Here is a 72,089-nt window from a genome sequence, read left to right as displayed (position 1 = left end):
CTCTTTATAGATTGTGAATATTGCTTTGCCATTGTCCTTAATTCTGTAAACAATTGCTTAATAAACCAAGAGACTTTCAGAGTCGATAACATGCAATTACCTTCAAATATCTTGAAGAATTTAATGTCCTTGTATTCTTTGTTTCCTTCACGTGCGCATTTTGTTATCACAATGCGTTTAGATTGATTCCACTTGAATATGACACATAAAACAGCGATTATGCTGGCTTTATATAGATTGACCAACTATATGTCAACCATCATGGGAAAGAAAATCAGTAAATGGCCAGGTAGTTACCATAAAGGAGTCATTGGTCAAACTGGTTTCAAACTGAAACACTCCATAAGAGATCATCATATTATTACCATCCATGTCATAATGGAAGAGAGGCTATCAGCAAGATACTGTCAATTCTTGTGTCTCAAAAAACAATTTTCTATAGTTCCACGAACTGGACTTGGAGAACATATGACAAAAACGTGGTATATCTAAAGAATACTAAACTGCAGTAGCATGTCTTTATGAATGTGTGCCACACAGGTTCTCTGGTCAGCTTGGAAGCAATCGTGGGGCAAATCAACTGTTCACTCACATGCTCTATTTATTTGCCTACCCAAGTCCACTTCATCAAGAGAAAATGAGAAAAGTTTGGGACAAACCTCGGGAAAATATGTGTATATTGCTACTCCTCTATGTGGATGACGTTATGCTTTCTCAAGTGATGCTAACATTCTTCAACATGTACATCACATTGTTGAGGATTTTGTAAAGAGAATGGCCTATACCTGAATAGAGGGAAAACAAAAGTCATGGTAGTCAAAACCAGGCAAGCAGAGGACTATCCATTCCTTACAAAGACAAAGATATGAAATGTATGAGCTCTTGCATGGTATGCGCGCAGTAATGTATCAGACACATACGGCTCTAGTTGTTGTGACTCCTTTGAGTTGTGATTATGTACTCCTAGTAGTATCTGTGCAGAAGAAATCTGTCAGAGTCCTCTGTCTAGGTGGGTCACTGAGTGTCAACGTTTCCCGCAAGAAGCCCTCTTTGTTGTCTTATTGCCGGTGGGAAGAGTGCTAAGCAATTTTTATCATTGTACTTTGTCGTTCAACGGAAGGTCTAAATCCTTCTCTAAAGAGGCAGTGATATCTTCCTGTAATCTTATAATAGACTGGATAATGATATACATAATGCTCCTCAGATTCAACTCCTTGATGGAAAAGCAGGCACATGCTGTCTCTAAAGCTATATGTATATGTCATCCGATCTCTATCCTCACTGGATGAGATAATGACTTGAACTGTACTATCATTGTGCACTTTAACTCTTACATCTCTTTTGGTTCCTGCTTCTTATATTTTATGGTACTATTTTCTGTTTTGGGTGATTGGAAAGTCTCTTTGACATCCTCCCTAAAGAAGCTTTCTCAGAAATTTAAGGACAATATTTCACCAGGTAAACTTATTGTGCAAATTTTCGTGAAAGACAACAATACAAGTTACAACCACATAATCTCATCAACAAAGAACAATCGTTGCGTTCTCTAGCCTCATCATTCCTACTCATGACTACTTATCACACTTATCATAAACAAATAAGTCCACTATCTCACGTCAATGCAAGTGCTTCCCTTACTTCAGAGATCTGGACCACAGTCCCATCATACTTGTCATCAAAATAAGTCCATTATCTCCAGCCAGTACAAGTGCTTTCCTCTCTTCAGAGATCTCCCCATTGTGGACCCACCTATGCTAGAGATATTTTGAAGACAGAAATTACAATCGTACATGTATAGAGAACAAGATTCTTTACTCACTTTCATTTTTATTTATTTTTTATGTAGTTAAATGTCTATTTTGGTTTGTTGTCTCAAATACGAGACAACAATTTAACATGCAATCTCTTGTTTGGTCTTGTAGACCGTTTTGGCCTCTTAGGAGATGCTAATATACCGTTCTTTCTTTTCATAATGAAATCTCAGGAAGATGTGACACATTCCATCATAAAATGGTTGACAAAATTAATACTTCTCGTTAAGTTATTGCAGGTTTATGCTCATATAATTCTAGTCTATACTTTGGAGTTTCCAAAGATTCAATTATACTGTGTTCACCACACTCTTAAAGTTGATTTTACAATCAGATGGTGTAATATCTTTAAATTATGCAAGTCAATCAGGTATACTAAATTGATCGATCTACTTTGCCTGATAGATTGGATAATTTAATGAATCATTCAAAAGTGCAAGAAGAGTTGAATATAAGAAAGCACAGAGGAAATTCTCTTTATAATGAATGGCAGGACACCCAAGAAAACATGGTCTAGCTTGACCCCGTCAAAACAAAAGTTAAAGCATGTGATGGTACTATCCTAAAACGTGCCCTCTTACGACATCAGACGTGTGTTGGTGTGCATATGATCCGTGATCTGATTTTCAACTCGTTTGCAAAGTCTTCATCCTCTCTCACTTACGGCATAAACCATAATATCACATAGACAACCTTTATCAGTTCTTATTTCTCTTCTTTGATAGTAATATTTTCCGTTTCAGCTGGTCAAAACATCTCTTCAGCATCCTTTCAATATTCCAAATCAGAGCAATATCAAGAGGATATCGTACAAAGTAAAACTGATGTGTTGTGTTTGTGTAGTACATGGACATCTTTTAATAGATTCACGTTTTTGTGAATGTCCATGTTAAATAATCCTTCTACACATGCCATACATAAAGTGGTTGCTAAGTGTAGTTGCTTTTAGATATAGTAGACTAGGTTTGACTTACATATTTTTAGTTGCATACTTTGGTTATTCCAAATTATTTATTTATTCTTCCTGTTTGGGGGGCAAGGAACTACCCCACTGTGGCCAGGTTTCTTGCATCAATTTTGCACCTCATCTCAAAAACACTAGGGAAAGAAAAGCCTAATCAGAAGGATCTCGATAACCTTAGCTTTGCCCTTTACATTCATTGTCTGGTTGTTTTTGAACCAGTAGTTTGTAAAAACTGTCCTACATTTTTCAAATTTTTTGTATAGCCTTCTCTATTGGAACCACCACTACTAGCATAGTTGCAGATTATGTGAATGCCAGCTTTTTTGTCTTTCTGTACAGCTTTTAGTCAATTGGCTTCTGGTTGTGTTTGAACCAGCTGTTTTAGTTTGTAAAAACTCTCCTACATTTTTGAAATTTTTTGTATAGCCTTCTACTGGAGCCACCATCACTAGCATACTTGCCGATTATGTGAATGTGAGCCTTTTTGTCTTTCGGTTACGGCTTTTACATACTTAGCTAATTGACTTCTGGTTGTGTTTGAATCAGCTGTCCTAGTTTGTAAAAACTGTCCTGCATTTTCAAAATTTTTGTATAGCCTTCTATTGGAGCCACCACGACTAGCATACTTGCCGATTATGTGAATGTCAGCCTTTTTGTCCTTCTGTATGACTTTGACTACATTCTCCAGTGGCATCTAATAAACTAGTGCGAGTAGTGAGATTTGGACCCAGGTGGCCAGATTAGTAAAAACATGGCTTACCACTAGGATCCAGGATCCTCATTTGAAAAAACAAAAAGAGAAAGCAAAACAAGATACAAAATGTCCTATGAGACCAAACAAGACATCCTTCTTAATGTTGTCTGTTCTTGGAAAGCAACAAACCAAAATAGCGTTTAAGAGCTCAAAATTTCCTGCGAGTCCAAACAAGACATTACATTTTAAAATGTTGTCTCGTATTGGAGACATTACATTTTAAATGTTGTCCCATATTTGAGACATTACTAGATTAGTAAAACTCCCCAAGGTACAAATATTCCAGCACTTAACATTGCAAGCTTAGATGGACTAAAAATTCTGCCTTCAAAAGATCTCTGGCATGTGCAGATGCAAGATGGAGAGTTCTCCAAATCAAGGGAATTACCTCAGTGTCAGATGATAATGGTTTTGCTTTGATAACAAGGGTTACAGGGCCATGGCCCATACAAAAGTGTCCTCCATACAGCCTAATCTATAGTAACTCCTTCCAAATTTTGTGGTCAAAACCTTAGATTGAAATGTAGCATGGAAAGAGGGATGATGATGCTAAACAAGGTTGTGATGGTTCTTTGCTGACAATGTTGTGCTTGTATTTATGTACTTCAACAACTTCTTTGTACATCTCTTGATTTCTAACAAGAACCTTGCTAGTCTTCTTATTCGATACCTTGCGGGGTGAACCGAAGGTGTGTTCAAAAAAGTGATGGCACCTCTCCTTATTTCCTAAAAAGCAGAACAATGGAAACATAGTGTTTCCTTGGTTTGATAACCCAATGACACAGTTTCCATATCCATTCCGACAAAGCTTTGTGTGCATATCTGCATCTGTCAATCTTCAACTTAGTTGACGGGTCCCTGAGCTGTCCTATCACACTATGGAGTACATGTATCCATAGAAGAGGGCCTAAATACATTCTTTGGAAAATGTAAACGATGACCTTATAGTGGGCCATCTCTTTATGAACCACCATTGTGGGGCTGATCCACACTCTTTCATTTCTAATTTAATGATAGCAAGTGAGATCACTTTATTCTTTTCCATTAGGTCCTGTCTAAGAGTGGACAACCCAAACTATATTGGAAGGCGATAGTGCATTTATCTTTATGCCATGTAATCGACACCATTCTTGCATTTCAACAATATCAACAATGAGAACCTCTTCGTTCTACTAGCTGTTTTGATGGAAAAACTGCCAATCTTGATGCATTCCATTTAAAATCTGTTGGATATGAGTCATTGATTGGAGCAGTGTCTCAAAGCACAACTTAGCTGATTTCATCTCAGTCCAGATTATATAATGGGACATTGATGTTATTCTTCTTACCATGTGTACAATCATTGAGACTAAAGCCGCTCCAAATCTCTCTAGTTATTTTCCCTTTGAAGGTTTGGTCCGCAACTTTCCACCCTCCACCTTGTAGAGATGAGTCGGTGTCAGTAGTGTATCAAACAAGCAAAAATTCATCCGTAGTTCTCGGAATTAAATATACGTGCACATTATCTTTTAAAGATACCGGGCTTGCATATTGAAGTGAAAGTCAAACATATTCAGCCTCCTGGGGAAAAAAGATATATTAACGTCTTTTAAGAAGCCAAAACGGCCTATAAGACCAAGCAAGAGATTACATCTTAAGTGTTGTCTCGTCTTTTTAGAGTAATGGGGCTAAAGAAAGTTGTGATTGTTCTTTATGGATGAGTTTGTGTGGTTGTACTATTGTCCTTCAACAACTTTTCCCTATGTCTCTTGAGTTCTAGCAAGAAACGTCCTAGGCACCGTTGGTCCTCATATTCCATTACCTTGCGTAGTGGGCCAAAGCCTTGTTTAAAGAGGCAATAGTATCTCCATCTAATTTCATAAAAGACACTACAATGATAAATATAGCGTTCTTTGGATTCCACTCCTTGATGACACAATTGACAAATTCTTTCTTCTAGAGGTATTTGTGTATATCTGCGTACCTCAATCTCTAACTGATGTGATGAAGTTCACAGCTGCCCTATCACACTGCGTAGTGCATAGGATAGATGTATGTCCAGATAAGGTGGCCTGATGATGAATCCATCCTCCGATGTGTGTAAAAAGTGTCTTTCAGTGGGCCATTTTCGTACCAAGTGATATTGTGGGATTGATCCATGCTATCTTGTTTTCCAAATTAATAATATCAGTTCAGATCACTCTGTTCTTTTCCACTTTGGTCAGAGTCCAAGCTATATTGGAACAGGGGTAGTGCATTGATCCTTATGCCATGTGACTCAAACCATTGCTACATTTCAGCAGACCAACAACAATGAACGTCTCCATTTTAAGCCAGTTGTCTTGATGACATAAGTGCCAACCTTGGGTACCTTCGTTTAGGCAACTCCCAAAGACGTTGGATATAGGTCACTGATTGGAACAATGCCTCGGTGATTATAGGGGCTGCGCCCATCTCTGCCTGCATTATATCATGGGGCACCAATGCTTTGCTCCTTATCATGGGGACAATCGTTGACACTAAAGGTCTCTCTAAATCGTTCCAATGATTTGCCTTGTTAAGACTTGGTTCCCACATTTCTACTCCATAGAGAAGAGTTGCTGTGACAAGTGTATCAAATAACCACAACTTGGTTCGTGGCTCTTGGAACTGCAAATGTGCACATTGTCTCTCGAGAGCACCAAGGGCTGCATATCCACAAGAAAGTCGGGCACAAGCAGCCTTCCGTAAGGAGAACCTAGGCCTTGTAAATGTTACTCCTAGGTATGTGTAGGAGCGTGGGTATTCCACCTTTTTCTCTCCCAAGAGGAATCCCGGTTCTGATCTTGTTACCCATGCTTGAGTGGTGTTAAACACCATCACTTTAGTTTTATCCATGTTGATTGACAAACCTTTGTCCGTACAAAATAGTTTTAAGGCATTTAGATGTCTTTGTAGTCCTTCCGGAGAGTCAGAAATCAGCACAATATAATCGGCAAGAACAGTCTCAATGTCTCTTGGGTTCTAGCAAGAACAGTCCCAATCAATGCTGGTCTTCATAGTCCATTCATTACCTTGAGTACTGTGCCAAAGCCTTGTTTGAAGAGGCAGTGATATCTCCCTCTTATTTCATGAAAAGCAGCGCGCCAAAAAAATGAAATGGTATATTAACATCATGATACAATACAGGACAGTATAATATATGGAAAGGCAATGGACACGAAATAAGGGTCATTCAAATTGTAATCAGGAACACGTTTTGACGCAAATAAATGGTGTTTCACACTTCTAGAAATGGTGAAATGGGAAATGGTGCATCTGAAACACATATTTCATGTATTTATGTTCCTTGAAAAAAGTGTCTCAGCCTCTCTGTAGGCACAGATTCTTTTGTACTAATCTATGTAACGATTGGAATGTGGATAATCTCATTTCTTTATCATATTTCTTTGTTAGATCAAGTTTTCAATGTGGCTTTTCTTATATAATGCAGAAAACATCTTGGCCCTCCACTTGATTCATTTTGTGAAATCATAAAGATATTTTCATTTTAAGGATCTTAAGCGTTGAGGCCTAATGTTTCAGGAAGATTTGCATTCCGAATTCCCCAAATAATTGAGGAGACGTTTTTTGGAGACACCATTGGAGATGAAGCCACAATAAGCACGTTAAGAGGGGTGATGTACAAATTATGCTGTTTTCATCTTTCTGATCGACTTGCAATATTTGGTCTTGCTATATTAGATGCAATTTTGGATCAAATAAACCCGTTCTATCATTATGTGGGCAAAACCATGATAGATTACTACATGTATCCTCTTAAGCCAAACACAATTTCCAATGCAGCATTGCCTGTAGGCCTCCTTCTCTCATGCAGGATTCTATTTATGTCTGTAGTTTCTGTATGTATGTATGTATGTATGTATGTATGTATGTATGTATGTATGTATGTATGTATGTATGTATGTATGTATGTATGTATATGTGTATGTGTGTATGTATATGTGTATGTGTGTATGTATGTATGAATGTACATACATACTTACCTATGTATGTATGTATATTATTCTATGTCTCATGTATATCTGGTTTAGTACTCCATAATATTAACTATTCTGAACATCATCCATAAAGTAAACATTCAAAAGCTCAAGTTCTTTCACCTATTTCAGTTAGATATGAATTATTTTTCATACTAAAAATTTCAATCATCTTAATCTACTTATTTTACAGGTTGCCTTGGTGTTAATTATTTTATTTACACTATGAATATAACAGATTTACATCACACAACACTTGGTAAGAGTACATGCATGTCTATTATTATATGAATGCTTAAGAAGAATAGCAAAAAATGCTTATCTTTGTTTGGACATAGATTAAGCAAAACAATGTCAGTGTGTTTCATTAATTTTCTTTCTTTTTGCAGTTTCTTTTACTGCAGTACTCACAGATGCTGTAAAAAATGCTCTAGGCTATCCCGTCCTGATTTCTTTTGGCGCTGTTTCCCGAATGGGAATGCTGTAAGTTACTATTTTAGGCATATGCATTTCCTCATATTTTTCATGGTTTAAACATGCTTCTATAAGAACTTATCATGAATATTTTAGAAAATTATAAGCTTTTGTGACAGGAAATTAAATATGTAGCAATGCCAGTTTGGAGATTATGTGCACGGGTGAGCAGGCAGTTTTAAAATACGGTCACAGAAATTTCTCTAGTGGACATTCATCATGCATTCTTCATCTTGGCTTTAAGCTTACATTCTCATGTGTTCCAATCGATTTAGCCTTACATTCTTTTGACCATTTTTTGTTTTCGTTGTTATTGCAGAGTCATCTGCAGGTCTTGGGTTTTTTTCCTTGTATTTTGCCGAAAAGCTTCAACTGTTTAATGGTTGTGGATATGTTGCAAATCTTCCTATAGTTTGCAATCCTTTGTTAGGTGCCTTGTTAGCAGTTCTATCACCAGTTGATGATTATGGACATCATCGGCAACATGTATTTGCATGGGTATCACTAGGTATAGAACATTCTCTTCCGGACTTCCCTAAACATGCCCGATTTTTCAGTACTTCCCCAAATTCCCTTATAATTGATTGATAATAGCACATATATTAATAAAAAGGAGGATGAATTGACAATGGGATTTCTCAAATAGCTTGCTGTTTAACTAATTGTGGGCCAAGCCTGTATGTCCACAGTTCCAAAAACATTTGTGCACGTAACAGTGTAACTCATGTTATAAAGGTTTTGGGAATAAATATTGGCTTTGGCCTGAGTTTAAGTCGCAGAAAAGGGAGGACCAATAGATAAGAGGCACCTCCTCGATGAGGTATCTATCACTCATGTATTGCCTAGAAAGACCTATAGAATGGCAAGTAAGGGCTCTCACTTTTGAGAGTAGAGCTTAGGGAATACTCTAATCTCATCAAAGCCTGCAAGTCTGGGAGACATACAACAGGTTCCGTCACCCATGATGCCTGTTTAACTCATGGGATGCTCCTTATGCAGCTCAATTAATGGAAGAGTGAGCCATGGTCTTATCTCGTGTCTTGCATTTTTGGCATTTCTGTTTGTTTTCATTAATTTTAATTTTTTGTCAACTGCCTTCAACATGAATTAATGCTTGATTTGGTTTAAGGCAAGAAGAGATTGCTTTAAAGCTAGTTAGATCAAGGATTCGAGCTTTGTGTTTTCTGTTGCTAACAGAGTGAGGGTGGATTAAGCTTCCTCTCCATAGGATTATGGTGTATTCAGGTTGCTCTTCATAGGTTCGCAGATTCCCTGTTAATCTAGGTTTTATTTTCATACTGTTGGGAATCAGGATTTAGGCTTTAGATTTTATTTCTATAATCTTTATGTTCCGTCACTAGATTTTGAAACACCTCTCATACCCATCTACTAATGCACTGAATCCCCCAGCACATCTTTTGGATTTGATCAATAGCATTTGAGGAAATAACAAAGACTTGATGGGCATTTGAGGACATCATGAAAAAAAGTAAATGAAATCCCCCCAAGGGGGGAATTCAGAATATAGAATCCACTCCATCAGTTTCAATAAGGTTAAAGACTCATATCTTTACCCGATTGTATAGGTCTATTGTGCTTCGAAACACTTGATTGTGATGTTTTTGTCCCACAGATTTTTGTGTCTTCCAGTTTTAATCATTCTTCAATAAAAATTTATTTGCAAACTGCAGGTCTTTTATTGGCAACTCTATCATATTATCACATATTTCCCTCGATATTTGGGGATGATAGTAAGTTTTTTCAGTACCCAGGTTTGCTCTTATACATGTTCCAAATGTGTTGTATTATAGGTATGAAACCATACAACTATCACAAGTTGTCATGTTTCTCTTGGTTTCCCTATCATTGGCAACCAGGGAATGTGAGTTGAACATGTATATTTACTTCTCTGCATGTGTACATTGAAGTTCTTACGCATGAGCATTATAAATTCTCTTACGACAAGAGCATGTTGTTACATGTGCGTAAAGGGTGTGATTTATCTCTTTATATTTGTACAACATTTCTAACAAATGAGTACTAAAAATTCTCCTTTACCATCTTATATCAAGAGTGTTGATTTTTTGGCCCATTCCTTTATCCCATATTGGAAATGGGGGATTTGGGGAGGTGGTTTGGGAGTTATAAATAAGCTCCTCTACCTCTTAGTTTTGGATCCCAATCTTGTATTCTTTTCTCCCACTTTCAATAAAACAGGCTGCTTTGGAGGATGTAGGCTTAATTGGTCGGACCTCGTTAAATTCTGGTTTGTTTTTTTCCTTTTTACTCTATTTAATAGCTTTACTTTTTGTTATATTTAGTTATTTTGCAAGAAAGAGCATGTCCTTCGTGAGTATTTGTATAGCTCTTTGTGATGCCATAATCGTGTGATAGCGAGAAAAGACAATCTTCTTGTTTATTGTGTCGATTAAATGCATGACATAGCACTGTTCAAATTGATCGTGGACTAGTTATGAATTAAATGGCTCAGGTGGAACTTTTGTCTGTTTTTTAAATTGCTTTTAGGCTGCTAGGAAGGTATTGTAATTAATCCTAGTAATTATTTTTTGAGTCAATAACTCTTGTTGATTGGCCGAATAATTCACGAGATACCAATAGTCGATTCCAAAATTATTCATTGTGCACATTCATTCCTAAATTTTCGTTGGACAACTTCAATATGTGCTGTTGTGAAATCTTATAGCTTAATGTGCGAGGTCATCTTCTAGTTTTTTTTTTCCAAAAAGAAGTTACTTTCCCATTAGTTAGGAGAGATTATTACAGAAAGACTATACAAGGTGGCTTATACATATATCGGGGAATCACCCTCCGATTGAGAGGTCATCTAGTTTTAAATTGATAACCATCTTTCAACTAAATAGGATCAAGAAAGTATGTAGATGTGTTCATTATCTAATAATATCTCTAGTCAAATAAGGCGAAATAATCTTGCAAATTAGGAAAAGTGTTAAATGGAATTTAAATGATAATACAAAACCAATCATTGTCATTTTGTCTCAATGCCACCTTAGTTCCTTCTTTACACACTTGCATCATTTAAAGACTCTACCTACTCGTACAATTCTTTCATATTTTTAAACCTTAATTACTTGCACTCGCAGAATTAGAAGTTCGTTTCCAATGGCAATACTATTTTATCAATAAGCAAACTCTATTGAATTTATACCATTGCACAATTGTGGTTAATAGTGTTTAGTGTCTACATGCCCCAATTCCTATGCTTTGACTTCACCATAAGAGCAAATGTATTTTTAATCTTCTCCCATCCAAAGATAAGTTGTGACATACAATGTAAAATATGTGTGATAAATTGCATTGTTGACTATCTATGGTGGTGTTATTGTCTATGACATACTAACACTCCAAAATGAGAGTTATTTCAAGTCATTTTCCTGGTTACTATGACACATGTACGGTGTTGTAGAATTTAGAGCCTAATTTGGAATAGCAAGAAAGTACTTTAGTAAGTCACGCATCTTATGATGAGATAATCTTTGATCTTCCAAAATTTGGGCAAAAAGTATTAAGTATGGCAAGATGTGCAAGTTATCTCGATCAAAGATAATGCTTCTTCTTGTGTTAATTTTTTTTCATTGATTATTGGTTATGAAATAAGGTGATGGCTTAAAATTCTACACCGGCTATATCATGCACACCTAGAGATGGTGTAATGTACAAATGACACAACTTGAAGTTGAGTTTAATGATGCCCACTTGGCTCTCCTCATTATTATCTAAGCTCCTTTTACATATTCAAAATAATAAAAGAACCTGTGGATGGTTTAGAAGAAGGCTTTATATATCATGAACCATGTTATGGCCACAAATGGAACATTAGCCATGTGTGTATATCTTGGAATTTGCATGGAAGATAGGTACATATATAAAGATTTTGTGTGATTGTGTTACACAAGTTACCTTTGTTAAGCATGAATTTGTCACTCTTTCATTGACACTCTACGATTAGAGTGTGTGAATTCACAACGTCCATAAGATTTTTACACTTACACTATGTTGGTTCATATTTCCTAAGCATGTGCATGACAAATGCTTAATCCTAAATGCCAACATTATCATCATCAAAATGGTAACTCTTTGGAGAATCTTCTTCATAATTTATTATTTTACTTTGTTGTCATGAGTTGTGTGTGTGTGAGAGAGAGAGTGTGTGTGTGAGTGTGTGTGTGCGGAGGTCAATTCATCAACATTATGTTTATAAGTGAATGATCGGTTTACATCTCATTAACATAACCATTTTGTAATGTATTGTTAGTCCCCTACATATTCATCAAAGTGTGATATTTCTTACATCATAGGGAACTGTTTTATGTTCATCATATTTTAAACAAGTTAGAAGGTCGAATTTGGAGGTTCTTTGTGGATATATTGTAATCTTTGAGCCTTGTCATTCCCTCTTTGAAATTCATAATCATAAGACGATCAACCAAACTACACTAAATTTCAATTTGTATAGCGCTCCTTAAATTCGTGTTTTTCTAATGGATACCTTGTTGTTTGATCTTTTGTGAGTTTGGATGTGGCTCTATGTTATTATTGCAACATATGACTCCACAGACATGGAGAGAGCATATACTCATCAGTGGAGAGTGACTATTTTATCTTGTACATTACAATCTAAACCCAAAGAGACAAAAATCTACACAAAAAAACTTGACCTTCAATGGGGTAAGTGTCATCATGGTAGATGTATGTGTTCTCTATTACAATGTTGTTCCAATGCCATCTTTCAATTCTATGACAACAATTGTTTGAAAAGGAACCTACAAAACTTGCCAAAGAATTTGACATGCTCTTGCAATGACGTGATGACCTTGTAGGAGCATTGACTCTCGATGGCCCTCCACAATAGTGGTGCCTCATCCTCTTTTAAATTTTTAATGTCAAATACTCACTCAAAATGTAACCTCTCCTAAAAGTCTAATTTTGTTTTAAGTTTCTCTCTCATTTTAGCCCACAATAAGTTGGAATATTTAACTGAACTTTAGGTTCTTTAACCAACAAATGTTAAATTATAAACCTTCCAAATAATACTACAACAACAATATTTTGAAATGCCCCCATCGGCCCACCTCCAAAATAAGTCCAAACATTTTGTTTGCACTTGAAAAGGCTAAAAGGTTCTTCGCAAGCTAATTGATTATGGTATGAACAACTACTAATCTATTATACTAATTGTAACAATTGTCATATAATAAAGCATATCCATTGGATGTAGGGACAAAGAACATAACTTAATTGACCATTTTTTATGTGACATGATATTGGTTATTTAATAGGGTATGAACAACTACTAATCTATTATACTAATTGTAACAATTGTCATATAATAAAGCATATCCATTGGATGTAGGGACAAAGAACATAACTTAATTGACCATTTTTTATGTGACATGATATTGGTTATTTAATAGGAGAACACGTGATTTGAGAATATGTGTATCGGTCCATTATTCCATAACAAGAGCACTCAATAGTTTTCCATATTGGGAATCAACACATCCAATAGTCCACTGATGGTGTTTCATAGCTTTCTATCTCATCGAACATCCTTGCTCAATTTATTCACACGTAATAAATTGTAGGGAAAAGTACTAGGATACCCGTGGAAGTTCCAAATTTACCAAATTACCCCTACGTCCAAAAAAGTACACTTTATACAGTAATTACACACGCAAATCTTTCGTAAATAGGGCTAGTTCAGGTCCATTTCTTCCATCTTTGGTAAATAGAGCTTGTAGATTTGAGTGTATAATTACTTTATAAAGTGTACTTTTTTGGACATTGGGGTAGTTTGGTAAATTTGGAACTTCTAGGGGCATTCTGGTAAATAGACAAACTTCCAGGGGTATCCTGGTACTTTTCTCTAAATTGTATTGTGGTTTATATTAAAGAGTGCCATGAGGTTAATGGTTTCATAGTCAAAATATCTAATGAATTCACTGTGACACAAGAATCATTGACCATGGTGTGTTCTTGTGATTGTTTATTATAGGTGCATGTGAGAGATAAGAAGGATTTATTGGAGTCTGGACCACGATCAAGCCACAAAGATTATATGGACAACAAGCACATTAGAGTGCAGTTCATCAAAGGCAAACAAGTATCACAATTCTTTAGTTCATGAAATTGCCAAGCGACTAAGTCGCGAGTCACGAACTCATACACCTTATGCTTGAAGCTTCATACACTCCACACCTAGCTTTCAACACCATACCATATTCATTTACCAAATACCGGAATTTGATGACCTCAAGGATCAAGATACTTACAAGTGACATATCAGCAACTTAATCATTTTCAAAATTTTCATATGGTTGCACATACATGCACTCAAGAGATAATAATAATGTATTTTATATACACCCATACACAATCAACATACATCCAACTTTAATATATGTACATATGTGTGTATATGCGCGTGTATTGGCACGCATACATACACAAGAATATACGCATGTACCTACCCCACCCATGGATACACAAATTATGTTGCCTATGGGTAGATAAAGTAATGTGTAGGTGTGTACACGTAGGGCCTTAATGTAGGCTATACATTTCATGAGTATCTAATTTATGCCATTCAAAGTCTTCCCGTTGCAAGTTTTTCTCTAAAGGGTTTTATTGTGATTCAATAAAAATATACGAATAAAAGAATGTGTAGGCCATTTGACAACCCACCACAAATGATGTTTATTCCTCCTCAATCATTAAGTGAGTAGAGGGCAAAAGGTGCAAATGAGGGTCAAATTAATTCGTGTGCACTTCACATGGGTTTAGTTGGGGGGGGGGGGGCTCACGAGAGAAGGCGATTATGAAGAAACGCCGAAAGAGACTGGGAAGTGTAAATTTTTGAAAGCATAAATAGATAGACTGGCATGGGGCAATGACACTCTGCCCAACCGCATTTTTTTAAACCATGACCTCGTGATTTCAAGTCACGCCGTTTGCATGTCGTTGCTACTTATGTACTACACATACATACATACATACATACATAAATGCATACATACATACATACATACATACATACATACATACATACATACATACATACATACATGCATGCATGCATGCATGCATCCGATGAAGATGAGAATATGTATATGTAATTCAACACACATACACGTTTCTCTTCTCTTTGTTATGTATTTTGTTATTCTTACATACATACATGATATCATGCAAGGAAATTTACGGGAGTAATGTGCGCCAAAAGTTACCCCAAACTACAAATGTGTAATCGCCGTTGGATTAAAAGTTACCCATAACATTACCTTCTTACTTTAAAGGAATCACTCGGTGAAGTTTGAACTGTGCCTTTTATGCTTTAAAAATAGAACGTTTTCGGTTATTAATTTCTCTCGAGTTGGATTGGGTTGGCCATCGTTAAGTTATTTATCCCCTAATTATGCTGTATCTGATCGGAAAGCGGGCATGGCCAGGATTCTTAATTTAGAGGCGTTTCCTTCGATCAGGTTGCATGCGACGCTGATAGAAAGGAAATGATCGGATTATTAGCTAACGATTATTGGGTGGCTGAAGCTCGTGTATATATACTCTTAATAGTAACTTGGTCACGTTAGTTGGGTAACGTTTACGTTTAACCTTAATTTTCAGGTTAGATGTAAAGGAGCCACTAACCTTTGATTGAAAGCAAAAGCATACCTTTTGTATTGTGTATAAATAAATATAATGAGCATATTTGGGTAATGTTCTCCATGTGTGTCTGTGTAGGTCTGTGTATCTAGCTAAAATCACTGCCACTCTATATGTACAGCATTCATTACATATATACACAGACACTCACATTCACAATATATATATATTATATGCAAATTGTCAGCTTTTTCCTTTCCCACTATCTCTCTTACAACAACAGCGATGACCTGATTTCCTCTCCTGATTAAAAGCGCAAAGAGAAACAAATCTACTGACATTTTGTTTTTCTCTGTATCTCATGTAAAACAGGTATACAAAGCTCATCTCTGCAATGAAGTATTGTTTATAGACATAAAAGAGAGACAGAGAGACTTCTTCGCACATGTTAAGATAAGTGCCTTTGCATCACTATACATAAGACTTTATGCCGTGAAAAGACAGAAAAGGACACTGAATTTTTTGAGCCTTCGATGTTTATCAATTGCATTTGTTTTTCCTTTTTCCCTTTTAGGCCATATTGTTGTGCGAGCGGTACTCGTGTTATGACAGATTCTTGGAGGAAAGATACATCCCCACTCCATTTCCCTCTGTATCATCATCAAAATCCACATAGAAATGCTCTTTAGGTTTTTTGTGTTGGGCTTTGTTTCTTCATCTGAAATCTTTCTTCTGTCTCTCCTTTTCTGTGTTCCTCTCTCTTCTTTTGCAATATGTTGCTGAGGCTTTGTATGTTTCCTTCCTTTTTATGTAGCATTCTTCAAAAGCAACAAACTCGAGGGTTTCTGAAAGATGCCAAAAACAAAAACACTGCACATTCAATCACCCTTTTCGTCTTTACAACCATATATATAGGTGATACACTGATACAGAGAAATGGTTCGTAAATATCCAGGTCCATTACAAGAAGGGTGGGTACATACATTAGAGACGTTGAAAAGAGTCTAAATGCTATCAAGTGAACGAGATGTTTATTTATATTTATATTGATCTGTCCATCCATAAGTAGCCTTGGAACGAAAGCATAGCATAAGGTAAAGAAGATCAAATAAGGCTTTTCTGGAGTAATTTTCATTAGACAATTTTTGAGCAATTATAATAGAAACTTTGTTATTCGATAACATGGCACAGTAAGCCCCATTAACGAACTCATGCATTAAAAAACACTCCAATAAGAGTGTGTCACACACAGGAGTGTCGACTCAGTTTTTGGAATCCATCATAAAATCATCAATTAACAAGATGGCAGTGCAATAATATCGTGCCCATCAATTCAACGCTAATTCCTTTGATTTCGTACAAAAAACATTATCACTGCATCTTGTTTACAAAAGAGATATGGTTATAAAAAATTATCATATTGGGATCCCATTTTCATCAACGGAGCAGCTTTTAACTTTGATGCAACAAACAACTCCGATAGTGGAGACATATACATTGGAGAGAGAGAAAGAGAGAGACTTTGTCCCTCACACAGAGTTGTAGTAAGGAGCACATTCAAATGAAGGAATACTCTTCTTCACTCTCAAAGCACTATTTCAATTCATCCACGCAAATAGAGAGAGAGAGAGAGAGAGGAATGCCATCAATTTGATTTCCCCTCCGAACAAAACTAAGAATAGTGTATATATCATCTCAACAGAGATATACTTCCACATATGCGCTCTTTGCCAAATTGCACACGGGGCATTTATCCATTCTTACATTGCAATCATTGCAGAGACACAAGTGCAAACATGGCAACAAGAGCAGTGTGGCTTCTTTTGAACCACATTTCCTACAAAATCTCGTACCACCAGAAGAGGATGAATCTGTACAAGAAGCACCTCTCTTCTTCTTCATCATCATCATTGTGGCTCGGGATTGTTGTGCTTCAGCATTGTTATCGATATGCACCGAAACCGCATCATCAGCTTCACTATCACCACATCCTTCTAATAGTTTGCTTTGTTCGACCCGATTCTGGTTGTGAATCAATGCATGCTGCAAGTTCGCACGCAATACAGTCACCATGGATTCATAGCTCTTTGCTTTGCTTTGCCAGCTGTGTGTCTCCATACTCAAATGCTTGACTCTTTCTTCCAGATCCAATGCTCTCTTGCTTACTCTCTCTAATTCCACATCGCGTTCTCTTATCCTGCGTGTTACCTCTTCTTCTAGAGTTGTGAAGAGAGCTTTCGAATGGCGTTGTGTTCGTTCTTCTATGGCTTGTCTCAATTGGTCCAACTGGTAGAAAAATACTACATTCAGAAAATTATATAGCCATGGAAGTGCTTATATTGAAACAATTAATGACCATAGTATGCTTACATTGAGATAAAGAAAACATGGAGTGCTAACATTCCAACATTACATTACCGTGCAATGCAATGGAGATCAGCCATCCCCGACAAATAAACTATAGATGTGGATTATTATTTCCATAAACGATAGAGAATAGAGAATAGACTTGACAAATTTCATCAGTTAAAACTGAAAAGTAATTCACGGATCTCAACTTCCAGGTCTGGACTTTATCTCTAAATCAATTGATGGATCAAATTTCTATGCAAATCAATGAATGGATAGATTACTCAATCACACACTCCATCACAATTTCTGAAAGGTGCTATTTCGAGAGCTAAAGAAACAAGATGAAACAAACCATACCTGAGTTTGTAAGAGTTGTTTGATATCATCTTGCTGTTGCAATAATTGACCAGAGAATTCGTCACCAATTGTGACATTTCGAGCATCCAGTCTAGAGCTAGTGACAGTGGAACGATCATCATCGAATGCTAATCGGAGGCCTGTGGAAACTATCCCAGATAGAGGATCCAGAGAGGGGCAACCATGAATCTGATTCAGATCCACCAGCTGTTGTTGAACGGATGGTGAAGCAGCCATCTGAGGGATCTGATGAGAACTTCTCCTCCGTTTTCTTTGACCTGTTTGTTGTTGCAAACTAGGATTTCCATTTGGTGTCTGAGGTTGAGTCTGCAGTTGATGATTATGCAAAACTGTTAAGTTTTGTAGCATAGCTGGGGTCGATGTAGTGAGGGCAACTGTATAATCAAGAAACAGACGCAGACCATAATGGATGCAAAATAAAATATTAGCCACTACTGACTGAGAATAGCGGATCTAAATATTAAACAGATTATTTCGCAAGAGAAGGTAAGATTTAATGAAGCATTGGAGATTAAAAGAGATGGAAAAAACTATTTATGAAATATGACGAAGGTTAGGAATTAAACAGAGATGATGGAAGACTGGATTCATGTTCGGTCGATTTCGAAAAAGGATAACAGGAACAATTAATAAGATCTACGGAAAGCTTGGATATTAAAGAGAGAAAATGGAAGATTGGACTTGTGGAGCATCAACACTAAAAGACTAGCAGCAACAGTTACTGCGATTGATATTATTAAAAATATTATTAAAACCAAAGAAATTAGCAGCACTAATTACCAAGATTAAGGCAGTTTTAGAGTAGCATTAAAGATAAACAGAGATTATTAAAGAGTGTATTAAAACTGGAGAGAAGATTGGCAGCAGCTACGAAAGAGATTAAGCAAGGTTTAAAGAAGTAATACTGCGATACATTTATTAAAGATAAGATCAAAAACCTGATTCTGGAATTCTTTCTTGGCCATTCATCAATGGAATTACTCCCGGAAAAGAGTACTGCTGGCATTTCGTTAGATCAGCATATGGGAAAGGAATAAGAAAGCTCCGAGGATCAACACTTGAAAAATCGAGATTTGAGGGCTGAACAGACCTGCGGGTTGAATAAGAAAGAGAAACGTCAAGAGAGAACAGTTATCAAAATGATATCGATTAAAGACGAAAGAAAATTCATAGCTGCGTCAATGCAGAGATTCAGGGAAAGCGACACTTATGGTCCGGTGAATATTATGATAGGAAACATAATGAAAGAAATGATGAAAAGGATTGAGATTAAGAAATAATAATAATAATAATTGTTGCTACACCAATAAACAGATTGAGTAAAACTGTGCATCATCCACGAACGAAAATATAATGACGTAGGAGACCTGTGAAGATTGTCAAGAAGAAAATTTGTACTCGCATCAATGAAGAAAGCAGTGAAAACATGAGCAATATCCATGATCAAAAGCACTGATGTATACAATGATGGCATGGAATCGAAAATAAAACTCCAAAGAAGAAGAATCAAAGGAGGAGGAGGAGGAAGAAGAAGACGAAGAAGAAGACGAAGAAGAAGACGAAGAAGAAGACGAAGAAGAAGAAGCGAAATCAGGATTAAAGTTCGAATTATCTGCACGACGGTCAAGATTGCGATAACGATGATCAAAGAGAATCCAAAAATCCAAAAGAAAGTACATTTAACAAGAAGAATATTAAGGTTAAGCGAAACAAAAATCAAGAAAGAAATACCGTGTTTGCCTGTTTCTCCGATCAGGAAAAAATAATGGAACGCGGAAGAAGGATCAAGGTTTTGATAATGGTCATGGTCAAGATTAAGATCAAGAAGAGAATGAATACTTACAGATAAGATTAGGAAAGACTAAGACGCGAAAAAAAGAAATCAAGCAAAATAAGAAACGATAAGGAATGACAATTTTGGTTTTACTTTGCTACCTGTTGCGAAGATCAGGAAGAGGTGTGGATGGATTCTGTGCTTGAACTGCCATCGCCGAATAAGCCTCGAAGACAGCGAGAAATAAATATAAGAAAATCCCTATTATTTAAGGACAGGAAATCAGCAGTCTACAAAGACCGCGACAAATCCAATGAAGACGAAACTGACGATTGCGAAGAAGACGATGGATATGGAAAAGGGAAACAATTTGCGCTTCTCCTTTTTCTTCCTGTTTCTTTTTCTTCTTCTTCCTGCTGAATCGTCTAATTCCTCCACCTGGTCCTGAACTTCTTCTTCTTCTTCTTCTTCTTCTTCTGGTCCTGCTTCCTCCCGTTCTTCTACTTCTTCTTCTTCTTGAAGAAACCAATGAAGATGAACAAAACCTTGTTCTTATGGTGCTGCTAATGTTCCATAAACCAATGAAGATGAACAGAACCTTGTTCTTATGGTGCTGCTTCAGAATGCAAGTTTCTTCTAATTATTCTAATTTCCTCCTCCTCCTCCTCCTTCTTCTTCTTCTTCTTCTTCTTCTTCTTCCCGTGCTTTGAAGCCCGCTTCTTTCCTGATCTTAACCTTCCTTTCTGTGTCTGTCTGTCTGCTGCCGCTTCAATCCAATTCAGTTAATGCACAGAGAGAGGCGGAGGAGAGAAATCGATAAGATCTTGTTTGTTGAGGAGGAGGGACTGTTTTGGTTCGTGGGGAGAGAAATTCCCATGAACTATTATTATTATTATTATTACTACTACTTCTTCTAATAATACATACTGAAGGAGCAGGGAAAATAATAAACTGAAAACAGGATTTAAAGAGTGATGTGGCGTCCGTTTGCCACGTCGGACGAACGGCCCGCCCGTCCATTGAATGGCCGCGAATGATGCCCCTGCCCTCCCTCTCTTCTTCTTCTTCTTCTTCTTCTTCTTCTTCTTCTTCTTCTATAATTTCCTCTCTCTACAAGACATCTCTTTTTGTTTTCTTTTGGTAAATCGACAAGACTCTTTTGTTTCTCTCTCTCTCTTCTGCAGTTATATATACATATCGTGGGTGGTTTTATTTTCTCCTTTCGCCCGTGTGATCTGATCTCTCTCTCTCTTCATTCAATTTACCACCCCCACCCTTCGTTTAACCCCTCCCCCCCCCCTTTTTTTTAACGAAAAAATATAGTCAATAAAAGAAAAGAGTGGTAAAAAACAATAGAAAACTAAGATCATTTCAGAAATAACCCCCCCCCCCCTCCGCCACGCCTAAATAAATAAATATGGAAGACAAAAAGCGTGAGGATAATAAAAATATATAGAGAAAGCATATACATCTGTACATAGCCCTCACCCTTCTAACGTGCAATATGGGGGGGAGGGTAAAGGCTGATAATTTCTAGAACCACCCAGGGATTGGGGGGGGGGGGGGGGGGGGGGGGTAAAGGGTGATCATTTCTAGAAGCACTAGGGATGGGGGTAAGGTAACTATAGGGGGGGCGGAAGGCGACAGTTATGTCTCGTGTTTGTGGTAAAATAACAAGTTTGTCGAACGGTAACGCGCCTTCGTTTATATTTGCAATCGTTGAAATCTTATGTAATATATATATATATGGACCATAGATATATCAGAGATGTTCTTTTGACGGTTTGAAACCACCCCACCACCGTGTCCACATAAATGTTAATAAGTTGTCGAAATCAACCCCTAGAAGGTTGTTAAACCCTCCATTCATTCAAAACTAAGAGGCTTTTGGTTTTCATCGACTTGCCTCTTGGCCCAATGGTCACCTATATAACTATAGGCTATGTTATTGATTAAAAATATATCTATGTATTGCTTGATTAAAAATATATCTACGTATTGCCTTGAAGCCAAAGTGGTTTGGTGGAAAAGCCTAGACTTTCATGGGGATAAAATTGAATCTCATGTGGTGTGACAAATTTATGAAGTTTTGTCTTGTTTAAGGGTCTTTTCACACTACAACAGAGGCAAATGAAAACATAATATCAAACCAATCAATACCTTCACAATTTTTGGGACTTTTCACAACGAGCAACAAAAATAGGAAACAAGTTGGCCGCAAATGCCTTTGGCCCCACCGTTCTTCCGCCAAACAAGGGAAGGTCAGGAATGGGCATATATTCCTTTGTACACCCGTTCACATTGGCCTCAAGTAAAATGAGAAGAAATTGAAATTTATCTGCCTCCGCCGGCTTTACAATACAATACTCATTGTCAAGAGAATGGGACATTTTAATTGCTACTTACTAACATATATACATACATATCTCAATATTTGAAGGTGTTTTTTTCACTAGTTTGAATATTTTTTACAGTGATATTATAATATTGAAGGTGCAATTGACAATGGAGCTTTGGTTTTTTTACCACACCCTTCAAACATCAGCCTTTTGCACATCAAATTTCCAAATTCAAACATTATCACTAGAGTGTTCCTCGAAATGTAATTTTATGAATGTAGATTTTCGAACTTTGGGCATGAAATTTACACAAAATTTGGGTTTGTTGTCGAGGATTGGTACACTTACTCATGCACAAGTGATAATCCTCATCTGAGTGCTCCAGGAAAAGGATACAATATGTTTTCACCAAAATTTCAAGTTGGTTTTTGTATTAGTTATTGATAATAAAATTATCAAAATGTGAATTTTCTACGAATACACTCCTAGAAATTTCAGTAAGTTTCCTTTGGATTATCCAAAGAAATTTCCTTACCACAATCTCACTAAATCAAGTTCTCCAAAGGATCTCTCAACCACACTCTTAGAAATTTCAGTAAGTTTCCTTTGGATTATCCAAAGAATTTTCCTTACCACAATCTCACTAAAGCAAGTTCTCCAAAGGATCTCTCAACCAGGTGCTTCTTTTTATATCCAGTAACTGTTATGCAACAAAACATACTAGGTCACATCATTGACGCTACATCTATAGATACACACCAAGGGAGAAATGAAACAAGGAAATTTCTGGACACTTATGATGTTCAAAAACATAAGGTGCCCTTACATTTTATTCCATCACAACATGAAGCACAATGGTGCTCGAGTGTTGTTTTCTTTCACATAAAAGGGAAATACTATACATCAACTAGAGAAAACAAGGACTTATAATTTAAGATTATCAAATACATACACAAGTCTTTTAACAAATGTAACACACATATCAACATTATTAAGTACAATAATGATTTGATCCAATGCTACGAAATGTAGAAATATGTACTCTTGAGCAATCCTTAGTTCATAAGGATGATCTTAATGACCAGCCTAAGCACCATAAAAAGCAATCAAGCTAAAAAAGGTCCATTATTAATGTGATAACATTAAGCATATGGGGATGGTGATATTGTCATAAAGCTTTCACTTGGTTTCTAACCCTTGCCTTGAATAGTACATCTCCTTCTACAGTATTGTCATCCTATCTACGTTTATTATACCAATATCTACTTATTCATTGATTGCATATAACAATATCATGTTCTTGCCAGTTGCACATAGATGCAAGATGTAAGTAGTCTTCATTCTCAATTTTGTCATTTTCAACTTTGTGGGTAGCCCGTGTTTGTCTATGTGCCTCTTTATGAAATGTTCAACTTGACATCTTCCTGTACTCGTACTTTTTGTGTGGACATTTGGGCATATAACCTTTTGGCCTTGTTTATAGATAATAATAGTGGCGCAATAGAACACAATTCAACATATGCTTCTAGAAAGTCCATTACAACATAGAGTTGGCAATTTTAAGAAGCCTAATGACAAGTGTGATTGTTTTAAATTATTGCCATAATACTGATGGCATTATTGAACCCTTTGGCTTTCATCCCCTCTTTAAGTAATTCATAGTTCTTGTCTCATTTGAATTGTGAATGGTCAAATCCAATACTTGTTAGGAACCTAATAGGCTTGAGGATGCCCTTGTACTTGTCAATGCAATGCCATATAAGTTTATTAATTTAACATGTTTGTCCAAAAAGTGCCAATAATCTTGAGCAAAACCATTGGGTTTGAAGCGCTTTTTCTTTAGCCCATATGCACAACTTTGCCAATGTGTGTATGCATAGTACAAAGGCAAATAAGAAACAATAAGAATATATTATTATATTTTTGTATGCATTATGCACATAAACAAAAAATTACATGATAGGCATTGGGTTCAGTTTGTCTGCCAATATTTTAGCTATTGGAGAATACACATATTTCAATTTCTCAACCAATAATGGATTTTTCGTACCCTGTGGAAGCTTCTTGGTGAAAAACTTTGGTGCGATTCTTTCATATCTTTTCCGCATGATATATTTTTTGAGAGTTTTCAAGGTGCTTTGAATGGGTTACAACCCCCATCAACACATTTTTTTACTTTTTTAAAAGCATCTCATGTGGAAGAAATGCCTTGTTTCCCGGTCATGTCTTTCCAGGGTGAATGGTAAAGTTGTATTCTCGAGTGTCGTTGAAGTCACTTCACCATCCTTCCATAAACCAACATCTCTCCATACATGTTCCCACTAACCTAACTTCATCATCAAAGTTATTGGAAGAAAATATTATAAAGAGTCCGGTCCTTTAGGTTTGTCCTGAAGAAGATGTCAAAGTTATTTGCCCCATCCGTATGTTATATTCGGCATGTTACCTAACATTTTTTTAATATACATGTATATGTCACAATATCAAAACAATACACGAGAGAATTGATTTTCCCTATTCTATACCCAACAATGTATGGGGTCCCTTGGCAACCTATGGTGACATGTAATTATCATCAGTTATTAACAATCCATTAAATATCCACTTGTTAGGCACCATTTGGTGTATATGAATATATTCATCCACATCTACAATATTAGTTGTAAAAATGTTGCTTTGTCAGCCACTTCATTTTACTATAATAATAGAATCGTTGAATTGAAAAGGTGCAAGTGATCAATGACGTTATTATCGATCCTATGTTTGTGTGAATTGGGCAACCTAAAGGAGCTGACGTTGAAGATGCATTCCATTACTTGTCTCTTAAAGTTGAAAGTAATGGCTGTTAGATTCAATGAATTGGGCTATATGCCATTGTGAGTCACAATTGTAGCTTCCTTCTCGATTTCAACCTTTGATACAATTTTAGAAAAAGAAAATAAAACTTTTATTAAAAAGGAATGAAAAGGGGATGTAAATAATTTCTTTTTCTATATTCTTCTTATCAAAAGGCTTTGTTGTTTGTGTTGTAGCATCAAAAATCAATAAAATTAAGCAAACCAAAGTTTGATCCTCACCATAGGTTGCATAATTTGTCTCTCCATCTTCATTACACATTAAAATTTCAGCTCTCTTCTCCATGTTGGAACTAGTTCAAAAAAAGATGCTAACCACGTTCATATACTAATATATGTAATGTCTTGTGGGTTCTAGAGATGAGTGATAGAGAATTAGCTTGTTGTTTTTGAGCTCAAATTGTATGTGAATTGCTCTAAAACATAATACAGTGAAGGGGGAAATGTATCAAACTATTTGGTACACACAAACTAAATCTTCTGCCGCAAAACTTAGAAATGTTAGCACTCTCTCTTGATGTCATGTCTATACCCCACTTCTTAAACAATAACGCCTACATCACGCCATCAATATGTTGTAGAGCCAACTCATCTTATGCATAACTTTTACTAAAAGGTACCAAATCTTTTGGAGGGCAACATTTGCAAAACGTAACCTACATAAAGTTAGATCAATACCAAATGTGGATAAACTTTTGGTCAAGCAATAGAAGATATGGATATATACAACCGCCTACCTACATAAAATTACCTCACATTGAAATAATCACGTCTTTACAGTTGTTTCTAAATAATGTCCTCCCTATTTTGTTATGTTATTATTAAGAGAAATCTCTCTCTCTCTCTCTCTCTCTCTCTCTCTCTCTCTCTCTCTACACACACACACGCACACGCACACGCGCGACCATATCCAAAATTGCTTTCCCACATCTTCATCCTAACCTACCCCTACAAACATTGTTCTCAGAGTCACTATGTGTGCTCTCAATCGCAATATTCATTAGTAAAAGTCATGCCCGTTGAGAGTTGCTTACCAACTCCAACAAGATAATGTTTTGCTTTAGTCCCATAAGTCATATTTGAGAAATCTATTTTTATTTCTAACATACACACATAAAGTTGTGACTACAACTATGCATATGTATATGTTTGTCTCGTCTTTCGACATCTTCCCTCTCTCTTCTCATATCATTTCTATTAGTTTCTCGTGGAAATTCACAATAGTCACTTCAAAAAAAAAGTGGATGATCCTCTCTCTCTTTTTTTCCAAAAAAACACTACTTCACATTAGTTAGCAAACAAAATTACATCATAGAACTCTCAAAATTCCTCTCAACAGCCCTCACTCTGGCCTTCCCACCAAAGCGGACATAGTCCCCACCTCATTTTCAACAAACGTATCCAAACAACTCCAATAACCTAGTTATTTGTACCATAACTATACAAATTTACAGCACCTAGACGTTGTTGGAAACTATTGGGGGAAACAACCATCGGGGTGCTTGGTAGTGCCATTGAGGCCCTAATGATGATCCTTTTGTTAGTAAAAACACATAACTATTGTCAAGGCCTTGTGCCATGTTATGTGTGGTTATCCATTCCATATTAAGGAACTAAAAAATAATGTGGATTAAGAACATGGTGAGCGTGGGACAACCAATATTGCTATATTCTAAAGTTCACGTGAATGACTAAGCCATACCACTAATTTTTACAATACATTTGTACAAGTAATTGCAATATTGTGTATGATTATTGAATATATAATAAGAATACATGACGTCGTTGGAAATAACGTTACCTCAATTTCAGTTTTGGTTGTTTCTAAAATGCATTTTTATCTATCAAGCATTGTGAAAGAACGTGTCAATATTTACTCTTATGGTATCATGAAACATATCCCTTAACATTATCTTGGGCATTTGAATGTGGTTTAAAGAGTGGCAATATTTCCTTCGGTTAAAATGTTAGTGTTTTCATGGGGGTTGGTATGATCAAATGTCAAACTAGCATCATCATAGGGAAGAAATTGAAACCTAGCATGAACTCGTATGTTGACATTACAATCATCAATTGTCCACCCAAAAAATAATATTGTGCAAAAAGATGGAAGCAAGATGGTGTTGTGTATGCCACATATTGGAATTTGGAATAACATGATTCCCTTCTTCACCTAAATGTCTGCCATATCGAACTCCTAAGCACTTTTGACCCTTCTCAAATTTTCTCACAAATAACACATGAAAAACTAGGTGGAACGACTTAATAATGTAGTTGTTCATATCTCATTTATAATAATATAAGATTTTATTAAAGTGACATTTCAAACAAGTTTCATGGTTACAAACTCAACATCAACCATTGTTGTTGTGAACACCAAATCAATGGTTATTGATTCGCATGAAATAGGATCAAATGAGGTAGCGTATGAGGAAATAGTAAGCCTTATTCTATGCATGACGCTCATTCAATTATATGTTTATAACTTTCTCCCCTCAATAATTTCATTACATTGGTGGCAAGTTTGTTTTTATTCATAAATTTCAAGAGGAGAGATTACAAAGTATGAATATTCAATGTCCTCTCCAAACGATTGCACTCCTAAAACTGTATTCCAAGTGTCATCATTCAGTTCCAAACATATTTGTTTCCTACAATAACTCTACATTATGCACATTATCACTTGAATTCAAACGAATAATCAAATACATGATTTTCAAGCCACAAATAAATGGGTTTCAAATATGTCACATATATATTCCTATCATGATAATAAAATGTGACATTTTCTGTATAGCCAATTGTTGATGTGGTTGGTTGTAAGCATATATACATGTATATCCATATACATACAAATGTTATAAGAAAGCATGTATACAATTTAAGGTACTTGTGAAGCTTTAACATTATGAGATTTCGAATACATTAAGTACTATGATGTTTTATCTCATGTATTAGCCCTTTCGTACAACTTGACCTAAGAGTTTACCATGACCTTTTTTGCTATGAACCAAAAAAATCAAATCTTGTGATAAAATTTATAAAAAAAAACAACGTTATTGTTCCCCTTTCATAATCAAAGTAGTCGCCCCTCTTCCATTTATATATTTCTTATGCCTTAGTAGGATTCCGAGCTTCCATGTCAGTGTCCCACAAGTTGTTTCAACCTCCCATGTAGCAAATAGCTCCCATACTTCTTTGTCTCTTATCAAATTTTAGAGTTTTAAAAAAACAACTCGATCACTTCACCTATCCTTATCACTCCCAATATCATTTGTATGCCCCATCACAAGCATTCTCAAAATTTCATGCGTAAAGAAAAAGATATCAAAAATTTCGTTCAACTTTTTGTAGTTTCTTACCTTCATAGCTATGACCACATGTGGTCCATACTATCGACAAGGTATTATTTGTATGCGCATGGCCTTGATCACATGTAAAGAGTTGTTAGAGATTATAGATTGTCAGGGGGTGCATATTATACGACAAATCTCTGATTCTACATATATGCATGATGTAACTTTGAGCCTCATTGTCAGCTTATTGTAACTAATACTCATTCAAATGTGTTTGGCAATGATTAAAGTATCGCTACTCTTACATTTCAAACTCTCAAGGTTTAAATGCTATTAGAAATAATAACTTTCAAAAGTTTTTTTTTTCAAGATTAATTCATCGTTGTATGAACCATCTCTCATGATACAATACCCAAGGATGAAATTGTCAACTCAAGAACTATACATGCACTATCTTCATTTTAATGATATACAAATGTGCACATAGTGGCAAAAAAATCATACCAGAAAATTTGACATTTATCTTGAATCATCATTAAGAATTAAGTCTCAATTTTAAAGCAAATGATGGTTTTTAATTAATTGAGTTATCATCATTACTCAATGCATTCCATCTAGGCTTAAACATTGCCTTTTGTAACTACTTTTTGTTGTTAGTGCATAATTGTGACATATCATACATTTTTCAAACCCATACACTTGGCTTCAAATATCGCCATTTGCACTAGTTTACTCGATGAAAATATGGCAATCATAGTTCAATAAGGTTGTATTTGTAACTTCTTCAAACCTATTCAAAATGAGTAAATCTCCTTAGATAGTATAAATGTGAAAAATATATTTTGATGATGATTAAAACTCCAACTTACATAAAGAATTGCAATTCTAAACACAACCTCAAGAATAAAACTAAAATTTTGTGTGCGTATCTTTGTGATTAAGTTGTAACATTATTGAACCAAAGTGAACAAGTCACGTGGTCTGCTTGGATTTAAGGTCCAATCTTTTTGATATCATTGTCTATAAATCAGAGTAATTTAGAGTTTACATTCCATGTGGATGAAAATTGGATGGTTTCACAACCTTGGCCCCACATTCACTCCATGAGACAAACGAAATATTTAAACTAAATATGGTAATGTGGTTGTATAATATACATACTCATGACTTTCATTTAAACTGCATTCTAGAAAAACATTAGGCTATAAAGACAATAACTTCATACACAATTCACATTGTAAATATAAAATAGGAAGATAATGTTGCTTAGTTATTGATGGTAGTTGTATGATCAATAAATGATTCTAAAAATTCAAAATGATATTGGAGGTTCAAAGGGGTTAGAGTACATGTACAACATAAGGAATGCATTTATTAGTTGTTGACGATGTACATATATCACCACAACGAAGCGTGTGTCACGAACTTGGGTGGATCAGGTAATCCCTTAGGTCGGAATTGGTGCACAAATCTTATTGGTTATCTTGTGAATAATAAAAACCTTAACAAGATCATAATTTGGAGATAAAAAGGATACATCACAAAGTTTGAGCAAATGCCAAGGTGTATTAAGGGAAACTTAACCATTTACTTAATCCTACTCTATTTTGGTGAAAGTGTTTTGAGGATGTGCCTAAATGGAAATGGGAAGAGTTGGGAAAATTACTCGCCTCTTGCATCTAAAAGTTAAGCAATGCAAGTTTCTTGTAAAGACATTCACTCCTCGAAAGCCTAGAGGTGAAACCATTAAGGGATGAGAGCGAATTCACTTTGATTCAATTCTCAACACCACAAGGTCAAAAAATCATGAAAAAAATGTGTTTGTCCAACAACGATTGTTATATATGTTTACACTATGCAAGAAAAAACTTCCAAGTGATTTACTTAAAGAGATAATTCTGTGTGCGTAAGAGATCAATTAGGAGGGGGCTATTCCTTATTAGCCAATATGTGTGAAATGCTAACAAAAGCCAACTTTGCAATAACGAATTTTGAAAACTAATCATTTCTCTTGAATGTACTATGAAAGGAACCTTAACAGCAAAGCACATACACTCTACAAAAAAACTCTCTAATGAAATAGTTTTTTCTAGAAGGGATAATAAGGTAGTGACTTTCTTGTCATTTCCCAAAACTTCAGCTTGGAAAGAACTTTTGAATAATTGGTCTTTTTGGATAAGTTTGATTGAGATACACTCCTTACGAAGAAAACACCATGTAGCAACATGATCAAAGACAAAGTTCTTGAGGAAGGTTATATTACTCTTATGTTCTCTTCCAAAAGACACAATAAGAGCTCAAACTCATGATCGAAGGCTTATGCATTGTGACAAAAATCATTAAAACATGAACTTGTAAGTTTAAGAATCTTGAAAGTGAAGACTTTCCAAACATTGTGAATGGGAGCAAACTTAAGTGATGCAAAGAACCATTTATAGTTGACATCTTACAATCTTACTAACATTTAGACATCCCACCATCCAAAAGAAATTGGAGAAAGAAATAAAGAAAACTACGTCGTTGGAAGGAGAGTTAGGGATTGCACAACCGAACCTCTAGGGTCATGGAATGAAGCACCCCATAAACAAACTAATGTGCAAAACACATGGCAATAGATAATATTGTATCCCTTGTTAGTGATCTCATAGGTATAGGGGCGACCATTATGACTTTGGTGCAAGATGCGGGGAATCATTGACTACAAGGATGCCATGTAATAAGCTTGATGTAGATGAACTCTTCTTCTTCTTCTTCTTCAAGTGGTCTTTTAGACAATCATCCTGATTACCTCTAGCTCCATGATTTTTCCCTTAAAACCATTTTATAAATGAAAAGGCAAGTAAGGACAAGTGTAACAAATAAGCATTTTGATTTGGTCATATCAAATTTGTCCACCCAATGGTACCTAATAACAAGAGGTTTGTTGAAAACTAAAAAAAGAAGAAATGAGACAACGTGAACACATAAAGAAAAGCAATTCTCCATTTGTTCTTTATGTTCGGGCCCATGTAAAGCCAAATGTCTTGGTGTGTCATTTTCTTCTTCATTTTGAATCATTTTCTTTTCTTTGCTCCACATTGTGTAATAGATTTGATTCCTTCTTATGCCTCACATATATGTATATGTATGTATGTATTGCCCCCCTACCACACGTCCAATCAACTCATTTTTTATCCATCGCTTGTTTTAATGTCTAGTTGTTTGGAATGACCGATTCTAGTTGTTTGGGGCGACCAAGTTTTTTGTATCGTGTGTCATTAACCCAAGGTGATGATAATTGGGGAGGATTTTTGGTGTCAAGTGATTATGTATGTAGGCTCAGTGAAAAAATAAACAATAACAAGATGAGCAAATGTGTCCATCAAAATCAAAAGTCTCATAAGTCAGTGGACAAAGCAACATTGTTTTCTTGTTTGTTTACCTCATAGCCCACTAATATTCTTCATAAGAGGTACCTCTAGTAGAAAATATTTCTCAATGGATCTCATTGGTTGTTTTGTATGTAGTGTGACGAGTGAGAGGATGTTATTTAAAATAATTAACTAGAATGTAATGCACAATAACACCCAAAATTATTTGAAAGTAATGTAAGTTCCTCAAATGTAGTGTGAAACCCTAGAACCTCACAATTTATAACAACCTTTATCCAACCCGAGTTATGATTCATGGATGAGAGGAGGATGGTATGCATTAAGAGCTATGATATATATTTGGTCCAAAACATTGAATACACAAGGTTTTTCAAATTTGTGGATCATTTCCTCAAATTTAAAAACAAACATCCAACTCTCCTTTTACGACATCGAGATGATTGTTGGTCAAGACTCAAGACCAAATGAACCTTTTGTGCCTTGTACATGTGATTATCTTAAAGTTAAAAGACTTTAGCATTGCCCTACATAGTTGGACGTTTCATAATGATGTTGCTTGTAAAAGACGAATGAAAGCATGTAAGATGATTGTGTATTAACACTCTTAACATCCCTTTAAGTGTTGAGAACTTCCAAAGCATGATAATGTACTAAAGTCAGTTGAAATGTATTAATTAATCCTCATTACTATTACAATGTTGTGGTATGCAAAAGAAGATTTTGATGTGAAGATGAGTGTTGAAATTGTGACACTTACATGACACAGAGTTTGTTGAAGGGATATCTAAAGTTGGTTAGTAGCCTTTCAACGATTATGCATTTGTAAGGGATGAGTGGCATAATGAGTTCTTTTAGGTTGTATAAAGTAAAGTTGAACAGTGAAGGCACTAGATAAAGCTCATAGCTAGGATACTCCAAAAGTCATTGGGAAATTTCTCTCTCGTGACGAAGTGCTTCCCGGATTATATGTAATCAATTGTTCAATATCTTTGACTTTAGAGGTTCACTTATTTCCAAATATCGTGATATTCATTGAGACTTCTCTCTCCTAAAGAGTATCATTGAACTTCTCAAATGTTGGTTACCGTCCATTATTATATAGAATTATTGAGCATCATATGGATGGCCTATATAATTGAATATTTGAGTTCTTTGAGAACCTTCAAAAATTGCAAATTCCTTTGCTAAAAATGTTTTCCACACGTATGAATATCTCCACACCTACAATTTAGAGCTTTGATGAAGTTGTATAACATAGTAGAGTACATCTATCACGAGGGAGTTAGATGAATGCATCTTTAAGAGAATATTTAAATGTTTTTTTGGAGTTAATTGTATTTTTTCAAGCGAGCACATAATGCAAATATGTATTTATAGATTCTTCAGAGGTTCTCAAATGTATTGATTGAGAGAGAAACATGTTGTAGGTGTTTATATATCGGTTGATTGATGTATTTACATGATGTAAAGGTCCAATTGTAGACTCTATTGAGTGTTTTTCATTGAGAAAGAAGCACAATAATGTGGGCTAGTTGAGGTCACATGTGTTTTCCAACTTATTGAGTACTTTTAGCTCATCTTCCAAGGATGTTTTGCAAAGACCTAGGAACATTTTTGTTAGAGTGCAAGAATCAATATTGCGTTCCGTGGCCAAGCTATGATTACATAATTTGATGGAGATGGGCAAATCGACATCATAGTTCTACACTAGAATAATAGGGGCACCATTAGGAAGTACTTAGAAGTGAGGCACGTGAGATAAGCATGATTCAAGAAAATGCGTCCTTGTCCAAGACATTTCTACTTTATAAGTTTGGGTCATGTTTCATTGTCAACAAAGGAAAGATACGATCATTCAATTGGTAGTGGGTGCAAATGAAAGCACAAAGGTACTTAATTATGATAAGATGGTGTGTAGGCACCACCCTAAGCCCAGATGGAAATGTTTCATAACTTGTTAGTGAAATTACCAAGGGTAGGTATTTTGTGGTAGAAAAAGGCGAATTTACCAACAATGCTTCTAAGTTACAAAATTTACATCATACTTTTTGTAGTTTTTTATAACTTGTAAGGAGACTTTAGAAATTCTCTCTAAAGACAATCAACGAAACTCATTATAAAGTACCCAAGAAGGAAAGGCTAGACACTAAGGAAGGCTAGATTATATGGTGCAAATAGAAACATCTATATTTATAGGTGTCTTTATATCTAGAGAGGGAGAAATATTAACGCTTTTAAGAGGCCAAAATGGCCTATAAGATAAAAGAAGAGATTGCATTAAGTATTCTCTCCCCCCACTCTTTTTTAAATTAAATGAAAAATGAAACTTGGACCAAAGAAAGTGTTCCATTTTATGCGAGGTAGACTGTGTGTGACACTCTCCCTAGAATTCTCTCAATGGTTTTTGCCCCTTCTCAAAGAAGAAAAAAAGGAAAAGAGAAAAACAAAGATTCTTCATTATGATTTGAGACTGGCAACCTGTCATCATCACCTTCCACGATTACACACCACCATAGACTACTTGATCTCTCTTTGCTTGGGTATCCAAAGTTCACTACATCCTCTTAGGCTTTATACTTTTGAAAGAAAGTCACGAATCACAAAATATTCTTCAAATGTAATGCATATGGCTCTCTAATTAGGAAGATAGAGACTTGACTAGACACTCCTCAAGCACACTAGTGCCATCGAGGAGAGGCATGTCACGGGGTTTTGGAATGGATCAATGGAACAAATCAGTATTAGGGCTGTTCATTTCATTTCTTGAACAAGGTATAAGATGTATATTGTTTTGCTTTCATAAGCTACACATTGGCCTACTTCTTCTCCTTCTTCTACACATTGACTAATACATTTATATCTTCTTCTTCAAAGTGAATACTTGGGTTTACCTTGGCGAGTGCAACAGTTAAATGTGTGACCTTTGCCAAACAAGTTGGTAGGTGTACGAATCCCATTAATTTCCCATTAAGTCTTTGGAGTTGAATGCACAATCTTATGATCTCGACAATACAAGTTTCAACCTTTGAGGCACAATGCATAACCTAATGCTCTCCAACTTGTAACTTAAATATAATTTAACTTTCTCTTAAACCATTTTAGACATCATCTCGTGATTTTGAAGATCTGGTTGAAATGGAATAAAACAATGTTTGGATACTTGCAAGGATATGCTCGTGTTTGCGTAACGTGTTCACACTTTTTTACATAAGGTTTAGATACTTGAAGGGATGTTTGCGCTTTTGTATACTCATTGCAATCATGATTCTCGCAAATTTCTTTTTATCTCTTTAATAATGCTTAGTATACTAATACCTAGTGGGAAACCTAAAGACGAGGTGAAAAAACATGTTCTCTTGTGAAATGCATCTATTACAAGATATGTTGAGCATGGATCAACGAAGATTGGTACTGTAAAGGTGGAGCAACAATTGAAGCATGAGCACATTATGTAATGAAGGCAAGTTGAAGGTCGCCATTTATCACATATGATTTGAGGAGATATGATACAACGGCTTCCCATGTTATTGGGATATATTAAGTAGGATAAGAATGAGGATGCTATACAACTCTATCCTTGAAGGCTTGTGTAAGGTGTCTAATTATTATGATGTCATTTTTTGGTATGATGAAAGTAGGCAGTAGGATCCATGGCTAGTCATTGGGATAGTCCTTTTATCTCTTCTTTTTCATCTCTTTTGTAGTTTGTACTTGATAGGTTTTTTAAAACTAATGGAAGGATATTTTGTTTTGGAAAAAAAATTTAAAAAATCCACGAAAACATTAATGCACAAAGTTGTGTTGAAAAGCACTCAAAAAAAATTTAAAGTCTATGAAGGGGAAATATTGTGGAGTGAGATTCAATCATGCAATAGCTTGGGAATATGCTTAAAGAAGAAGACTTCAATTAGAGTTAGATGATTGAAGATCATGTGGTTATGTACATAATATCCAAAATTCAAATACACAGTTCACGATCCCCAAAAACCTTACCCAAATAATTTAAAAAAATATGAACCACAAATGGTTCGATTAGTCACCAAATGTCGTTCATGATGTTGGGTGCAATTATAAATTGTTTAGAAATGACCAACTTGCATGTGTGCACCTTTACTATGATCTAAGAAGACCATTTATTCATCATGTCACAAATCTTATTTGATAATTGCTACTAGAGTCTAGTAGTCACAAAAAACTCCAATGGCTTGTCAAGTGATGTTGGCATGTTTACCAATGTTGTCTGTAAGGCCATTGTTTGAATATTTTTATCCATGTGGTTCTCTACGGTGTGATGAGAGAAGACCTTCACACACGTTGGGTCCTATGTACCACTAAAACATTGGATCCACATAGATCTCTACGTTTTTACTCCACAATTAAGTTGTACTTATATTGAGTCTTGATCCATGCATACACTACTAAACAAACTAAAATGGAGGACATTAGATGTGGTTTATTGCAAATTTAACCATTACAATCATAACTTATTGTTACGAAGTTCAAGTTATGAATAAGGTCTCACAAGACCACATGGTTTCGAGTTCTATCCAGAAACAACGTGCATTGCGTGACGAGGATACAATATTTGGTAGAATCCACACATGTATTACCATTACCTCATTATATTGTATGTCAATCTAGTAGAAAGGATTTTGTTTTCAATGAGAGAAAAAGTGCCTATTCCTGTAAGTCAATTTGTTTTAAAATATTTGGTTTGTTCGTAAAGAGAACATATAATTTCTAATAGTTTTTTAAAGAACTATAACATGCATGTTCCATTTTGTAAGGGAAGATCGTTTTCCATCCAATCCGAAGAAAGTTCAATCTAGGAACATTATGATGCTAAACAAATTCAATACAAAATGAAATTGTTAAACACTCAAACCTACATTGTCATTTTTCATATACATTAATTTCTTCGTGTACATCAATAGCCGAACGTGGGTCCTACAATCGATATCCAAAATGTAGGATCCCCCAATGAAACTAGCGATTTCTTTAAGCACGTCTCGCAACTAAATATACCCTTTTCGCAAGTCCAAAAAAAAATATCATCCTTACAAGAAAGAAAGAAATGTAATGAATGTTCTTTCATTAAGAACCAATACATATGCTAAAAGCAATTGCTTTTTGGTAAAATTTGGCTTCACATTTCGTACATTAGGATGATTTTCTTTGAGCCTTGATGTAGGATCAACATACTTATGGTGGAAGCTACCACCTAATTGATATAATATTAGTGTCGCCACTTGAATGAAATGAGTCGACAGATATGATTGGGACTCATTGCCAAATGTATTACCCCTATCCTAATATATCAAATGAGCAACTCATATTTATCAATTGCGACCTAATATATGCAAGTTGAACCGCAATATGAATAAAATGGATTGATAGAAATGGCCGAGATTCATTTCCAAGTGAATGTGATGAAAAAGTTACGTTCTTAGCATCAAATACATTGGCCATTATTTCTTCGAATATCTTAGTAAGCAAATTTGAGCAACCTAGTAGAACATAGGGAAAATATGAGATCTACAATGCCATGTCATTGCACAAAATTTCAAATGAGAAGCACAAAGTTTCATTGTTATTGACCTCTTTTACTACTAAAAGACGAAACTAACATTGGTGATGGCAGAATCATCTTGTAGGCTCTCATGATAAAAGACTTGACACGGAGATTCAAAACCATATGCAATTCCAATAATCTCAAAATTTGCTTCAAAATGTAAAAGTCCTAACTTAGAGGTAAATGTTTACAAATTCCTACTGGCTTGTCAAAACACATGGCATTGTGTGGATTATTACGTGCTTATCCACAACTTGTAGATCTCAATTATGGCACCTTACACGTTGATTTCTCCAATAATTAATATACTTGCGTGGCGATGAGTTTATGAAAGAGTCATAAGTCTTGATGTTTATGAAGTAGCTTAGTCAATTTGTGGAATATCCACAACAAATGTGTGTGCTTGCAATGCGCACGATGAAACCAATGTCATTTTTATTATTGTGTCATTGAAATCCCTACAAAATCCACCAATATGATAATAATGATCCGTATTCTCACATTCCAAAGACAAAATAAAATTTGGAAATTGTCTTCAATAGCTAACATAGAAGATGTTGCACATGACTGTTCAAGTGTAGGAAGAAGACAACAAAAAGGTTACTCAACAATGAAAAAATCATGAACGAATAGCTTTCAAATGCAAAGTAACCTAAATAAAAAATAAAAAATGATAAACTCAAAACCAACGCTTAAGTGGAGAGACTATCATGCGAGCCCATGAGACAAGGACTAGGCCTAGGTCAAATCGATAATTTTCCGTGGGAAAGTGAACACTATTAATCAATATTTCCCATAGGAAAGCGAATGCCCATATTTGAAACTAGACTAGTAAAAACAAAAGCATGTGTTTTAATTATGAATAAAGGTAGACGCTGCTTGAACTTCTTCCACATAAATACAATTTCATGTGCTCGGCACTCTATCTCCTCTATTATGTATAAAGATAATACGGCTTGCAACAAAAACTATTAAACATGAAATGTGATAAGCTCGCATATCTCGTCAATGAACAAAGGCTGAATCGTTTGTTTTCGAATTTAAAAGTTTGGGAAGAAAAAGAATTGAAGTATGCAACAAGGGAACATGGTAGCTAAGAAAAAAATATGATGAGATGGATACATGAATTCTCGACCGACTTTCATTAGGCTAGATGGACGTGCTTAAGATTCAAGCCCCTTCGCCTCATTGGCCCACATGTTCTTATTATCCATGTGACAAATTTCTTAGAGAAGAATGGGCTCTATATTCTAGGTGACCTTTCAACTCTTTTTTCTCACCCTTTGAAGGTGTATTGTTGTGCACTTTTTTGAGATTGTGAGTAAGGCACTAATGTCGATGGTCCCCTATGTAGTTCACCAATCGGCTACATTTTTGTAGATTTTAAGACATAGTTACACAACATAGGACAATCATGATAGTTTTCTACAAGGAGTAACGTAACTTGTGTTTTTGTGTTTGTTGCCTCTACTAGTTTTTCTTTTCATAGTGAAACAAAGGATAAAGATTAGGACAGGTTGTTACATGCATGAAATCAAGGAGATGCACGATTCATCATCGACAAGCATAATAAACTTCAAAAAAGATAACACAAAGCACACATTCTCCTTCGAGTTTTTGTTAAGGTTGAAGCCGGTAGTGTGAGAGGCATCATTTTAAAGCAACAAAGTAACATGTGAAATACCGTTCAAGCAACTTGATTTAATGTGTATGCTCTAGTAAACAAATCGCAAACCTCATTTCACGTGATTGCACTTATAAATAATCATAAACCTTGATTAAAATAACAAGGTTTGAGGCAAATACCGGAGGCCCACAAAATTATGTATTATGGACTCCTTGGTGAATAAAGAAAGGACAAATTTATATTTTAATCTAATCCAAACAGGTGGATGATTCTTGAACTAATCGGTACACGAGAGAAGTGCAAAATTTTAACAAGTGGGTGCATTGAAATCGAAAGGCTGTGGTGAACTATATTCTACAAAATTGTAGCCCCCTACTATGGAGTGCATTTTCTTGTTTTGTAATAAATAGAAAAACACATGTCGAAGTTGTTAAGGAAAAGAAAAAATCGTCATTGTCTAGGGTCAATATCCCATTTGTTCGCTACCTAGATGATTGTCTAGGTAATGGACATCAAACTTTCTTTATATTCAACATAATTTACATTGGTCATGTTCTTTCATGCCACTTTACACATATGATCGATCCATTATTTCATATTGTTTACATGTTTTGTATATTCAAGGTCCTAATCACACCATTTTGACCAGATTTGTTTTTTGAGTTTGTCATACCAATGTGTCTTTGCACAAATTTAGTTGGTACTTCAAAGTTCAAGAGTGGAACTAAATACCTTTGACTGTACGAAACTCTCAATTAATTTCCTTGGGTTAAATTTTCAAACATATCGCTAGCTAGATCTTATGCAACTTTCATGCTAGCTTGTTTAGAAACCTGTAGAAGTCATCACAATGCGTTCTGTGGAATATGTACATATTAAGGCAATGAGTTATATATCTACGAGACACCATGTTTTCATTGATGGATTCTTGCATGCAGAAGTTTTGTACTAGGAAAAATGTGTCTATAACTCATGAGTATAATGTTTACCTAAGGCTATAAGAGCTGGATTATAATTATAAAACAATAAACATTTTTCCTCATTTCAAATAAACATTAAATTATGAAGGAAATCTAGAAAGTCTTGAACTATAGAAGCAAACAATCATGGTACACATCAAAATCAACAACATAGTTATTACAGAAGGATTGTTACTCACACCATTTATTACACGGGGACAACATAATCATTAGACTCGGTCCGCTAACCCTAGTCCGTATCCTATGGGTGCATGGATAAATGAAGTTTTATGGTAGATGAGTCTCATGAATTTGTGGATGACGTATATAAATACAATGAACTGAAATAACTTTTCAAGTTCCCCCCTCTTTATTGCTAGACTAGCTCAATTGGTACAAAAATAGGGTCCATGTCACTCAAAAACGTAAAATGAAAGAGAGTCTTCTTTCTACTAATTAAACCCAAACATCTTAAATAAAATATGGAAAGTTGGTAAGAACATTCAATACTTCAAAACAAATTGCTACAAATTTATCATGTTCAATTGTAGGGTTTGACTCATTTAAAAGTGTAACCAATTGGTCATCTTTTTTTTCTTTTCTAAACAACATATCCTTCCATTAGTTTAAAAAAAGGCATATCAACGACAAAATACAAAAGTGTTAGATAGTGTATAAACACCACATGTATAAATATGTGTATCCATTGCACTAGGAAGTAAGTATATAAACTGAAATATCAATGTGTATGTTTGCGACATAGTGAATGTAATTCCGTAGTGATTCATGCCAATGAATATATGGTAAAACAGAAAACTTGTCACCCCAAGGACACTGTCACCATAAAAAGTAAAAGAAACAACAAAGCGGCAATATCTAGTTTGTTCAATTAAAAATGATCAACACTATCATCATAAAAAGTAAAAGAAACAACAAAGCGACAATATCTAGTTTGTTCAATTAAAAATACCAAAGTGTTTGTAGAACATGATCATAGACTCCAAACATAGTAGTGCGAATAATGCCTTTATTTATTCTTATACAACATATTATGGCAATCACCATTGTGCATTATTATGATGTCAGAAGAAGAGACACAAAATTACAACACCAAGAATAAATGTACGTGTGACATTTCTCTCTTACTATTCATGCTGGCCATTGAGCCTATTGTTTGGCAAATACTTGAAGTAAGGTACCATAGTAACCTATTCACTGTCATGTGGCTTTTGGTAATGAAATCGTAACACAACTATTGACCTACAATGCAAGTTGCTGACAAATAAACCTTATTTACATTTTACAATGCACTTGATTCACTGTGAACTTGAAGAATGTTTCAAAACATCATGAAATGAAAATAATGCATGCATCGACGTTGATTGCAAAGCATAATACTTTTATATTAATACATGTGACATGGGTATTAATCTTGATTGTCAAGAATTATGTTTTATGTGAAAACATATGACATGGCCAAGGATAATTCATTTGTGTGAGTGCTTATGCCATCAACCTTGATTTCAAGACTAGCTCTTTTATATGAACACTTATGCCATCAACCTTGATTTCAAGACTAGCTCTTTTATATGAACACTTATGCCATGTCTAAATCTTGATTTCTAATGGTCACATGCCACGCTCATAACACACGTAATTGGGCTTGAATCCACAAATCTAAGGTTAGGGATAATCTAATTTACCACTAAGCCATCAAGTCTTCATTCAATCAAATAATTGATGATATCATATTCTATAGTTGATTGACCCATTACATAGGAACCACATGCACTACCAAATAGCATCTTCAATTGTATGGAAGTCAACCTATGTATGTGTAAGAGATTTCAACATTGAAGTAACACACTCGATGAAACTCAATAAAGTCAAACATTCACCTGTGACGTCTCAACCAACCTTCTTAGTACTTAGAAAATGCATTATGTTGCATTTATTTCATATTTACTTATGGGCTACAGAGTCTCTTCAAACACCACACTCTTTAGCTTCCGTTAAACTAGACCTTAATTATAATCTTGTATTGGCAATATGAGTTTAACAAACATTTGGATGTTTGATTTCATAATATATGGATTGACTTACCCAATACAAGTATGCATATGCATACACATTGCACACACATGTGTCTAACTATGCACATGCATTCACACTATTCCAAATCATGGAAATACTCTTTGATAATGCCCGAGTTTAACTAGCTTATGGTATCACTAATTATAGCTTGATCTATAAGTATGATAAGTTCTATATGTTTTGAGATATGACATTGTTTTTAATCATAAAAAATAGTTGGAGTATTATGTAACACAAGACATACAATGAGAAAGTTTAGTGTCAAAAGAAAGAAACAAAAACTTCAGCACATTCCGTGTGCATGCACTTCAGTCCTATGCTTTTTCTTACTCTAAAAGCCTCTCTGGCTTGAAAGTTTAGGTTGAAACATAGGTTAGTGCATTGATGAGATTCCTATGGTTAATATCTATTCATTGACAAATTAAGAGAAACAACACATTTGCACCAAGGTAATGCCAGACAGGATTTCATTTATGATAATGTGATGAAACCCATCACTAAGCTTCCCTTGTTGTCATAGGTGTCTTAGACACAATCGAAATGGACTACTGACGGTGTAATAATCCTTTGATTGGCTTTCTCCATTATGACGATTTCACTGCAAATGAGCAACTATCCCAGTGAGCATAATCTAGCACTTCATAATGTTTGTACAAGCTGGAAGCAGGCCAACAGAAATTTATGCCCATTCATCAACGCGTTAACAAGCACTTAATGAAAGTAAAGACACACAGTGCCTTGAAATTTTTACCTCCCCAAGGCTGCATGGGAAATTGGATGCTTACAACAAAAAAACTACAAAAACAAATTTATTTTATCCAACCATGTCCAAGCCATCCGGAAAAGGTTTTGCAAGATGACATGTCGAAGAATATCTGGATGTGCATGTAGAGAAAAAGAAAGGACAGGACAGCACCAAATTCATGTTTTTACTTGCCCACAATGACCTGCACACAAAATAGAAAACATCCCAACATAGACATATGTTTCAGCACTACTGCAGCAAAAATACTCTTGAGATATTTACAGCAGACTATTGAAAGATTCCTAAGCTCACATTCATACTGCCCATCACAATGACGCGAAACACACACATTGAAAATAGGTTGAAATATGGAGCAGAGAAACAGAACACGCTGGCTATATTGCCACAAAGCACCATAAACAGAAGAACATCAGTTTAGAATGCCTCAGAAATGAGAATATGAAGCATGATTTTCAAGAATTTCTATTAGGCCGTGCTATAGTTTTCAAGAACCCATCATAAGGAGAAAACCATAACCAGTGGCATTTACACATGTTCTTTGCTAATCTACTCTACCACATAACCAAACTCGAGGAGGATTCCAACTGCAAGATTAAGTGACAATTTTAATTTTTCATTTCAGCTTTAGCATTCTTTCTTTGATCCATCATTTTTAAAATCCCCAAATGTACAATTGGGAAGAGTGATTTGTAATGATCAATTTGGTCTCATGGGTAATATTGGCCCCATGTGAATGTCAATATATCATCATAATCATCTCTCTCTCTCTCTCTCTCTCTCTCTCTCTCTCTCTCCTCTCTCTCTTTCTCTGCTTTTTTTGTTGTAAACTCAATTATATTAATAAATGTGTGTGAAAAACAATAGAATGGTACCACAAGTGAATGGTTTCACCACTATATGGGTAGTGGGTCATGCTAAATAACCAATAGGCGAGACAAACACTCCATCGAGGAAAGAATTTTGATTTGCTCCAATAAACAAAACTTCCACAACTATGTGGTGTCACTGCTACATGGGTAGAGAGACATTCATCAAGGACACAGACATCCATCGAGGACCTAGTAAAATACATGCACCAGTTTTGCAATCCATATTACCATTTGCAAGCTTCCACAAACTAACTATAGGTTCATAAGTGAGATAGAGTAAGCTTCCCACATCACTGAATATGCGATTCAGAAGTTTGTTTGAATAAATGTATGAGAAGCATGTCAGCATATGGATGGGTCGCTTCACATACAAACCACACAGTATGATGGAACCAGCAAGAATTCTGGAACATGAAGGATCATTAGAAGAGCAAAATCCTCTAAAGTGTGGAGAGAGATGATGTCAATGGCACTGAAAGTGAAAGCAGAGCAAATGAGGGCCTAAGCTTGTTTATTTATGTCACGACCATGTTGTTTTCATTCCAAGGCTCCACCTTTTGTTAATATATAATCAATATAGATAACATTTCAATATGTGCGTGCAAGAAAGACCATTTGTGTGTTCAAGGTTACACAACAAAAGAGATTGCTATTATCCACTTTAATGCAGTAAATGGGAAAGCATTTGTTTGAGGGGATCTTTACATGTTGAACAATTTGTTCTAAACAAGAAAGACCAAAAGTTACCAGACTCTGAGCAGTTCAAAGGTCTTCAAAGACACAAAGAACTTGTTTCAGGAATATGTGATATTTTTATCTACAATAATTTAAGTTGCCAATCTCATAGTTTGTTGTATGTTTACATAACAGAAGAGCTAACAGTCCTTTTACCATATACATTCTACTTACTTTACCAATATACTGTGTGATCTTTGTAGCTATATTACATCTCAAATACATGTTCATCATCTTACCTCTTAAAGTATTTTGGACCATCAACCTTACCTATTCTATGACATTTCAAGATGGTTGCATACCTCACAATAGCAATCAATTTCTCCATTTGCATATATGCAGAAATAGTGCAAGGTTCCTTTATATTCGTTGCTTCAGCAGCAAGATCACACCCTAGAGTAGTCGAGCACAGGACACAAAATCAAGGCAATCGTGAATCAAAGCCAAGGATAGAGCCAAAAGTAAAGAACAATGTTATGCTACAAAGTATATAAACAAAGAATGGGAACATCTCCAACGCCCTTGTAAAGTTCCTTCTTTGGGATCAATAAGTCTCCAATCAAAATGGGGCCATATGCTTTCCATGCTTATGTCCTATGCTATCTATATCATATGAACAAAAGAAAGGCTATGGAATGAAGTAATGCTATAAGGGCTCCAAAATGACTGAAATGCAGTCCTTAACTTCAAGTTTTGATACAGTTTACAGAGAAAATCATCAGGGATAGAGAGACAATCTTATCCATCCACATCAAATTGACTATCGCTACTTTCTCCAGCTCCTCTTCTGATACCACATTGAACCATCCCCGAACTATGCGCTTGCAAGTTCTGGATTAGTTGAGATATGAAAGGGCTAACTGAATTCCCTTGACTGGTAAAGTCGTTCCCTTGACCAACCAATTGCAACAAACCACCACTTAACATTGCTATCGTGTTTTGTTGACTCTGTGCAATTTGTAACTGAATTTGCATCATCGCCGCTTGATGTTGCATACCTTGACTCTCGATCTTCTCTCTCCATTCCATTCTCTCCCTCTCCATCCTCTCATCCCGAGCTCTATCTACTTCTCTTCTTTGTTGATCAAGCATATCATGCTCTCGCTTCTCAGCTTCTCTCTTCTCTGTTTCTCGTTGCCTTATCTCTTCCATTTCCCTCCTCTCTCTCTCCCACTCTTTCTTTTGCTTTGATATCTCTGCTTCTATAAGTGAGAGTCTCTTTTCTCTTTCCTTCTCCCGCTCTAACATTATTTTTTCCCTCCTTGCTTCTCTCTCAAGAAGCATGGCAAAATGTCCGCCCATGGCAGACAAAATTCGATCTTCACTCATGTTCATATTTCCGATCTGAGGTTTCACCCACTGTCTTTTCCTTTTCTTCCTATTGTAATGCATGTCATCATCATCATTGTCTTCATCAGCGTTATCATCATTCTCTTCTTCATAGTTTTCATCTCTATCTTTCCTACCATGTTCATCTTCGCAATCATCATCTTCGCAATCATCATCGTCATCATATGCAAACCCTAAACCATTTGTGAGATCATCATTATCCCCATCCAAAACAGCTTGGTTCACAATGGTGGTCTCTTTAACCATGGGTGGGAGAAGCAAACCACTGCTATTTTGATTCCCTCCTAAATTGACCACATCATTATCAATGAAATCCTTAGCGAGAGAGTGCATACCACTATTATTATTATTACTACTACTATTGTTGTTGTTAGCTGTCCCTGCTGAAGAATCTGGACGATACTGTAAAATTGCTTGCGGACAATGATGACTATGTTGTTGATGATGTTTATGATGATGTTTATGATGATAATGATGTCGATGTTGTTGACGTTGATGTTGATGCCTCAGAGCACCCCTTATATTAAGATTAGGGTTAGGATCAGGATTAGTGAAGAAATCATTCAGTTCCAGGTCTTGATCACCAAATACCTCCTTATACCTAAGGAAATTGGACCAATGTGATAGACCATCTTCCCATTCATAGACTTCTTCATGACCACTTGGATCAAGTGATGAAACAACCAGTTTCCTGATCTTCTGCTTCACACCCAAATACTGATGTCTCATGTTCTGAACTTTTGTGGAAGCGTCTTTCCATGTCCATAACCATGGATAAGCTATGGAGTTCTGACTATGATAGAGAGAGTTCACATGGGTTGCTATGGGTTGGAACTTTCTCTCCCTGGACTTCATTTTTGAGAGAGATCCTGATCGGAGAAGATCTCCATACTTGGAAATCAGAGTTTCTTCTTCTTCTTCTGTCCATTTCTTGCGTCGCAGAGGCATGGATAGAGAGCTTCTCCACTATGATTCTTCTACTATTACTCCCACTCTTTTTCTTTGGATGAAGAAAACAAAGCAAAAGAAGTAGGATAAATGCCCTTTTAATCTCTAATGTATGTATTTTTTTTTTCCCAAAATGAAGCTACTTTCCCATTACTTAGGAAGGATTATTACAAGGAGACTTATACATAGATCGGGGAATCTCCCTCCGATCAAGTTCAAGAAAATGAGACTATTTACATCGCCTTTCAGACTGACTACTTAATGTAAGTACCTATAGCTAAAAACAGTGCCCTTCAGTGATGTCTAGTACGAGACAACTCCTGGGGTCGATAGCGCAGGGAGGGTGGTAAGTGAGACAGAAACAACCAGCATGGGGGCTGGTAGTTCCACCTCGGGCCACTTCCTCCTTGTGTCACCATAGGCGTGTTCCGCCATTTCTACCAAAAGCGTAAACGGGTAGTAACCACGTCATTGGAATGGCTGCAAACCTTGTCCAATTGCCATCGTAGGCAGTTGATAAGTGCAAACCATATGTCCATGATCACTTCCTCTAGGGGTCACACTAGATCCTGAAAGACCTTTAGGCAACGCGTTTTCCATACATACCACAGGGTGAAGTCTGCGATCAACATCCAAATGTTCGGGAACCTAGGGGATGCGAACTGCAAGCCTCTCTCAAATCGAATCTTGGCGATTTTGCCTCTCATGCATACGTAGCACGAACTATCCTCATTGAAGGCGTCTGTCCACCTATCAATGGAGTGATCGAGCCATGCCGCAACAGTTCACAATGTTGTTCCTTCCACTTCACATGCCGTAAGGAGGCGAGTCACTCTATCCCATACCTTTTGAGCTTGAGGACAATCCCACAGACAATGCCTCAGAGTCTCAATAGGTGAATGGCAAAGTGGGCAGCCTAATGGGCCGCCACGTTTACCTAGCCATTCGCCAATGGGAACCACATTATGACCGATTTGCCACCAATTTTTTTTTATCTTTTCCGGCATGTGGAGACGCCAAAGACCCTTCCAAAAGGTAATGAGCACCTCATCAAGGATGCCCAATGTACGCCAACCATTACATAAGGGGCGTCTCAAACCCCTCTTCATGAGTTATTTGCGAGTATGAATGTATGTGTTTTTTGGTTCAACCTTAGGTGTTAAGAGGAATATGCAAAGAGCTTATGAGGCCAAAGTGTGTTGGAATTCTAGGAGATAGGAACTGAATTCAAGCATCAAATCTTTTGTGAATACAATTGAGTCTCACTTTTGGGTTTCAATAATAATTTAAAGTCAAAAGTTTAGTAGTCACCCTAGTGTATAAGTTATGAAGTACTCATGGAAGAGGAGTGTCAACCTACAAAGATATGCAGACACGTACTAAAAGAAATTTTGATGATAGTTGTTGGAAGAAAATAAGCAAGCACAATCCTAGCATCATGCCACTTTCTTGCTTGCAAAAATGATATGTCCAAGAGAGCACATATAACAACAGTGTTATGAGCATTGACTTTATTCCAATCCTCATGTTGTCAACACAATAGTATGAATGTGCATATCAAAACCATTTTCACAATTGCATGCAATACTTCAATTCAGTCTCCATCAATTCAGTCACATAACAAATTGGATCTCCCCAAGTTGTAACCTATCCAAGCAATAAAAGTATTACATTAATATGATACCTACTAATTATACCTAAATGTTTATTTCTGTTTTCTACACCTTGAAAGGGCTTTCCTTTCCAAGATGTTACATGACATTTGCATTAGCAGTGGTGTTAAATGGGCTTAAGGATGAAGACATGCACCTATAACCAACATTGAATGAACTTCCAAACATATACCTCCAAATAAATAAACCACATTCAAGCTATGCCAAATTCCTAGCCAAATACATATTAATACTTATTTCTGTTTTCCACACCTTAAAAGGGCTTTCCTTTCCAAGATGTTACACAACAAGGTATGCATTAGTAGTAGTGTTAAATCAGCTTAGGAATGAAGATATACGCCTATAATCAAACATTGAATAAACACACCTCCAACTAAGTAAAACACATTCAAGCTATGTCAAATTCCTTGCCCTATAATCTGAATCCAAAGAAGATTACATTAATAATCAGGAACAAAGGATAACTATTCACAAATGATTTGTATTAAATTTCCTTCACATCTACAGCATTATGTTGTTTCATAGCTCAAATGATATGAAAGTTATTAATATGCATAATTAGAGGTGCAGTACTAATTACAACTTATTTATAGTGAGATAGAGACAATGGTTCAAGAAGATACACATGTTATTCAATGAATTCGACACTTGGTTTCAATCTGCCAATTTGTTTCTGTAGGTACATTTTATATACATCATAAATAGAGACAAGACACCAAAAATGGAAGATCAAAATAAAGCAAAAAAAATACTACTTTATCCACCAAGGCTGTGTGCCTAGGTGTGTCCTTTGAACAATCGATTGAACAACTCTCAATCATTGTGAGACCAAAATCGCACAAGATTAATATTAAACATCCAAAATGTACATGTACTGCTTTGCTTGCTACAATTTACAAACCATCTTAAATACACTTGGAAATAATTCTTGGCAAATTTTACAAAAAAACAAGAGAACATGTGATTGATCCAACAAACCAAAGAATGAGTTAAAAGAGAAAAAACAATACAAGTATCAGATTGACAGTGGCTTATGCTGAGGCTTTCGGAAGTTTATATTGTTTCTTTAGATAACTCGATGCTTCAGTATCCATCCTGTGGCAAAGGACCCGAAGAAGTGCATCAGCATCATTTGCCGTCTTTGTCTCCCTTTGTACAGATACTCCCATAGCCATGTTGTCACTTGCACGCTTTAAATTTTCAATCACAATGCGTGTCTGACAAGAAGTAAACAATGTCATCTCTCTGAAATATTTTGATATTAATCCACTATGTTTGATATTAATTTGATATCCAACCATACCTAACATATGAACGTATAAGTTATAACAATACAAAGAAGATGAAGAATGAATGTTTTGCTTGGAAGACAATTTGAGCATAAAATAACGTATCATAGTCACAATCTAACATAGTAAATATACCAAACGACAAGGGTAAACCTAAACCCTAAATGTACTTAAAAATATGAATGTATAAAAAATACAAAGAAGATGAAGAACGAATGTTTTGCTTGGAAACAATTTGAGCATAAAATACCATCTCATAGTCATGACTCACAATCTAACTTAGTAAAATACCAAACTACATGTGTATATTAAAGGATTTCTACATGCATGCATTATTTGTATAAAAAATGTCATTGCTAAGATGGAGAGTATTTTGCATTTCCATCTATGATATAATTAACATTCGGCATTGAACCACGAAACCGCAGCTTAACGGCTTAAACGGTTCGGGTTCGGGTACGGGTTTTTTTAACAGTTCAGTTCGGTTTCAACAGTTAAAACTGCAGTTTAACGGTTATTTATTTATTTTTAATTCAAAAAAAAATTAAAAATTTTTGTTTTTAAATAATCTTTTCATTTGATGCCTTATTCTCACATTTTGGGAAAATTTTAAAAATTTTAATAGTGAAAATTTAAATTTTGACCTAAGCTGAAAACCGAAACTGAACCATGAAACCGCGGTTTTACCAGTTTATTGGTTTAAGGGTTTGAATTTTTTTAATGGTTCGGTTTAATGGTTTCGTGGTTTGGTTCGGTTCAGGTTTCAACATCTCTAAACGGTTCGGTTTGGACCCTCTCGAATCGAACCGAACCGAACCATAGCCGATTGTTAGATATAATGTGGAGGTACTTACATCTTTGGCATAAAGTTCAATGATCTGTTTCACATGACCTGACATGTTCTCCACAACTCCCCTTGGTAGACCATCCCCCTCAGCCATAAAGAATTCCTTTGGTATTGTATAAGAGACAAGTTAGAGCTGTTACAAATGATAATAACAACTCCTGCACAACAAGAGTTTTAGTAGGGTTCAAACTTTGCACCTTCAAAATGTTCAAATCTTCTTCCAACAAGACTGCATCAGGTTGTGAAAAAAACCGGGAGGATCCCCCATCAAGAAGAACCCATACCATACCATCCTACAGAAAGATCACTTTAGGAATGTACAAAGAAACTACAGCAACAGAATCAATGTTATGTTTGATTCAACTTAAGCAAGACCAGCCAAAACTTACAAGAGCTGATTGAAGAAGACCCAATACAACACGGTCCCTGAGTGGTTCCACAATAAGTTCACATATTTCTATCAAAACCTAAACATGATGACACATATTAAAACGCAAATTGTAGTCACAAGTATACATCCCACACTTAAAGTTAGTTTATAGTCTGGGGTAAATTGATTGGCTGAAGAACACTTTGCATTAAGCACTTGAACCAATCTTTGTGCTTGTATTGTGATGTGGTTTCAGTCTACTAATGATATTAGCAAAAAGTTTGAAATGGAAAGAAATACTCCCTACTGGATCAAGGTTCTTTGTGACTTGATCAATTCGTGCCCCTGCAACCACTCCACCCTTGTATAATCCATCAATGAAAGATTCTTTCAAGTCCCAAAAGATAATTTTCATTCCTAGACAAAAAACCAATTGGATGAATAAAACTCAAAAAATGCATTATATAAGAGGAGTAAATTCAGTAAGCATATTGATAATCAAAAGCATCTTGCACAGGGCAATATTTAAACATGCAGATAGCATTGTTTTTTTTGCCAATCAACAAAAATAAGTCAGGATGACTAGTGTGGCATGACATTGCCGAACATCCAGATAACATTGTTTGTTTCCAAAATAAGATATAGAGTGGCACGTAAACACTACCCTGATCATGCCCCACTGTGCGGAAATAGTTTCATGGATCTGCGATCCTTGAGAGGAAGGAAGTTTTCTTTGGCACAGTTTATCAGGCAATAGAACAAAAAAGAAGCTTATGTCTCTAAACAAATAGTTTATCTGCCAAATACATGTCAGGCATATCTCACTATTATGCTAGTTAGGTAACTTGAAGTCTTGGCAATGGTAATATGGATCATTTTTGTCATTTGCCAAGAGTTCCATAATGGTAATATAGATGCAGCCTCATTGGACGCAAGAAATGCATATTAGCATATTAATGAAGGAAAAGTTCCGGGATATTGTACGTCAAATAAGGAATGTTTTTATCATGTGAAACAACCTATAGCAGGTTATTCAGTTCTGAAAGATAATTGAGATCCAAGCAGAAACTTTATTTGGAATCAACCATGACTCAATTGAATGGTTTATGGGTGCTAATGCTTCCATAAATGAAGTTCTATGGTTTACAAAGAAAATTTATTGTCCTTAGGCAAGATCACAGAAAGAGGCACACAAAGTGTTTTTTACTTTTGAATCAACTCAAGGCACATATTGTCTCTTATAACGTTATTTATCATCAGCATCATAATATTCCATCCATATGTACATGTAGAGGGAGGATTGACAATGTAGCTAGTTCTTTTGGAAAATGTTAGTTTTTCATAATGATCCACACTGGCAGTTAAACCATTTTCGAAACCTTTCGAACATTTACACATAAAGCTTATACAGATACCTCAATCATGTTGATATGTTCTTAGATAAGAATAGTTACAATGATAAATACCTAAGAACTCGCAAATTTGATCAACAGCACCATTTATTAACTTCCGTGTTATGTCAAAAGCAGTAAAGGTTCCACCGGCAGTTCTATCAGCTGGTGACCCTCTTGCTGTGCCAAAAAGGTTGCCCACACAAAATGTATAAAAAAAGTCAAACAGGGTCTATGAAGTCAAAAAATCATAGTGGTTCAAATAGTCATTACCAAGGTTGTCCGGGGGTCTTCTCACTGCCCAGGACTGCTTCACAGTGTCTTCCAGAACATTCACTTGATTCAATATATACTGCAAAAGATAGAAATGTTATAATATCTTTCTATGATTTTATCTACAATAATATGTCTGCAGGTCTCACGTGTAAGGTGTTTAAGCGAACACAAAGTTGTGAAACTGTTAGCAACTTCAAGTAACTACTCCTCTCATCCGGAGTCCTCGATTCTGCTAGCTTTTTCTTAGTAAATGTCTTGATTGACGTTGTCTCTTTGCCATAGCGAGTTAGACTAGGTCGTGGAGGCAAGAAGTTCTCTTTGGATCCTGAAACAGAAAAACAGGCAATGTACATGCATGCTTTGCTTGATAAGTAAGAAAAACACCAAAAATAGGACATTATACACTTACCAAGCTGACTGACAATCTTCTTGGAGTAATTCTGCAATGCACTGTCCAAACCACTCATCAAGCTTTTGACCAATCGAAACCGCATTGGCAATTTCAAGTTGAAAAATTGCTCTATTGTCTGCAATAAAAGTTACCATTTGACCACTACATCAAAACACCATCTCCTGATTCACAGCTAAAGAGCACTTGAAATATATGAGTAGTTCATGAAAGGTGTAGGTGAGAGGCCAAAATGGCATATAAGACCAAACAAGAGATTATAGCATAAGTGTTGTCTCGTCTTTGAGAACAAAAAACCAAAATATATGTTACTAAGTAGAAAATAAGTAAATAAAATAAAGACAGACTGAAGAATCTTGTATCAGTACACCAAGTCAAAAATAAGTAAATAAAATAAAAACTGACTGAAGAATCTTGTATCAGTACATGCAAGATTCTCAAGTCAGATATATTGTAATTTTTTTCTTCAATAGATCTCTAACAGAGGTTGATCCAGAATGGAGAGGTCTCCGAAGCAAGGAAAGCCCCTGCAATGGCTAGTGATAATCGCCTTTATCTATCAATCACAAGGATGGTGACATCGTGGTCCATGAGGCCAAGACCTACGTGCACGGCAAATTGCTATTGCCCGATCTATTGTAACCCCTTTGTAATGTCCTATTGGGAAACCCATTTGCATGGCGTTGATTGACAACATCACTTTAGTTTTATCCATGTTTATCGACAAACTTTTCTCCATACAAAATACTTTTAAGGCATGAAGATGTCTTTGTTGCTCCTCATCTATATCATCAGCATCTGGTAATATTTGTATGGCTATACCCCCTAGGCATGCTTCTGAACCCCAGAATCTCTCTATATAATGTGGTACCTCATTGACATAGAGACCAAAGGCCAAATTTGGCCTATGAAATAAATCATGCTTAAAATTAGGTTGAGTTCATGTCGTCCATACTACCACAAAATTAAAAGTTCTAGGTTTCTTAAAACTCTAATATCATTATCTGAATGCATGAGGTGGGATGATTTTCAAGATGGTTTACATTCAGGAAGTGCATAGCTAATATGTGTGAGAGTAGTGGTGATTGGACTGTGGTGAGATATTATTTTGAAATATGATTGGTCCTTCAACACCCAACATATGAAGTATCTCAAGAAAGAAGAATATAAATAGAACCATTCTCTACGTAGAGGACATGGCTATCACAATGACTGTGAGAAGTTTACATGCAAATAGTTAAACCACAGAATTTGATGCCTTTAACTCATACTCATAGTATAGTTGGGTCAAACTACAAAAACATAGGCAGAACTATTGTTAGGCTTCAGCATTGGTTTTGTTCAACCATTCAGTTTGCCATTATTATGTGATAACAGAAATCGAACATCAGAAAACTTCCTATTTGCATATCAGTAATAATCAACAACCAAATATGGAAGTTCTCCAAGTTAAAACCCCACATCTTGAAATTGATTTGAGTACATCTTTATCATTAACATTATTATGCTACAGTTTCGATCAAATACTTGGTTGTGTTTCATAAACTAAACGACCAAATACTTAAAACTATGAATTATCCATGAAGACATCCACACCATTTGGAGGTACGTTACTGAATTGGTCAAATATTTGCTTTGTATTTTGGTCAATTAGATGTTATTATTTTATGGGCATATGGGCAAATATTTGCTTAGCACTTTGGTCAATTAGATGTGATTATACTATGGACCTACGGAAAAGTTTTTGAATAGCATTTTGGTCAATCACATGCTATTATTCTATGGGCCTAAGGGAAACATTTATTTTATTCACGTTTTACTATAATCGGCATTGTCCTTCATATATAGTGATATATCTTAGCCAATAAAAAATGTTTATGACGCAAAAAATGAAATAAGAACAAACTCAGAATAATTATAGATAACCCATACAAACAGTTTGAGAACAATCAAATTACCTCCTCCATGATACGGAAAACCTCAACAATAGATCCACAATGTCGCTGGTTGTTTGATAATGGTTCCCATTTCTGAAATGGAAGGATTGGCCCTTAAATTTAATATAGAATCAATAAATAAAAATGAGGTTGATAGAAATCTAACTCTCATCTGGTTCAAAAATTAGCACATCTATATCGATTATTTGAATATACACAGCATACATACTTGAAAGAGGTAAGGTATTAAACAACTGAAACAAGAGTATAGTGGTAGGAGAATCATATACAACCTCCTGGTGAAGTGTCCTGTCAACCCACTCTGATACCCTGTTGAGTTGCACATTCACCCACCGCATAATCAATGTATCTGAAATGTCCTCAACCTGGACCAATTATTAAAATTTCTTTCTTTCTTTTCCCTGCCTCCCATATGTAGGTACAATTTAATTTTGCTTTAATTATTAGACATTCTATAAGTTTCACATGGATGTAGCTTCTGCTTTCATAGATCACTTTGGCCTTTTGAAGTGTTTATAAATCATGTCAATTCATTTCATTTTTCCCCGACTCCCATGCTCACTTCACTATTTATCCAGTAGCTTAAAATGTTGCAAGGTTAATCCCCTTTCAGTTTACAAAGTTTAAGTTTCCAATTTCTGTCGATTCCATTATCTTTAATTTGAATTAGTTTACTCCTCTATCCTTGGTTCTCATCTAGGGGATCATGAATTTGAAACTCATATGTTGCAAATTGTATATCAATTTATAATTGAACGTATTGTTCTCTATTGGGCCACACTTTGTGTCTGCATCCTGATTTTTCCATGTATGTTTGGTATCATCATGTGTGGATTGGCAGATAAGAGTTCTAAACACTTTCTTCCTCCCATTCAAACACCATGCTGATATTCTAATATGGAGGAAGTGACTTGGACAAGTCCCTATATCAGGATATTATCAGAATCTCTGCGACTTATATGATTCCCTGCCTGACCACCAATTCAGAACCGATAGATTATCTCAATGCTTGAACATTTTATAATGGAAAATTCTATTCTTGGATAGAAAAATTTTCCACCACATAATGACTAGACTGTTAAAAATAATTTGATACCTCACATTTATTGCTTAGTGGTGCCATACCTGAAAGGGCTTCATCTGTTCCTTGTAATAGCTGGCTTCATTCTCAGAATTTGCAGACATGATTTGTCCTATAATATACTGTTCAAGTCTATCGGCTGCTGGAAGAACTGATGCTACATCATCCGTAAGAACGGAAACTCCATCAAGAAAGGGTTTCTAGCTAGCACATAGACACATAGACCGGAGTGATTCTTTATGATCATGGAAAATATGAAAATATAATAAGCAAGGAAATTCTATGCATTCACCAGCTCCTTTTGGTAGAGATTATGAAAGATAGAGGCCGAGAAAGGAATTGCATGAGTGTGCCATCGAGACAAAACAGGAGCAAACACCAAAGCATCCTTTTTAGCAAGTCCTAGAACTAACTCTGCTAGTAATGCCAAGCGATGTTCATGTTCAGCTTCACACTTGACATCAGCTTCCTTCAGTGCCTGGCCCCAAAATAACAACTCCTTTTGAGGAATTTAGATCAAGTTATGACACAAAAGAGAGAAGAAATTGTACACACTCTTTCAAAAGCAGATTTAGCTGAGGACATTATATAATCTTCAGCTTGTTTCGCCACTGCAGCCATCTCAGCTCCTGATGTCATTCTTGTGATCTATATATGGGAACTCCATTATATAATCAGAGAGAGGGAAGAATATTAGAGCTTAGAGTTTAGGGCTCATCAACTTACACCGGTCTGCTCTTTCTCATCAGCCAAGAGTCTACCAGCCACCATTGCCAAAGTAATAAGAGCTTCCATTTTTGAAGCCTGATGACATACAAATATATTCATAACTCAACAAGATTAAGCAAATGCTGCATTTCGGAATTTATAATTAAGATTCTTTTGCAACAAAATAATTCTTGAATAACCATGTTGAAACAAAGGTAGAAAATTTACATCCACAAAATGTAAATGATAGTCTTCCATATGTTTATCGACCCACTGTTTAATAGGGTAAAGAACCGACTCCACTAAGGTTAACTCTTGAGGACCATCCTTGCCCTCTCTATAAGACCGCAAGCTTTTCATGTAAAATCTTTCTTGCGGACTTCGCTGCCCATCAGCAGCTATTCTCTTCATCTGTAATGATGCATGTTGCAAAAGTTCCTCTTCACCTGTCAGCACAAACTTCAAATGAAGGAATCTATTGTTAAAATGACTCCCAATCAAGGCACAACAAATAAATACAATGACTGAAGTGAACACAGGGTCTGCATGCCATGGTTTCGGAATGAATTTAACAACTGACTGAATTTGGAAGAAATTATCATTTCAGGAAAAGGCCTTCTGTTTTTTTAATTTTGATTGCAGATAACATGAGGTATTATAGTCTGAGTTTACCATCAACACCGGAATGCATGTCATCATTAAAGGGCATGAAAGATTCAAGATAATTTTTTGTAGAGATCATATAAAAACTTGAAACAAAGTAGAAATTGTAGACCATACTGCATACCATTATCTTCAATGAAAATGGTAATACAAAGTACTGGAACTCCTCTAGAGGGTGTGCAGGAATATTTTAAGCACAATTTTCCTTGGTTTCTGTTATGACATGCAGCCTGCACAGTACAAGGTCAGCCATTGTTTAATGCATTAGGGTCTACTTTCTGCAGCAAGTTCATACCTCCAGTGCATGTTTGACTACCCCATATATGTATGTACTTGTGCATCTTGCCGACACAATTGTGTTGCATGAAAGAAAGATTTTATAGATGAAGATATAATGCTAAGGATGATTTACATTGGGATTTCATATGAGTTTATGAACAACCCAGATATGGATCTTGAAAATGAAATTGAGGCACTAAAATTATAGAGCTTGGGATGTGACATCACATCTGCATGAAGAAAAGCAGATCATTGTGCACAAGGTGCTCAGAATTACTGCTTGATTACTATTTCACTAATATACACACCTGATTCTAATGATAATAAACATCATCAATTTATTTTGGGCAATGAAGAATGGAGCTGAACTGTATGTTTTGGCACAACATATAACTTGAGTCTCTCTGTGATGTTCGAAGCTGGTGGGACCTCTTAAATCCCCATGTGTTCTCGTGTGATTCGTAGAGTCAATTTTTATCATTTTAAATAAAGAGTAATCACTTTTGTAACATAATGGAATACAGTGCCATGATGTGAATGGCAAATGCGTTAGAACCCAAAATTGAGAGAAATATATTATGTGAAAACCCAGCCCTTTCCTTCAGGTCCTGGAGTTCCTAAAACATGCTTGATGACACTGCCTATCAAGCATCAACAAATGAAGCGTTTCCTGTATTATTCTACCATACATGTAGACCCCACAAATTTTCCAACATAAGTATAGCTGTTCTCTCATGAGCCTCCAGGATGTGTAAAAAGCCAATGCCTTCATATTCTCCAAAGGTTCATTGTCAAACTTTTCTTAGTACAAATGCTATCTAGGGGAGGATCATTAGAAAAACATCTGTCTACCTTATTTGTACTAGAGTTTGCAAACAAAAAAAATGCAAGCTCCACAAGTTCAAGCCAAATTAATACTAGATTGAAACAGGAGCAGAGATACCAGAGACATTATAGCAATGTATTTTGAGTTCATGATACAAGGGTAGTATTACAATCATCAAACAAAAATAGAGTTAACCACTTACGAGTACATACCTGACGAAACAATACCCAAGTATAGCATAGATCATGAATTGTCTGAGTGATCCCTAACATTCGCCAAGTGGATTTCAATAGCTCCATTATCTCATCAACTTCCTAAAGTTTAATATATATCATACTAAGTTCAAATGTAAGACACATGATTCAGAAATTTCTCCTTTCTACATATATTAGAGTGTGGTTACCTCAACAAGCTTTCCCTCATCCAATATATCAAAGACACTGCAAAGCAATCTCTCATAGACACGTACATTCAAATGGTAACCATCTGCCCAATGGCAGACCTCTCCAGTTTGGTCTCCTCTCGAAGCCCTTTCGGCAAGACCAAGTGCTACCCCTCTCATAGCCTTTAAAGCCTCTGCATGCTGAGCTGGGCCTGCTGGAGAAGGAAGACCCTTCAAATTGATACAGAATCTGTTATCTCCTTTTAGAAAGCTGTTAGGCTATTATTACACAAACGAAAGTTGGTATTGACAATCAGATGGATCCTCTACCTCTGCTTCCTCAAGTTTCGCAATCAGTCTCCTTAGTTCCAGCGCTTTATGATCTGTCTCTTCTAAGTGTATGGATGGATAATTGAGGAGACCCTCTACAAGCAGATTCACCTGTTCAAAAGAACCAACTGATGAGTCATACAGCTAATAAGAAAATAATTCTCATTTCACAGACCCATATAAAGGCTAATCATTGAGTCAAAATACAAAACACATAAAAGCAATTTCTGAGGCTCATATACCAACCTGCCTCTTTTCCCATCTTAAATATGATTTACGATCAGGGAAATCTAACTGAGAAACTGTGCAAAGCAATTCTAGAGGTACTAATAGTGTATCCATTCGCTTCCCAACTCTTCCAGCAGATGCATTCAGAAGACCACTTCTTGTCAGCCGGTCCCTATCTTCAGAAATCTAGAAACGCATGAATAGCTGCATTAGATCATCCAAACAACCAGAACTTTGAACCTTCACCAAGAAAAACAAGATTACTAGATACAATGAAACAGCACTAGAATACAATTCAAAAATGTCATCACCCCCACAGTTCCCTTAGAAAACACTCACAAAAGTAGCAAAAGTAATTCTCAAATAACATTACAAACTGCCATGATATTTATGATCATTTCATATACACATAAAACTTGACGGTGTTAGGCAACCACATAGATCTATATTGAGAGGTCTTCAATAAGATCCTTACAAAATGACAGCAACCAAGTAGTAGTCATTTTGGTAAAACCTTGCAGATTTTAGGAAACAAAGTGCATAATTATGTGACAACCTAACAAAATGAAATAGGACCAAGAATAATATGCATGATTAGATGAAGTACTGTTTAGCTTTCTAAAACTATTAAACTAAGTATTATGGTTCTCCTTCAAATTTGATAGTCTACCTCCATTTGTGTACGAATGTTTTCAAGCAGACCAGCAAGACCTGATTCTCGACTAGGTTGGGGCTTGAACTTTTCAGTCTTGCGTCCTGTCAGCCTTCTCACAATTTTTGATTTCTTCTCTTCTTTCTTGTCCTTAACAGGGGGTAACAGGAGACCACTGTATAACACAAATTGTTACTTCAATAATCTAGGAGTATCTTGAGCTTTATAGCAGTTTCCAAGTAAACCCAAGAAAAATATATACTTACCCAGCTGCACCAACAGAGGTGAGCAAAATTTCATATGCAGTCTCACGAAGGTCATCTTCTGATATCCCTGTATTAAGCATTTCAAACCAAGAGAGAAATTCAGAATCTAAGCTTAGTCCAGGTCTTCAACTCATTAAAACTTCAGACATGTGGGAATGGAGCCAGGTGGACACAGCATATATACACATAATGGATGCACTTAGTAGTTTCCACTAAGAGCCACATTCTCTATACTATTTTTGCCAGTAGGCATGTACATAGCTATTTTCCAGAATAGTGAAAACAATCAAATGATAGTCTCACTTTATTGTATGCTGAGTAGATGCTTCACAATGTTCTAGAAGATTTGACCTTATAAAGTGCTAATGAATACAAACAATAATGATGTAAGTTTCATTAAATTTGAATCATTCATGCACTCATACTAATTCTCCGTACATTTCTCTTCCCACATACTTTCCAGATGCTCACACACGCCTAAAGAATTTCCATATATTTCTACCCATTAAGAGCAAGAGGCATTTGCAACAGTCAAGTGTTCCAAGAAAGTAATCACCTGTTCTGAATGCAGGAAGATCTAACACCAAGTCACTCGCATCATTCAGCTGGCGGCGCACTATATTAATGGATGCTACTTCGTCTTCATCATCTTCCTCATCTATACGCTCATCAACTGACGCACGTCTTGATGGAGTTGAGAAAGATTTCTGAAGTCCACCAGGAGAGCTAGCCATTGGCAAAGGAGGTGCAGTCCGAGAAGGAGGGGGACCAGAAGAATCAAAATTTGTTACAAGAAAAAATGTTTGTGATAATCCTGCCCCTACCTGTTGAAGAAACGATAATCATTAACTCGGAAATAGCTTTCATCCAGGCTTTTGTTTATACTAGTATCTACAAATAATTTATTCATTAAAATCCTGAGGTTAATATTAGTGCAATAGATATGCACACCATCTTGTAAAAGTGGCCACTTGATACAACCAGAAAATACTAGTTTGGAATCCAGAAAACTATGCTAGCAGAATGAGAGCTCTCTAGGAACGAGATTTATGACATCAAGATATCCTACGAAATGTTTTTACTTGCTAGCGGAATGAGTCATAAGGTCGTGAGATCGACATCAAGATATCCTACGAAATGTTTTTACTTGTTTCCAATACGTTTCTTAATCTCAAATTTTCCAGTGCATCACATTAACCATTGCCCATATGCTGATCTTAGTTTTTTCAACAACGGATTACATTTCCCTCATTTCTCTTCTTCTTTGCTTTAGCTTTATTTTCATCTCATTTGTCAAAGACTAATTTTATTTCTGGAATTTGTTGTCTCAAAATCAGAATGTTTTTACTATTTTGCGTACGTTTATAAGATAATCAAGAGTCATACAGATATCCAATTCATCCATCCACTATAAGCCACCATATCATACAAACTATGTACCTTTATAAGATAATCAAGAGTCATTCAGATATCTAATTCATCCATCCATAATAAGCCACCATATCATACAAGTCTTAAATTCTAGGCATTCTTCATTTTCTATGCACCTCGTCACACCATTCAGCATCCTTATTAAGTTCAAGTTTTATGCATTATGCACATTTTTGTTTGTTAATGCAGAGACATCTGAGGTCCTAGTGATCTTGTCCAAAGCTCTGTGTGAATCTATCACGTAACTCAGCTTTCTCTAAATTCATTTAAGCCAGTACCTCTAAAAGGCGCAGGACATGGATGAGTCATGTGTAATATAGCCCTGGGCATAAATGGAGTAGAACATTGCAGCTCATGCAAAAGATATCTTAATGATCAGATGATTAGGTAAAATTTCGAAATATCATAACTTACCATAGGAGGCAAGTTCAAATCATCATAATATTTCTTTATTGCCTCTGCTAGCTCCAATACTCCATCTGAACACAAACATTCATAAGATACTAATAAGAATAATACCAGCAAATTCTAAGTCCGATAGTTGCTTAAAGAAGTATCTACATTCAGGCATTCTTAATCCTTTTAAAATACTTACTTTTCCGTGCACACTCCAGGACGTAGTCCACACTCACTTGATCTAAATCCACATCTTCAAGTGACACAGCACCTGGTGGCATCACCACCTTCCTCAAAACACTGGCTGAAAGAAGGAAGTTTAGAAGTTCATGCCTATCTCGGCGATAACGCTGGAGCATCTCCACTTCTGCAGTCCTGCAAAACAAGCCATGCTACAAATGACATAACTAAAATTCACCATCCCCAGTCATAGAATCATCCAACGATATGATGTTCATGAAAGAAATCCTGAAGTATTGATGAGTCATTTTTCAAAAGTTCTTGACTAGCTTGTGTGCTGATGGATGTGCAAGCTACAACAACTTTGATGAGTTATCCTACCTTTCTTTTGCATATTAATGTAGAAATGTTATGCAGTTCATTGCTTTAAGATTATAGAAGACTGGGAGAATTTATGAAAATCAGCATCAAACATACAGATCATTAATAAAATCAGACGCATGCTTGGCTGAGGTAGCAACACTGATATAACTATATGCTGATGATTTCGTGTTTATTTCTGACTCTCAAAGGGATGTTGTGCATATGCAAATATCAGGAGACAGTGTCACGGATACAATTAAAAAAACCACAAACAAACTTATGGTCAATACACTTGCAACATGTGGATCAAGTCTTCATAGAGTACAAAACTGGAGAGAATAAGAAAGACATTTAGTCTCAATGATTGCCTGTATTGTAAGGAGCAAAGTATTTGTGTCTTCATTATGTAATCTGGGCAGAAATAGGAGCAGCCCCAATAGTGATTGAGGCACTACTCAAACCAGTGATCAGGATCCAACAAAGAGCTTCCAAATAAAAAGTACTCAAGATTGGGATTTATGTTGTCAAAACATTCAGCAAAACATAGAGATAATCGTTGTTGCTATGCTGAAATGCAAGAATGGTTCCAATCACATGGCACCAATATAAATGTGCTACATCTAATCTATAGCTTGGATTGTCCCCACTTGGAAATGACCAAAGTGAAAACTAATGGCAGATCCGAATTGATGCCATTTAATTGGATATGCATGAATGTGGATCACCCCAGAAAGTCTCTTCGTAGATATGGCCACCATAAAGCCCTTGTTTAATACACATCTCATCGGACAAATACCAATGCACATCCTCCTCATATTGTGATAGGGTAGATCAAATGCTCTCCACATCAGCTAGAGAAAAATAGGCATGCAAATCTATGGAAGAATGGATCTGCCACTTTTGCCATCAGGGAGTAGAACCAGAAGAACACTGCTTGCCATTATGATTTTTTTATGAAATAAGGATGATGCTTTGCATTGTTCTTGCTAGATATCATGAGATATATAGAGACATCATTGAACGACAACAGTACAACAACAAAACCTCTTCAGCCAAAAACAATGACTAGCCTTATATTTGGCAACATCCCCTCCGTCTCCTGCTGAAGTCAATCAAGGGCTATACAAGTAGGGTCACGACAATGACATTTGAAATTTTCCGTGAACATAGGCCATATTCATCTGAACCACAGGCCTGTCACACTTGTTACAAACAAACATCTGGACCGATTTCTGCTTCTAATAGACATATTGAATTGTCGCTCTGTCTTTCTCTCTCGGGTTAAATACCACATTTCATTTAATCTTTTGCTCACAAATAAATATTACATTTTGTTTCATCTCTATCTTACTCTCACATTTCATCTCTGTCATGTTAATACCATATTCTCTATCTTACCGCGATGGAGATGACGGTATCATGGCGATGCTATGGAGAGGCCAGATCGATGAAGAACTACCGAAGAAGAAAGAAAAGGATGTGCAAATAGGTAAACCGAGTTGAGAAGGCGGAAATCAGTAAGAAAGAAGGAGATCGCGATGAAATGCAGATATACCGAAGTAGAAATCGTAGAAAGTGAACGAAGGTAAGAGATGCGGAGAAACAAGAGGAGTAGAGAAAAAATGGACAGAAGGAAATCGATGGAGAGGGAGAGAATTTGCAGAAGAAGTGAGCAGGAAGCTTTTACATGTGTATGTGTAGTGTCAGTCTGAAGAAAGAGAGAGAGAGAGAAGAAGAAGAAGAAGAAGAAGAAGAAGAGATAGTGAGAAATTGAAGAAAATAAAATAAATAGCAGTGAAGAAAATTAAATGACTGGAAAAAATAAAAGAAAATGGATTTTTTCCCTTTATACCCCAATTTTCCCATTATTTCTTTTTTTGACCTTTTTCCAAAGAAAAAGAATTTTTAATTTAAACCATGGTCCATGGAGGTGAAAATGTGAGAAAAACAATGCAAATAAACATATAGTAAAAAAATATATAAGTGTTTTTCATTATGTACAAAATGAATAATGATAGATAGATATGGAAAAGCAAAGAACACGAAAGCGAGATATATAAATATGTAGTCTCTACGGCGGCCAATTGTGATCTATGAGACAGACACCCCATCCGATAGGTTATCGACAGATATATCATCACATATGTTTTTGAATGCAAAAAATGGATGGGCAGGGAAGCCCACGCTACTCTGTTGGCCTTCCTCATTTCATACACGGGAAGCTTTCCAGTAATCCACCTTGATTACTCGAGTTTCGTTGTCTTCATTGTCATCGGTTAGATCAATGTTGATTATTGCAACTTGCTTCGTGTGATGTTATTCGGATGGATTAATAATAAACCTTGTTAGGTATTATTTACTAATAACTCTCTCTACTTTCCCGATTTCTCGGTAGTAAATCGTAGCCATGTGAAGTTTATTGATTTTCCAAGGCTAACTCAATGCATGCACCAAATCTTAACTTGCGCATCCTAAGTGTTCTCCTAAAAATATGGCTTCATAAATTATGATTTGCAACCAGATGGTGATTGAAAGCAAATAATTTTGACAATGACTAAAAAACATGACAGGCTTAACGTGCAAAAGAAAATGAATGGACCCCTCTTTTTGTTGGAATTATCCTTAGGCATATAGAATTCACATGGACAACGAATCTAACAACACCTTAAAAAAATAATGTTTTGTGTATAATACAAGAGATTACATATGTGATAGCGCATTATGCGAAAACATTTCCTTTATACTTCCCATCATTTATTGTTGGTAGATTCACTAGGTTACCATGTTGAAACTAAATAATGCAATTATATAATATATGATAATGAGATGGTGAATCTTTTGCTTGGCAACATAAGCTCATGGGTCTAAGCATCGAGTAATCAGGATTGATGATGTGTTTGTTAAAATAAGCATTTATAAGTTTAGTTGACATCATGTAACCAAAAGTTTGCTCTTAAGAATGGCTTTTCAATGTTGCATGGTCACATATCAAGGATACAAAAGGTGAAACAATTGCATGGCCATGTAAAATAAAAGGCAATGCTAAACAATTGTAATAATAATAAGGAAAAAGTACCAAGATACCCTTGGAAGTTCTTCTATTTACCAGAATGCCCCTCGAAGTTCCAAATTTACCAAACTACCCCTATATCCAAAAAATTACACTTTATAAACTAATTATACAGTCAAATCTACAAGCCCTATTGACCAAAGATGGAAGAAATGGACCCAAACTAGCCCTATTTACCAAATATTTGAGTGAATAATTACTTTATAAAGTGTACTTTTTTGGACATAGGGGTAGTTTGGTAAATTTGGAACTTGTAGGGGCATTCTGGTAAATAGACGAACTTCCAAGGGTATCCTGGTAGTTTTCCCTAATAATAATAATAAATAAAGGTAACATAATTAGATATTTTATTTTTTGACTATGCTATTACATGCTAGAGCTACCATTAGCTACATTTCACTTGGAGAATGGTTAGATAAGCAGTAAGGCAAAGTATAAGTGCCAACTTGTATGTTTTGACTCAACTTGGCAGATCTAACTTCAAGATAAAATGCTTGGAAACTTCTTGGTTGAAATTTAGGAGCTTTTTATCGAGAGAATACCACATATGTGTGAACATTTCATTTGGTAATTGCAAAATGCATATGGACATTGTTATACCCCTTTGGAAGGAGGGCGTACAAAATTAATATATTTTGAATGCAACTAAAATATGTCTATATGTTTATACATTATCAAAAAAGTTTAATATATGGATTAGTGCCATTTGTGGATAGTGATATGAGTAGAGTGATTAGCGTTGTGGTTTACAATAGGGAGTAGTATATTGTAACTCGTGATATTTTGCAGAAGTCGCAACATCTATGCTCTATTTATAAGTTTTTGACTAAACGCTAAATTTCAAAACTTGTTAGTTGCAAGTTTGCAATTAAGTTGTGTTCTTAAACATTGACCGAACCCTATGCAAGACTTCTTTCACCCTCCAACAAGGACAAGAAAGAAATGCATTGATTGAATTTAAAGTCTCGCACTACAGAAAGATTGTCACCTAACTAAAGGAACAACCTTTTTGCTATTCTCTACCTTTATTGCACCACTTAGAATAGCTTAAATTTACCGTTTGTTAGTACTTTTGATAATAGTTGTAATTGTTTTGATATGGCCTTCGGACTTTGTTGGATTGAGTCTTGAAACTCACAAGTATTGAAAGGCATGAATATTGTTGTATTGAGAATTATGTTTTGACTTCTTCTTTTTTTCCAATAGAAGATACTACATTAGTATAAGAAAACGCCGTAAGGCTATTATACATACAAGATATACCACATATCCCCTGTATTTGTCTAAATTCTAACCATCGGCTTAAAAAAATACTTTGGTGTTGAGCAAAACCACTCCACCTTATCAACAAGCTGTCTATAAAATATACCTATGTCCCAAATGGTATGAGACTCCAAACGCTTAAGCTCCACGTGTTGAGTATTATTACCTTTTATACTATCCAACAACCCTTTGAGATTATGCACAATCTCTATCCAAATTCCCAAATTTATTTGGGAAGGTCTTTCAGCCACATTTTGAAATATCTTCAAACATCAAGCCTTCCAAATATACTAAATTGTAATACTACTTGCCGATTGCCATATTTGAGGTTTATCGGTTTGTATTTGCACATGTTTTGACTTTGTTTCTAGTTTTATATGAGTGTTACACAAAACAACATGTCTATGAGTCTTGAATTCCTATGTGCATAAAAAAAAATCATTAAATAACCATTTTAATCCTTCGGCCCCATGATAATAAAGATGTGTTGTGTTCATGTTAGATAGAATAAATAGGCTCGAGATTTTACAACTTGAACGTAGAGAATACAAACAAACATTGAGAAGATAGATAGAATGCATTACCACTTGCCTCTACGTTGGTTACATGATAGAAATTCATCAACTCCCCCCCCCCTCCCCCCCCCCCCCCTTCTTCAAGGACTAGTTGGGATGTCTATATGCAAAGGACATATCCAATGTTAAAATATGAGAGGGGTACTCCGAGTCTCTCCTCAATAGAAAAAATATTTTAGAGTGGAAGTTGTTATTTTTCAATCGAGGTGAATTCTAGAGAGAGAGAGAGAGTACGCTACTTATTAATAGTGTTTCGAACGTGGAAGTGTGAATGTGAAGGTTCAATTGAATGACAAAGTACTCAAAATTTGTGAAAAGAACATAACTTGCAATAAACACGAGGATATACTTCTACCACAATCGTCTTATGCGTTATCCTTCTCCCCATTTTTTTCATTATTTATTATTTTCACCATGTGCAAAGTTGTTATAGATATTATTTCATTTCATCGTTCAATATTTTTATGGTGTGACTTTACTTCACGATCTCAATTTCAACTATCAAAGCAATTTCACAATCCCAAATTTCTTTTTGCATGGTTGAAATTATGACGCGACTTCTTATTGTTATCTAACAAGTGAGTTTGACCCTTTGTCAATAAGGACAAAGTAATGCTCCCAAACAATTACAAAAACAAAATAAAATCACGTGAATGAGACTACTACTAGACACAACCCATTTACTTTAAAGTACTCATGATCATTGCATGTGGCATACATTAACCATTAAGTAAATCCATATACATATCTATTTTTAATTTCTTAAGTCCATGCATGGCCAAATGTTAGGACTATCATTATGATGAGATCAACATATTCAAGATAGATGTGATGACATTATTGTTTAGAGATTTAAAATGAGAGCATCATATGTAGGTTCAAGTACAAAACAGTTGTAATTAGCAATTGGCAACGGTTTGAACCGAACCGAACCGCGAAACCACAACTTAACAACTGAATGGTTTAAATGGTTTGATTCAGTTTCAGCCTTTTATTGGTTTAACATTTTGAACTCGTGGTTTAAACGGTTTAGGATTGACACTTGATAATTTTCTTAAATGTTTTTTTTGAACATTTTAAGCTTAATTTGGATATTTTAAGAAAAATCTTTAATTTTGAAAAAAAGAAGAAGTTAAAATTAAATTGTGAAATTTTGAAATTTGGCCTAACTTAAAAACCAAAACGAACTACGAAACCGTGGGTTTAACGTTTCAAAGGTTTGAAAGTTTCTCAATGGTTCAATTTTGTAGAAAGTAGCGTGCGGAAGCAAGTATAAAGATAGAATAGAAGGAAGAACACTCAGGTTTAATGGAGAGCTTGAGCTTACACAGTATACGCAGCAGAGACAGAGAGAAAGACAAGAAAAACTATTTTCAACAATAATACTCGATCTGTACATAAGACGTGCTTCAGTGAACACTTTTATACAAGTCCTAGAAGGACTGACCGAAGTACTGACAGTACTTCAATGCTCATTAAGAGCTCCTACACTAACTCCCAAATGTATTCCTCACGGAATATCTTTCCTAACGGCCTCCCGGTTTACGCACTCGGCCTAACCGATCGGTCCCAACCGATCCGGTCCTCGGCTTCTTTAGCCGATCCAGCCGATGTTGAGCTTGACTCTCAACACTCCCCCTCAAGCTCAACTCGAGGCTCTTCGGGATCCTCAGACTCACAGCTTTGGTTCCTCCTGGCTTCATGCCTCGCTCGCGCTCCTCGACCTGTTCGACTCCGCGCGCTTCGACCCTTCTGGTCGGCTTGTCTGCTCATGCGGCCCTTATCAGCTCTTTTGTTGTTGCGGTGTTGACACTTCTTCTGCTGCCTTTTCTTCCGCTTGGGCCTTGGTTGATTCAATGTGTCTAAATCAAACATCCGAACCGACTCGGCTACCTCCGATCGGTTTTCGCTCTCGTCCGAGTTGGCTGTCTCCAACTCGTCTTCAGTCTTCTCGCCCTCGATGGCGTCATCTCCCCCATGCGTGGTTGGCTTCGGCTCTCTCCTTCGGCTGCTCCCCTTCTGTCCGTTTTCAGACTTTTCCGTGGGTCCGCCCTCGGCTTCTTCAGCCGATCCGAAGTCGAAATCGACGACCGAGTCAACCGACTCGAACTCGGTGTCGCGGTCTCTGCTCCTTTCCTGCTGCCTTGCTTGGTCATTCGGGACTGTTCTCCCCCTCAAGTTTGGCACGTCGAGGTGACGCAATCCGAGCGCACCCGAGAATTGCCGCAACTTGTCCAGACCAAGAGGCTTTGTGAAGATGTCGGCAGTCTGCCGATCCGTCGGCACGTACTGAAGTTCGACTTCATCGGAAAGGACACGCTCACGGACGAAATGGTAATGCACCTCAATGTGCTTGGTCCGTGCGTGGAAGACGGGGTTCTTCGCGAGCTGGATGCTGCTGAGGTTGTTGCAGTAGATCGTCGTCAGATCTGACACCTCCACTTGCAGGTCCTTAAGTAGCCGCTTCAACCATATGGCTTCGCATGTCGCGACAACCGCTCCTCGGTACTCAGCTTCGGTGCTCGACAGTGCAACTATCGGTTGCTTCTTACTGCTCCACGCGATCGCGGCACTCCCGAGGGAGAATGCGTATCCGGACGTGGATCGGCGATCGGCGGCATTGCCAGCCCAATCAGCATCGGTGTAGCCGACTAACTGCGCGGTTGCACTGGTCCGATATAGCAGTCCCCGATCCTTAGTGCCGTTGATATATCGAAGTATGCGTTGCGCACACTGAAGGTGCTCCTCGGTAGGTCATGCCATGAACTGACTGATCACTCCAACCGGATAACTGAGGTCGGGTCGAGTGATGGTCAAGTATATGAGGCTTCCGACAATTTGTCGGAACCTCGTCGGGTCGCATACCTTTCCCGTATCGGGACGAAGCTTGACGGTTCTGTCCAGAGGAGTCGAGACGGACTTACAGTCGGCCATCCCGAATTTGAAGAGCATACTCAGCACGTAATGGCGTTGGCTGATCAATATGCCTTCGGGGGTACGGATCACTTCGATCCCGAGGAAGTAATGAAGGTCCCCTAGATCCTTCATGTCGAACGATGCAGCAAGTTGGAGCTTCACGCGATCGATTTCACCTAGGTCAGCGTCGATGATGACCAAGTCATCAACATATAGTAGAATACTAACCGGTCCGAGTCGACCTTTCCGGATGAACAGGGAAGAGTCCGATTTTGACGTGACGAAGCCCATTCGACGCAGTTGTCACATGATCTTCGTGTTCCAGGCACGCGGGGCTTGCTTCAGTCCGTAAAGGGACTTCTTCAGTCGGCATACTGTCGAGGAGTTCATTCCGGAGTGAAATCCGGGGGGATGTACCATGTACACTTGTTCCTCAAGGTCACCTTGCAGGAACGCATTCTTTACATCCATTTGATGTAGGTGCCACCCCTTGGCCGCAGCTACTGCGAGCAAAACACGGACGGTCGTCATTTTCGCGACTGGCGCAAACGTCTCATCGTAGTCGATGCCGTGTTTCTGCGCGTAGCCCTTTGCCACTAGCCGAGCCTTGTACCGGTTGACCGAGCCATCGGTGTTGTACTTGACTTTGTACACCCACCTACACCCGATCGGTTTTACCCCTCTTGGTGCGTCAACCAGGTCCCAGGTCTCGTTCTCCGCCAATGCGTGCATCTCTTCCTCCATCGCAGCACGCCAATTCGCGTTTTTAGCCGCTTCTGCGTAGCTCTCCGGCTCACGCACTTCCGCTACACGGGTCATGTACGCATAATGATGCGCCATGTACTCGTTGTATCCGAACCGCAAAACAAGATTCTTCTGGCGGGTAGATCGGCGTAATCTCGCATTAGCCGATGTCAAGGCCTTCTCGGTCGACGCAGCCTTCACCTTTAAAGACCCGTCACCGGTTCCCTCGGAGTCGGATTCGCGTCGGTCTGACTCGTTCCTTTCCGTGCCAGAATCCGACACCTTCTTCTTTCCTTTCTCTTCGCGCGTAAGCCGTCTCCTCGGCTTCCTACGCAGGGAATGCACGACCGAGTCTCCACTACTCGCCGGCTCTTCATTGGACTGGTCGTACCGACTCAGTCGTCCAATCGGTCCACTTAATCGGAGTGAAATCGGACTCTCTTCGCGGGTCTCGATTTCGGGCTCATCCGGAGGCATCTCGGCCTCACTGACCTCATCGTCAGAACTCGGATTGGAGTCAAGGTTCGTAGTCGGGGGCAGGTACCAAGACGCGGACTCGTCAACCACAACGTCGCGGCTGACACGCGCTTGTTTGG

At 36.5% G+C, this 72,089-nt stretch overlaps 4 protein-coding genes across 9 annotated transcripts; 1 reads left to right on the top strand and 3 right to left on the bottom strand.

Annotated features, from left to right (window-relative positions):
• The first annotated feature begins 1,998 nt into the window (after nucleotides 1-1,998).
• Nucleotides 1,999-9,030, top strand: LOC147867984 (putative lipid phosphate phosphatase 3, chloroplastic). Of its 6 annotated transcripts, none has more exons than XR_015529404.1 (3): nucleotides 1,999-2,181; nucleotides 2,555-2,626; nucleotides 7,073-7,399. XR_015529404.1 is itself a non-coding variant. In XM_087315909.1 (3 exons), the coding sequence occupies exons 1-3, from the start codon at nucleotides 2,167-2,169 to the stop codon at nucleotides 8,411-8,413; spliced, it is 180 nt and encodes a 59-aa protein (XP_087172035.1). In that variant the 5' UTR covers nucleotides 1,999-2,166; the 3' UTR covers nucleotides 8,414-9,030. The 6 variants fall into 6 exon arrangements, 3 of the variants coding, with proteins under 3 accessions (XP_087172035.1, XP_087172036.1, XP_087172034.1); XR_015529403.1 differs by having other exon boundaries at nucleotides 2,305-2,626; XM_087315909.1 differs by lacking the exon at nucleotides 7,073-7,399 and adding an exon at nucleotides 8,321-9,030.
• A 7,926-nt stretch (nucleotides 9,031-16,956) lies between these two features.
• On the bottom strand, nucleotides 16,957-20,559 carry LOC147867983 (putative BOI-related E3 ubiquitin-protein ligase 3). Its single transcript, XM_087315907.1, has 4 exons — nucleotides 20,308-20,559; nucleotides 19,311-19,462; nucleotides 18,352-18,746; nucleotides 16,957-17,928 (listed from the first exon to the last, which is right to left on the bottom strand). Exons 1-4 carry the CDS (start codon nucleotides 20,358-20,360, stop codon nucleotides 17,338-17,340), a joined length of 1,191 nt encoding a protein of 396 aa, XP_087172033.1. The 5' UTR covers nucleotides 20,361-20,559; the 3' UTR covers nucleotides 16,957-17,337.
• A 24,522-nt stretch (nucleotides 20,560-45,081) lies between these two features.
• Nucleotides 45,082-46,995, bottom strand: LOC147867982 (uncharacterized). The gene has a single exon (XM_087315906.1). The coding sequence runs from the start codon at nucleotides 46,925-46,927 to the stop codon at nucleotides 45,368-45,370; it is 1,560 nt and encodes a 519-aa protein (XP_087172032.1). The 5' UTR covers nucleotides 46,928-46,995; the 3' UTR covers nucleotides 45,082-45,367.
• A 2,407-nt stretch (nucleotides 46,996-49,402) lies between these two features.
• Nucleotides 49,403-64,649, bottom strand: LOC147867981 (plant/protein (DUF810)). Its single transcript, XM_087315905.1, has 26 exons — nucleotides 64,324-64,649; nucleotides 62,582-62,757; nucleotides 62,401-62,465; nucleotides 61,112-61,379; nucleotides 60,556-60,622; nucleotides 60,308-60,464; nucleotides 59,656-59,823; nucleotides 59,410-59,520; nucleotides 59,101-59,310; nucleotides 58,910-59,011; nucleotides 57,158-57,388; nucleotides 56,948-57,025; nucleotides 56,777-56,869; nucleotides 56,514-56,699; nucleotides 56,266-56,421; nucleotides 55,413-55,505; nucleotides 55,141-55,212; nucleotides 53,183-53,300; nucleotides 52,920-53,098; nucleotides 52,771-52,849; nucleotides 52,573-52,677; nucleotides 51,414-51,523; nucleotides 51,126-51,203; nucleotides 50,934-51,029; nucleotides 50,744-50,839; nucleotides 49,403-49,817 (listed from the first exon to the last, which is right to left on the bottom strand). Exons 1-26 carry the CDS (start codon nucleotides 64,344-64,346, stop codon nucleotides 49,632-49,634), a joined length of 3,303 nt encoding a protein of 1,100 aa, XP_087172031.1. The 5' UTR covers nucleotides 64,347-64,649; the 3' UTR covers nucleotides 49,403-49,631.
• Nucleotides 64,650-72,089: the final 7,440 nt, after the last annotated feature.

Source organism: Azolla caroliniana, unplaced genomic scaffold (assembly GCF_043228905.1).
Source record: "Azolla caroliniana isolate FFs.n. ecotype wild unplaced genomic scaffold, voAzoCaro1.0.p SCAF_2, whole genome shotgun sequence".
Taxonomy (NCBI): Eukaryota; Viridiplantae; Streptophyta; class Polypodiopsida; order Salviniales; family Salviniaceae; genus Azolla; species Azolla caroliniana.
The sequence above is the reverse complement of the archived record's forward strand: the minus strand, read 5'-3'. Positions and strand labels throughout refer to the sequence as shown.

Excerpts from the sequence above, each read along its gene's own strand:
- LOC147867982 (XM_087315906.1), bottom strand. The coding sequence starts at position 46,927 with ATGCCTCTGCGACGCAAGAAATGGACAGAAGAAGAAGAAGAAACTCTG.
- LOC147867981 (XM_087315905.1), bottom strand. The coding sequence starts at position 64,346 with ATGATACCGTCATCTCCATCGCG. Across the intron at positions 60,623-61,111 it reads TCTTCCTGCATTCAGAACAG|GGATATCAGAAGATGACCTT; the intron begins GTGATTACTTTC and ends TGCTTAATACAG. Across the intron at positions 57,026-57,157 it reads ATCATTTACATTTTGTGGAT|GCTTCAAAAATGGAAGCTCT; the intron begins GTAAATTTTCTA and ends GTATGTCATCAG.
- LOC147867983 (XM_087315907.1), bottom strand. The coding sequence starts at position 20,360 with ATGGCAGTTCAAGCACAGAATCCATCCACACCTCTTCCTGATCTTCGC. Across the intron at positions 19,463-20,307 it reads CTTCCTGATCTTCGCAACAG|GTCTGTTCAGCCCTCAAATC; the intron begins GTAGCAAAGTAA and ends TTCAACCCGCAG. Across the intron at positions 17,929-18,351 it reads AACAACTCTTACAAACTCAG|TTGGACCAATTGAGACAAGC; the intron begins GTATGGTTTGTT and ends TTTTTCTACCAG.
- LOC147867984 (XM_087315908.1), top strand. The coding sequence starts at position 7,753 with ATGAATATAACAGATTTACATCACACAACACTTG. Across the intron at positions 7,787-8,320 it reads TTTACATCACACAACACTTG|AGTCATCTGCAGGTCTTGGG; the intron begins GTAAGAGTACAT and ends TTGTTATTGCAG.